Below are 72,089 nucleotides of genomic sequence, written 5' to 3'. Positions count from 1 at the left end.
TTGTGTTGGTCACTGTGTCTCTGAGGGACGACACTGCAGAGTCTTGAGCTGGAATGACAGAGACAAATTACACCAATTGTCTTGTTGTTGGTGTCTTCCAGTGTGGCTAAAGACATCATCAAACTATCCTCCACCATGGCATGTTACCCCCATTGCTACACCTCCTTTTGACCAGTGGGCGTTGAAAGTTGATCAGTTCGTCCTTGGCCCATGACCAGCCTTTCTACAAAGTTCTGTGGTGTTACGTGAATCCATGTGGAATTTAAATGCCTTTTTGTGATTGAACACGTCCATTACCACACCCCCGTTTGGCCAGTGGGTGTGGAAAGTTAATAACTTCTAAGTTGGCCCATGACCAACCTTTCTGCCAAGTGTCGTGCAAATCAGTTGGTTAGGTGCCTTTCTGTAATTAGACACCCCCATTGCCATGGCTCCTTTTGGCCAGTGGGTGTAGCCAGTTTTTTATTCTCAAGAGTTCCAGGAAGTAAGGTCCTGGATTAAGCAGCACTATCGAGTTGCAGCAAAATGGACAGTTTGTGTTGTACTTTGAAAGTATTTTTTTTTAAATCAAATTGTACATTATGAGCTTTATTTTAGCATTTAAAAGTAGCGCGAGACCCCTTCCTGGCTGTTCATTGGCATTAGTAATGAGTCACGCATTTTGGTCCTTCGCTGATGCCACTCTCTCTCTAAATTGCTCTGGGTGAATCCACGTGGAAGTTAAATGCCTTTTTGTGATTGGGCGTGAAAAGTTAATCTGTTCGTCCTTGGCCCATGACCAGCCTTTCTACAAAAATGTTGTGGTGTGGAAGTTAAGCGCCTTGTTGTGATTGGTCATGGTCATTGCCACGCCCTTTTTGGCCAGTGGGCATGGAAAGTTAATAACATTTTTCCTGATTTCCCCCCGTTTTCTGCCTAATTATACTTGGCCAATTTATCCCTATGCTGCCCTATTGGCTGCCCCGGTCACTGCTCCACCCTCTGCCGATCTGGGGAGAGCAGAGACTAGCACCATGCTTCCTCCGACACATGCGCCAGCCACTTCTTTTCACCTGACAGGGGGAGCTTCACCGGTGGATGTAGCACGTGGGAGGATCACACTATTCCCACCAGATCCCTTCCACCCCGACCAGGCTCCCTGACCGACCAGAGGAGGCACTAGTGCAGCAACCAGGACACATACCCCCAATCCGGCTTCCCACCCTCAGGCACAGCCAATTGTGCCTGTATGGGCGCTGGACCAAGCCAGAGGTAACACGTGGATACGAACCTGCGACCCTCGTGTTGGTAGGCAGGGAATCTACCACTACACTACCCGGACACCCGAAAGTTAATCACTTCTAAGTTGGCCCATGACCGATTCAAGATATTGTCACTCCATTGTACAACTACACTCGTGTGAAATTCTTATTCTAGGGGGCTCCACAAGACATAGTGCAAGTACACTAGGTACATAGTCACAACAGTAATACCAGGGTTTTTCCTGCATAGAGAATTCAGAGGTGGCCACCTCCATCAAATTTTGTGCCACATCCAGCTCTTGAGAAAACTGTGACATGTGTCTTCAAACACAATTTTTGAGCAAGCATTGCACTTGCTGGATTTCTGTCATTTGTAATTATGGCATTACACCGATGTATCGACATGTTAAATTAATAAAGTTTAAGAAGGCAGCCTTCTGAGTACCTTACCTTTGCATAGTCAAATCAGTTTACAATCAATATAGAAAACGTCTATTTTCATTCCAACAAAAAATATATATATATATTGGTAAGCGGTGAATTTTCTCCCTACTAAAATCAGTATCGGTCCCATATCGGTCGGGCTCTAGAACCACCTCCGCCTCATTTTGAGCGAGGAAAAAACCTGAATACTATATAAGGCAAACAGTAAATAAGGCAAATAAGGCAAACAGCGGGGGGGAAACGATGAAATTACATTCAAATAGAATAATAAAAAATAACACCACTTGTCAGTGGAAGGTGCAGTCTATCAGCATGTGTCATGTGAAACTGAGATTTCTGAACTCATGTGACGATGGGGTAGCCTGGTAAACCAGCCGGTCTCGTGAACTCACATTTCATTTCGTTCTACCAGACCGTCTGGCCTCAAGCTCTGGGAGGGCTTCTGCAGAAACTGCAAAGCGGACGAGCCAATCAGTGACCCGCCTCGTAGTTGACATCGCAACTGGCCAATCAGGAACGTCACTAGCAAAACAGTAATGGTCGCCTCCTCGCCTCGAGGAGTAATGTCAACGTTCGTCTAAACAGCCATAAAGTGCAGTTATTGCAGAAATAGACTCAATAACAACAATTAAACAAGTACAGGAGTATGCAACAGCGACATTTCTGGGTGGAAAATATGTTTTTGCCATACTCCTGAGTGGATTTGGGTTTGACTGGATCCAACGCTGATTGGCTGAAGGAGTTGTCTGTCAAGGCAACTACACCTGCCCAACTTCCGCCCACTGCAAAGACTGGATGAAAGCTTCAGGCCAGACGGAAACGAAGAACGAAATTAAATGTGAGTTCACGTGACCGGCTGGTTTACCAGGCTAACGATGGGGATAATTACAATTAGATCGTCTACACCTGTCTAATTCAATTGGCACAACACAAGCCACCAGGTTGCGCGCCCTAAATGCAGAAGTGATTCTGGACCTGTTAGCAAGCACTCCCAATGCTACTGTGATGTTTTCATAGTGCGGTGTGCGAAACAAAAATCTAAATTTACTAATTTACTCAGTGTGCATTTAAAGTAGAATATCTATTATTAAAATTACTCAAGTAAGAGTAAAAGTATAGCATTATAAAAATACTTAAAAAGTACAAATGCTCAAAAAAAATACTTGAGTACTTGTACTTTCCACCTCCCCCTACACCTCCCTGGCATCTGGTATCCCACCTGCGTTCTTCTTCTCCAGATCCTCCACCTTCTTCTGCAACTGCAGGCTGGTGTTGGGGGCGTGGAGCGCCGCTTTGAGAGCTGCTGTCTGCTTCCTCAGCTCCTCCACCTTCCTCTCAGTGTTACTGAGACACGACGACATAGCTGGAAGCACAGAGACAAATCACACCAAAGCTTTTATGGATTTGTTTTGCCATTTAAGATTTTGCCAGAATTAAAGTTTAAAATGTTCCAAAATGAACTCAAATGACCAATAGACAGTTTTATCTTGACAACAAAAAACATTCAAAATTGAACCCCAGCTCACTTCCTGTTGCAGTGTTTGCTATGGACAGAAAAGAGGGGGGGGGGGGGATTAGTGGAGGACTGACATTCCATGAAAACCGTCTATAGGATCTTGAGAAACAACGTTTTTTTGACATCATGTCAAAGAAGACTTCTTCAGAGGTATCTACTGATTGACTTATTAGCCCCGGGCCGTACTTTCCTGTAATACCGCTTCTACCTCAATTCATTGTAGCGTTGAGTCTGCCCTCAGTCCAGGAAGAAGTAGAGCAGGGGAGAGCTGGCTGCATGACTCCCGAGTCCTGAGACGACATTTCTGGCACAGAATAAACTACCAAAACTATCAAATCTACCCTACTTGACAATAATCCACTGACAAGCTAGGTTAGACCATCCAAATCTGTGTTTTTATGTTACTATATGTTCCAGAACATGCTGCTAATGGCCTTCTCCATCCACATACACATGTAGCATTAACATTTGATTTAATCGCTACTCTAACAGACTACCCAGGACGCTCGGTTACATTGCTAACATTGTAACGTAATTAATAAAGCCTGTCAGCTTTCAAACATGTCAGGTTAATTACGTGTGGCTGGTATTGCTTTCACCTTGTGTGTGTGTGTGTGTGTGTGTGTGTGTGTGTGTGTGTGTGTGTGTGTGTGTGTGTGTGTGTGTGTGTGTGTGTGTGTGTGTGTGTGTGTGTGTGTGTGTGTCATCATGACAAGATGTGGTCCTGGAGACACCAGCAGGAACTAGAAGTGGTTGAGTACTTTGCCAGTTGTTTATGTCTGTCTGTCTCTGTGTCTGTGTGTCTGTCTGTCTATCTGCCTGTGTGTCTGTCTGTCTGTCTGTCTGTCTCTCTGTCTGTCTGTCTGCCTGTGTGTCTGTGTCTGTCTGTCTGTCTGTCTGTCTGTTTGTGTCTCTGTCTTTGTCTGTCTGCCTGTGTGTCTGTGTCTGTCTGTCTGTCTGTCTGTCTGTCTGTGTCTCTGTCTGTCTGTCTGTTTGCGTCTCTGTCTGTCTCTGTCTGTCCCTGTCTTTGTCTGTCTGCCTGTGTGTCTGTCTGTCTGTCTGTCTGTCTGTCTCTCTGTCTCTCTGTCTGTCTGTCTGTCTGTCTGTCTGTCTGTTTGTGTCTCTGTCTGTCTGTTTGTGTCTCTGTCTGTCTCTGTCTGTCTCTGTCTTTGTCTGTCTGCCTGTGTGTCTGTGTCTCTCTGTCTGTCTGTCTGTCTGTCTGTCCGTCCGTCCGTCCGTCCGTCCGTCCATGCAAGATGCAGTCAGGCAACTTTACAGGTATGTAGTTGACATTAAAATGAAGGGTGAGTTCGAAGATGGATGTGGTCCCAGCAATACGGGGCGGGGCGTCCCCACTTTACACCCTGGCCCACATTCGTTCTAAGTCACAGGCATCTCAACTGGTGTGAGTGATCCCATCGCAAGATGGTTTCTAGTTTGAATTCTCAATCTAGCTCAAAGAAAAGTGCAGTGTAGTGCACTCTTTTCCTATGTGGAGGGTAGGAGGTGAAATGCTGTCCCCAAGTTTGGATCATGTGGCCAAATATTACACATGGCACCTTTAAGACAAGCTGAAGGTCTGGAAATGTCTGAAGATGTCTGAAAAAAGAATTGGGTATTTTGCAGGTCTTAACCTTTGGAAACCACACAATTATGGAAAAATATTGTTATGTCATGATGTACATGCAGCTACATATTTTCTTTTCTTTAAACATTTTTCATCTCTTTCTTTTTTGTCACTGTCACTGAAGAATAATCTTCATTATCCATGATGTGACAGTAGAGACAAGATGGCAAGCTATGTAAACTATATTGCACTTGCTAGCATAATTTCTAAGGTTTTAGAGAGAATTTTATTAGATCGTTTAAGCTCTTTTCTTATCACTACTGACAATCAGTTTGGTTTTAAAGCTAAGCATGGTACTGACCTTTGTATCTATGCATTGAAAGAAGTGATTGGTATGTATAAAGGTAAGAATGAATCAGTTTTAGTTGGATTTATTGATGCGTCAAAAGCATTTGATAGTCAACCATCAGAAACTGTTTTCAAAGTTGAAAGAGAAGGGCGTGCCTGGTAATATTATTAGAATTTTGTCATACTGGTATACTAACCTGAGCATGCAGATTCGATGGGGCGATAAAGTCTCTGCACCTTTTAAGGTTGGGAATGGGGTCCGACAGGGGGGGATTCTCTCCCCGGCCCTCTTCAATCTCTACATGAATGACCTCTCTGTACAGCTCAGCAACTGTAGAACGGGCTGTGTGCTTGGTAACACTCTGATAAATCATTTTATGTATGCAGATGATTTGGCCATCCTGTCTCCTAGCAGTGCTGGGTTTCAACAGCTGCTGAATATATGTTCTGATTATGGTGTAAAATGTGATGTGAAATATAATGCTAAAAAGAGTGTCATCATGATCTGTAGAACAAGAGAGGACAAGGACCTTTCTTTTCCTTCATTCTATCTGTCAGGTCAGGTTCTGACAGTGTGTGATAGAACAAAGTATTTGGGTCACATCATTACTGACCAACTGAGTGATGATGATGATCTATACAGGCAGAGGCGTATGCTGTATGCTCAAGCCAACATGTTGAGGAAGAAGTTCTAATTTTGTTCTAATGATGTCAAGATAAACTTGTTCAGAGCTTACTGCACTCCTCTGTATACTGCCCCATTGTGGGTAAAATATAAGCAGACAAGCATTAAAAAGCTGCAGGTTGCTTATAATGATTGTATGAGGGTTCTACTTAGAAAACCCAGATGGTCGAGTGCCAGTCAATTGTTTTGTGAAGTAGGAGTGTGCACTTTTCATGCTCTTCTGAGAAATCTGACGTTTAAGTTTATTTGTCGTTTGAATGTATCTCATAATTTGATTATCATGCTGCTGACTCAACCCAGTTTCAGTAGTGTGAAATACCAATCGTGCATTTGGAAACACTGGTATAGTGCCTTACTTTAGTGTTCTGATTGTTTTATTTTTTGTGTTTTAAATGTAGTGTTTTTTTGTTTTTTTTGCTTGTGTGTCTTCATATTGGACCTTATGTGTCTGTCAATAAAGAGTTGATGATGATGATATATTGAAAACCAAAATCTTCAATTCAAATCAAGGAAATAAGGTCTGGAAAAAGTCTGGAGCCTGGAGGAGCGTCCCACCTGCATTCTTGCGCTCCAGATCCTCCACCTTCTTCTTCTGCAGCTGCAGCTCCACTCTGAGAGCTGATGCCTCCTTCCTCTGCTCCTCCACTTGAGCTGGACGCACAGAGACAAATCACACTAAAGCTTTTATGGATTTGTTTTTTGAAAACATGCTCAATTTAAAGTGGACACAAGTCAACTCCACGCTCAATTTCTAGGGTTGAGACTCTGGAGGACTGATGATGTCACAATGTCTATGACATCATTAGTGGGTATGACATCATCAGTCAGGATGTCACTTTCAAATTGTGACTTCGTCGGCCAGCCCTCCAATTATAGTAGATAAATAATAATAATAATACAGGCAAATACAATAAGTGGCCCTGCCGCTTCGCTGGCCCGGCCACTAATTATTGTATAGATGATCTCTGTCATCTCATGTAATTCATCTCATGATGAATTACAAAAAAAAGCTCAGTATTTAAGTCCACGGGAGAAGAGGACAAGAGGTCTGCCTCGCGGTGCCTCGCTCGACTATGTGATATGCGGTTCCCCGGGTGGCCCACCTGTGTTCTCCCTCTCCCGATCCTCCATCTTCTCCTTCTGCAGCTGCAGCTTGGCTCCGAGACATGCTGCCTTCTCCTCTGCCTCCGTCACTCTGTGGTCCAACACTGAACACAACAACACGCTTTAGACAAACACTCTGTGGTCCAACACTGAACACAACAACAAGCTTTAGACAAACACTCTGTGGTCCAACACTGAACACAACAACAAGCTTTAAACAAACACTCTGTGGTCCAACACTGAACACAACAACAAGCTTTAAACAAACACTCTGTGGTCCAACACTGAACACAACAAGCTTAACAAACACTCTATGGTCAGAAAACATTGGGCTCTATCGTTGCAGCGGCGCAGTTTCTAGGCCGAGCGCCAGCCGCAGCGCAAAGCAGTGGGCGTGGAAAGGCGCACTTGATATCTTGGTATCGGCGCTAAACTCAGCCTCAACCATTATAACCACGCCTTTTAAGCGTAAAATTATGCATTGTCCGCTCATTGGAGAATTGCAGGGAAGAGACACACGCTTGCCTTTTAAGCTCCAATTCCTGGACAAATCCGGTAAAACCAGACAAAGCCAAGGGCTCCGCCGCCCCCCCCTCCCTTCATCCGGTCTGTCTATCTCCATATATAGGCTATTATTCCATATTATTATGCTTCTCAAACCAATCTAACTGCAGTTAAAATACTGCAAGCATGTAAATACGCTACACTATAGCAAGACCAAAGTGAAAATAATGTTCTAAATGCATCTGATAGAAAAAAATATTGCCTATGGCTGGATGTCATGAGATTAGATGAAAGTTTGGCCAGAATGATATCGTTTTATCTCTCCTCCCCCACTGCACGATGCAACATCCTCTGAATGACACCTATCACTTTTACTGGATCTGATAACTTTATTCTATTTAATTTACTGGATTTTATTATTGAGTAATAGTATTTTATTTGGCCTATATATGCGTCCCCCCCACCCCCTGCCCACAGGCTCTGACAAATATGTTCATTCTCAATAAAATCTTCAGTAATCAATCAGAGTGACTTTAAAAGCCAGATTGGCAGCAGCTGGCCAGTGTGATCAATATGGCAGAGCAGAACAGAGCCACCAAATTCACAGCTGAGGAGAAGATGGTGCTGGCGAATCAGGTGATATATCTGTCCACCATCCATTTTGAATAGCTACAAAACAACTCTTTACTTAAGTTGTTTATTAATCTATCCATTCAGGTTCAAATGTACCATTGCGCACTGTTTGGGGAGGGGAATTACCCCGCCGACGCCCCGCGCCCAGTCCTGGACCGCCTGAGTGAGCCGCCCCAGGTGGCCGTCTACGCGCTGCGGCTTGTTCAGCACCTCGGATAGCTCCACTGCCACAGACGCGGGAAACATTTGGAAATAATTCTAACTACTATGCTTTGCACACAGAAAATATAAATACAACAGACAATTCTGTAATGAATAGCTGTAATGAAGAGTGGGGTTTGAAGAAGCGCTACACAAAAGTTTCTCCAGTTTCTTTCTCTCTTTCTTTCTCTCTCCCTTTCTCTCACATTAAACGATATACATGCCTATAATGTCAATTATCTGAATGAAATAATAATACATATTAATTAGGAATATTAGTAATATTAGTAGCCTAGCTAATTTCGGGGGGGGGGGGGTAATAAAACGTAGAGCTATATTACACATAAATGGGGATTATTATGATAGCCTAAACTAAATTTATGAAACTGCATTACAGCTTCACCCAAAGCCTGAGAAGGGTTGCAATCTTATATTCTATTGTATTCTAAAGTATTTTTTTCTATATATTGTATTCTCCATTCACTTTCCTGTCCCCGGTGCACAGAATCCTGCTTTAGGCCTGCTTTTCAAAAGCGCAAAGCGCTAAAAGTAGGCCAGGTCGGAAGATGGCTGGAAGATAGTAGTACGCCGGTATTTAGCGCCGACACGCCCACTTTGGCGCATTCAGGGACTCCGCCACGCCCATTCGGCCTAAAGCGCATTTGGCAGCCTAAAGCCTATTGCTATTTTCCCGAAACAGGCGCAAGGCACGTTTTTTTGCGGTTAAGGCCCGTAATAGCGCCGATGGCCTGTGGGAGAATAGGGCCCATTGAGTCCAGAAAATAATTATTTGGCAGTGGCACTGCAAGTTCCATAAAATTTAGCATTGCAAGTGAAAGACAACTTAATTGTACAGTATAGGAATAAAGCAAGCATTATTGCTACCAAAGGCCAGAAAATCAGAATGATCATTTCATCTCTTCTACTCCATCCTTCCCTACCAGACACAATATTTTTTTTACTTTTTGAAGGGGGATATGGGATCTTTAGGGTGAGATAACAGGTCAACTCTATACTGTATGCCACATAGAATTTAAGATGCAGCACTGTGTCAAGTTTTTCTAGTCATGAATCTCTAATAAACATTGTGTTTTTTTTTGTTTTTTTTACCTTTTATTTATACAGGGGGAGTCTCACTGAGAGCAATGCTCTCTTTTTCAGGAGCGCCCTGTTCACATTCACACACACATTCATACCTGGAAGCTGCCCAGTACAACCACAGTCTGATCTGCTGGCCACTGAGCAGCTCCACTGGAGCGGTTGGGGGTTAAGGGCCTTGCTCAAGGGCACCTCAGTGGTGGTAATGAGGAAGGGGCAAGCGCTGCCTTTTCACTTTCCCCACCCAGATTTATCCTGCCGGTCCCGGGGATTGAACCGACGACCTTCCGGTCACAAGCTCGCTTCTCTAACCATTGGGCCACCACTGCCCCCACTGTTTTGGTTAGGTGTCTATTCAAATGTTGAACGTTTATTACTGTAATGGCTTAGAATGTGATATAATTCTCTTTTTTGTGTGACTTAACTTATGATGTTCAATTAAGGTGTTGCAGCAATTGTTGGGTTGATACCATTTGTTACACAGATTTGGTGCAAGATTTGACCATTTTTGACCACACGAGAATTGATCATAATGGTCAAAAATCTCTCCATTAAACCACATTAAGACACCAAGAGCCAAAGACCTTGAGGAACACCATAGGAAAATGCATGCTGCGATTTTGTACCAGAAGGTTTTGACATTTGGAGATTTCTGTAAGAAGCATTTCTCGGTGATTGGGAGGCGAGCACTTCTGTTCTGGAAATTGCTCAGAAACCCCCTTATTGTCAATATACCGTACCTAGGAAGCCATACAGTACATCCCCTGAATGCCTTGTCTCTAGTTTGTGGTTGTGTTTAATGATGCTGTGATTATCTTAGGTCGCAACAAGTCATTTTACAAGTTAACATTTTTTTTCACATCAGGTTGATTAAAGCCACAAAAGTCTCAGCTTTCCAGCCATACCATTTTATCCAATTCCCAGATTGTTTGCAGAAATATTCAAAAATAATATAGGTGCAAATAACACATTTATAATACTGCATGCAAAAAAAATTGCATTACATGGTTTTGCCAAAAAAGTGCATGGGATTAGCATAAAGTGGGCATGTCTGTAAGGGGCAGACTATAGGTACCCATATAGAACCCACTCTTATTCAGATATCTTGAGGTGAGAGGTCAAGGGACCGCTTTGAAAATGACACTGCCAGTTTTTCCAGTTTTACAGCAGTCTATAGGCTACTTTAAGAGGGGATAACCACTAATAAGCTGCAAGTCAGCAAGTTGTATTATATCCAAATATAATCTATGGCTGTATAATAAATAAAAAATCATGACTAGAATTTGCCTACCCAGATGGTACTTTCTCTCTCCTTCTGTCCTCATGAGAACCAAATAGAAAAAGATAGAGAAATGAGGATAATCCTCAGATCTCAGAAAACAAAGTAAAAATTCATAATCCTGCTGCTGTGACTTCAGCTGACCGTTGGTCTGACCCTTCGGAACAGAATTTCACCTAACAGCATTTTCATTGATACAAAGAGAACACAGCGTAGAGATACAATTAGGAGAGATAGTTCCTGTTTGGGAGACTGGGGATCTACTTTTATATTTAAATACTAATTTTAGTGTAAAACAAGAATAGAAATGCAAAATGATGACAGACCAGTTACTGCTTTGTTGTCCTAAAGCAGGTTTGGTTGTAAAATAATGCATTAGCCAAAATGTGTGTGGAGCGGTGTTGGGTTATGGGACAAAAATGCCAAACCTCCGCTGCCTCCCCCAAGTACCTGCATTCTGCTTCTCCATCCTTTCCACCTTAGCTCCCATCAGGTGCAAGTTTTCCCTCATCACCTTCAGCTCCAACCAGACGTCAGGCTCGGTGGTGGGTTTGGCGGTGACCTTCCCCCCGGCCAGAGGCCCGGCCTGAGCCCCTGGCCAGAACCCACAACACAGCAGCAGCAGCAGAGACACAGCAACCCTCATCCTCAGCTCCGTAAGTCTCTGGAGGCTCGGCTGCAGCTTGTTAAATACCCGCTGCTGCTGCTGCTCCCTCCCTCCTGGCTCTGCCCCCTCTCCCTCCTGGCTCTGCACCCTGAGAACACAAGCATCTGTCCTCCTGTCCCACTGCTGGAAAGTCCAAACTGAAGTCAAGTTTCCCATTAAGCAGCTTCTGAAGCTGAAGGATGTCTCTTATTTATTTTATATTGTCTTATTGTCTTATTTTGTTTTACATCTAACTGTTCTGTGTACCAGTCTCTTATTGACACAACCTGTTCATTTACTTAGGGACGGGACCGCAACTGCCAAAATAAAAAATAAATACATTTTAGACGAAAACCCCTGGCTCCCATATCACCACCATCAAGGTCCAGGTGGTGGAGTGTCAAGACATCTGGGAACTGTCATTGACAGCAAACTGTGCTTTGACACAAATACTGTAAGAAGGAGCACCAACGCTTGTTTTGCTTGAGGAAATGACCATGTTTTACTAATTGTTTATTCAGTAACTACCTTCAAGTATTGTGTTTTTCTATGATTTGCTGGTTCAGAAATGTGTGAAAAGTAAAAACACTCTTAGCTTAATTTGTGAAGCACTACAGCAATGTTATAGGTGTCAGTCAGGCTGGTCTCAAGAGACAAGCCCTGCAGAGAGCCTCTATGCCATCCTTCTTGATGTTGACCATCCACTACAGTCAGAGTTCTAGACCCTTCTAGATCCCTCAGGTACCTGTTTCAACGTACTGAGGATTAAAACAGACACAAGCACTCCTTTGTTCCAACAGCTATTATCTTTTCTTTTTTTTGCTGTAGTAATGCTTTACTGTAATGCACTAGCCTGATATCACACTGAGTTGTCAACCCGTTACACTGAATAGCGACCACAGTCATGGAAGCTAATGGCGATCCAAATAAACAGAAACACTCCATTTCCATCTTCTAGTCTGAGAATGCACTTTGTTTACATTATTTCTATGAGGGGAATCCCTCAGGGGAATTCAATTTCAATTAACCAATCACTAGGGACCAAATTGCCTGAATATAATGCAAGCAACAACAACAAAAACACATCTCCCCTTGCCTTCAAAGCAGACTGCTGTTCGGATTTCAAAGTAAGGTACTTTTAATCGATTTAAAATACCCTCAATAGCAACATCTCTCTCATCTATGGCGGCCACCATTGCTGTCAGCGCACTTGACAACCAGGCCCGTAGCCAGGGTTAAAGAAATACCGAGGTCATTTTAGTGCGGCGTGGGGTGCCCAGGGGGGGCTGTGCCCCCCCGGATAGAAAATTTTGTCCATTTTAAAGTAAAATGCTTCAATCTGGTGCACTTTGAGAGCAAAATTAAGAGGCTAGATCTATAAAGAACTACATACATCATGTTAGATTAATATCCTCTTTACTGTGCTGTTGCTTTAAAATGATCAAAAAAATAAATGTCTCCCCATATGATATAATTTATATTCTGCATACAGGTCACATGGCAGAATACTGCTCAATTAAATACAATGGTCCATCTACACAAACATCACTTGGGGAGTTACTTACCCATTCACTTCAATAGAACTGTCCCCAAAGTCTAGCCCCAATCTAGCCTCAATGCAAAATCTGAATGTTGTGAGTTATCTCTCTTCCTTCTATAGCACACAGAGAGGAAGCAAATTGTTGCATTTCTGATCAACTGTCGCATTAAAACATCAATGACAGATTAATAGATCTGGGGACCGGGGCTATTTAAAAAAAAAAAAAAAAAAAAAAAAAATTGGTGTGGAAAATACCGAGGTCATGACCTCGGTGTCCTCAATGGTAGCTACGGGCCTGTTGACAACCGCTTGACGACAGCATTAGTTCTGCCTGTTGCGCTGTTTATTGACGCTGATTGGCTAATCGTTAGTCCCCCTTGGCGCTCATTGGCTCAGCCTGTGTCAACCGGAGAAAAGGCTTGACATGCCAGACCAAGAGCAGCCAAAATGCAACTCCGGACCCAGGCAAGTAATGCACTGTCTGTACTTTACCCTAGACCAGGGGTTTTCAAAGTATAAGACTGTGGGCCTCCGCCCAGACAAAGCTTGGAAAAAGGAGCCCCCCTTCCTGGATGCCTATGGGTCATGGGATCATGATTATATGTTATTTGACCCCATGACACTCAACAATTGATACAAGAAAGCTTGATATTGCTGTTTGACATTACTACTATTACTTCTGACTGTGGGAAAGTGGGAATAACTGTCAACTTCCCCAAAACTACTGTCTCTTTAACCAGATCACACACATTTAGGCTATTTTATGTGATCTCCTTTAGCTAATTTAATGATACATGTAATATTTTTTTTATTTCCATTCACTGAGCCTCCCTTGAAACTGCTTGGAGCCCCCCTCGGGAGGCCCCCTCCCACTTTGAAAACCTCTGCCCTACACGTTTTTGTTTATTGTTTTGTGGTCTGTATGTAATAAAAGAAAAACTGTAAATAAAAAAAAAAAAAAAAAGAAAACCTCTGCCCTAGACTACAACCCACTGATTTATTTTGATTTTTGATTTTACTTTTGTTTTGCACTTTGTGTTGTCTATTGATGTGAAAAACAAAATGGCCTCTGGGATCAGAATAAAGTTGGCCTGAACTGAACTTGAACTGAATTGGGTTTAACCCGCTAGGACTGCCAGATGGGTGGAGTTTGCCAGCATAGCAATACAATGAGTGAGTGATGAGTTCATACACAATCACACGAAGCAGCATAGCAGAAGATTGAAATACCTGCACTGATGTCCTGATGCTGTCAACACTATCAATCTCAAACTAACAAACAATTCCTTAGTAATTGTTGTATCACCCAAACCAGATAGGCAGCATGGTGTTAACTCACTTTTATCGTTCTAGTGAACTTTACTTTAGTCATTTTAACAGATGAGACCAATTTTAATATCTGAAACCGACGACCAATGTAATTTCCTAGTTGCTAGCTGCTGGCTATTGAGCTACTGAATCACCGCTGCGGCCCGTACGGGCTTCCAATCGCCCTGGCCCTGTCGGTGAGGACGCTACCTTCCTGCACTGAGCTTCTGAGATCACGTGGCTGTTAAAGGCCATTTGGATTTGGAGTTAAATATGAACTCTACCGCTGCAATTATCAAGCTGGAGTGGGGGTAGGCTTGCTGCCCTGGTTGCAACTTTTGGACCATGAGGAGGATCGCTGAACTTCACCTGGAGCAGATAGCCCTGAAGAGGCAAATGGCCAAGAAGGAAAAACTGATGGGGAATTAAACTTCCATCTACTGGCCTAGTGCCCTCTGGCCCCTACAACCTGTTCCACCCCGAGCCCAGGCAACTGGACTGAAGTAGTGGTCAGGGGCAAGTCAAGGGAAGCTAGCCGCTAACCTACCATCCCCATAATCCCCCCACTCTCTACCACTAACTGCTTTCTGGCCTTTGACTGCAAGGATGGGGACCCATCAGCGTTGGTTGTCCACACTTTCCAGCCACAACGATGAGGAAAAGGGCCAGATTAGATGTGGGGAGAATGTGCCCAGCTCATCCTTGCGTTGGCACCTCCAACAAACTCCTCCAGAGAAATGGACCACCCTGGATCCTCCCCTCAAAGCTTCACTGATTTAATCAGTTCCTGCGGAGAAGAGGACCCTCCGGGATCCTCATCTCCAAGCCTCGCTGGTTCCTTCCTGCTGCTCTCTCTGCTGCACCTGCTTCCCTCTCCCTTGCCGGTGACTCCTCTCGGGTGTCTGGCCACCAGCTAAATACTGAATATAATATCCTCATTGTAGAAGACTCAATTGTGAGCAAGGTGAAGTTCACAAAAGCAGTGGTTGAGTGTTTTCCAGGTGCTCACCTATCTGACAGCCTGCAGCTACCTTCTCTCATACTGAGATACCCCCACATCAAGTCTATTGTGATTCATGCCGGTATCAATTATATCCTGTCCCGTCAGGGATCGGAGATACTAAGGAACATTTTTACATCAGTGGTGAAGTATCTCAAAGCCCATGACACAAATGTGTTCATCACAGGGCCCCTTTCCCTGCTTAGATGTCGTGGTGCTGAGGTATTTGGTTGCTATTTTCAAATGCTCTTTATTTAAACATCAATAAAATAATTTGTTCCTGTAATTATATTGTCTTGTACTAAATGGAAGACCACATTCTTTATACTATTATCCATGTACATATTTGTGTATAGGCCTATATTTTATTTAACCTTTATTTAACCAGGTTTGTCCCATTGAGATTAAATTCTCTTTTACAAGAGAGACATGGTCAAGAATGGCAGCAGTACATGCTTTCAGACACAACATAAAACTCACAACAAGACAACGGTCAAGCTCAGAGTGCAATACAACAAGGATAACATTTGCACTTATTAATACAGTCAGATTCCATGGACTTTACAATGCCTTTAAATTCCGTGAGACTACAGTAACTAGCTCCTGGCGTTTTAGCCCCAACTCACTCCGAGCTTTCGGAAGCTGTACAGTAACCCTAAGTGCCATGCTTTCGTGACAGAAAGACATACATGACAGGGGAGTCTACCTAGAATGGCCTTATAGATAAAAGGACTAAACCGACGTGTTGACAGAGCAGGCCAGTTGACTTTGGAGTACAATATACAGTGGTGAGTGAGGGCTCTACAGTTTGTAATGAACCGCAAAGCTGCATGATACACAGTATCCAACATGTGAAGGCAATGAGCTGAGACATTCATCTACAACCATACATCAAGAACGGACTATGGCAAAAGTGTTGCTTCAACCAATCTCCATCTGACATCAAGAGAGAAATGAGATTTGTTCCTAAAATAAAAACCTAACTTCAATTTCAATCTTTTCACCAGATTCTGTATGAGGCAAGAAAGGTGGTCATCAATAAAAAATCCCAAGTATTTGTAGGTGGATCTGCCTCAATTTGGTGATTTTTTTTAACTATCTTCCTAGAGTTAGAAAATACAATTTTTTTTTTTTTTTTTTTTCCAGGACAAGCTTCAGTTAAAAAAGCTGAGCTCTGTTAAAAGCATTTTGCAGATATACTTAATGCCTTATTGAGGGTAGCTGCACAACAATAAATACAAACCAACCATGCCATCTGCATAAAAAAGGAAAGATGCATTTTGGACATTCTCCCAAGCAGTGTAAATAAACAGTAAATAAAAGTGGGCCCAGAACTGAACCCTGAGGGACCCCCTTACAAACTGTTCTGACATAAAAGGCATATGAAGGAAGCATACTGGGCCACATGGTCAAATTAAGCAATTTAATAGTTGCAAACAGACTGACACCACAGTGTCTTCCTCAGAGTCAAAAAGGCGTAAAGGGCATTTAGTTAGTTCATCCGGGAGGCTGGGTGAGGTGTTTGGGGTTTATTGCATTTTCCCCTTGAAGTCAGGTCCACCCATAGGTACCTTGGGTTGTTTATGTCGAGTTTGTGCTCCATGTGTTTGCCAAACTCCCTTTTTGCCTGTTTGATGGTTGTCTTAGTGTGTAACGTGTCTGTTTGTATTCCTGCAATCCAGATTTGTGGGTAGCGGTTTTTGCATGGAGGGCTACATGTTGATCCATTATCAGAGCGATCACATCAATACAAATCTCCTTATCATGAACAGGTTTCGTCAGCCATGTTTCAACATCAGCATTAGTTGAATTGACCCAAACCTTAGTCATATCCAAATTTGTGATTAAGCTCCGGACATTAAGGTGAATAATACCCAGGCCAGACCTACATTTAAAATGCTCAGGGCTATCAGGGCCAGGATTAGGCTGAACATTCCCAGAGATCATTAACAGGAGAATAATCACAATTCTATGGTTAGCTGTTTTACCACATGATACATTTGTCTTTCAATTTAATGCAGGGCTATTCAACTTTCAGGGGGCCACATTGTTAGAAAGCTAGGGGCCCGAGGGCCGACATTTCCCTGAGCTATTGTCATTGTAGACTATCTGCACTTGACACAATGCGCCACCACAAGTTTTTGATTTTGATTTTACTGCATTGCAAAAGTTGCCTGTCAAAGCCTCATGTATCAGTCCCGAGAGGACATGCACACGGACAGCTGCGGACACCACGGCCAAGTAGCCTATACATCATATATATATATATATATATATATATATATATATATATATATATTAGTAGCCTAGTCCTGTACTAGTTTCTGGAGTCACTTGGACGAGGAAAGAGGGAGAGGGAGGGAGAGAGAGAAGCAAGTACAGATCTCAAAAACAGGTAAACGATTGTGGGATTAGTGAACCTAAAACTAACTTCACCGCGGTGCAAAACCGCTCTCTTCAAATTCAGTGTTTGTTTTGGTCAGAGCCTTGATGACAAGAGAGAGAAACAGAGCAGAGGAGAGAAAGAGAGAGAAATAGATAGAGGGGGGGGGGGGATTCCATGCAGCGCTGCAAACACTTGGAAAAGACGAGGTGCATTTTCCCCCCTCATAACTGACTGGCGGGCCAGTGTGATTTGATTGGGGGGCTGGACTTGGCCCGCGGACCACTAGTTGAATAGGCCTGATTTAAGGAGTTCCTAAAAGCAGGGAGAGAGTTCATAAAGATATTGAGCCAGTCTTTCAGAATGAAAAGGCAATGAAGGCTAAATAAGTTCATAGCCTGATCTAAGGACAAGATAAATGCGTGACAGAGAGAGTATGCCTGGCAGGCAAAGAATGTAATTGAGGAAGCAACATGTAGTCTGACTCGCTCACTGTACACTGCCAAACTTCTCCATAGTTACAGTGGTTCAGCAAGCAGTGCAAAGCCAACACAAATGTCATTGACGCAGCTGCAGCAGACCAATATCTCAATTGAAGATTTTCTCATGCAGCACTGGCATCAATGCAGCCTGAAAGGCTCCAGGATGTAGATGTAGAACCAGGCAGGCCTCAGTGTGGTCAGGCATCTGTAAAATATCTCCATACAATCTGATGTATATTTATGTATGTATTGTATTTACATTATGTATTTATGTAGATTTGTGGGTGTACCTCAAGGTTCAATATTTGGTCCATTATTATTTATGCTGTATGTCAATGACATACCTGAAGTTTGTCCACCTACTGTAACCGGTCAGATGCATGCTGAGGTGGTTATATATTTGCATGCTAAAAACAAGGAGCAAGCCACAGCAGATTTATCAGCTGCAATGGTCAATATATCTAACTGGTTAACAAACTCACATCTATACACCTTAATGTCAACAAAACTGTGGTTTTTTCCAAGTCTGCAAATAGCGATCCAGACCCAGATGTTATGGTAGCAGTGAGAAGTCAGTAGTGCATGAGTTCAAATATCTAGGCATAATAATTGACTCACAGCTTACATTTAAAACTCAAGTTAAAAAAGTTGTGAGCAGAATCAAATTGAACCTGGCAAATTTTAAACACATTATGAATAATTTAACTACAGAGGCTTCAAAGTTGTACATCAATGCCATGATTCTGTCACACCTTAATTACTGTCTTACCAGACAGGTAGGACCACATTACGATAAGTAGAAAGACTCTATAAGCTTTGAAACCATTGGATAAAAAGTCCAAATTATATCATCATTGTAACATTTTAGTTAAATATCATTTCTTAAACTGGCCGGGAAAACTTGCAGATATTGTACGAGTCTCCCCTAGATAAGGTAGCATTTTTTCAAAGCCTTGGCTTAAAAAAATTGAAAATTATTATTTTTTAATGTAAATTGCATATGTGCCAAAGCTTTGAAAAATGCTATCATATCTGTCAAGGGGAGACTCGTGGGTACCCATAAAGAACCCATTCTCATTCAGATATCCTGAGGTGGGAGGTCAAGGGACCCATTTGAAAATGGCCATGCCAGTTTTCCCCTCACCAAAATTGTGCCAATAACTTTGGTGCGTCATTTCGCCCCCTTGCGGAAAAGCTAGCTCTTCACTCTATCTTTAAAAATTACCCCGCTAATATGACTCTGGGTGGGACAGACGGCCGATATTCTGGGGTTTCCACTGTATAGTGGATGTCCGTACCAAGACCTCCGCTCCAGTGGTAAAAAACAACAAAAAAAGATTGTAAATCTCCATGCTGAATATGATCATAAAACGTATATCGACTTTGACAAGAATCACAGGTATCTCTTTGCTAAAGCTGTGACAGTGTAGGGGCCTCTGACAGGGTCTTGCTGCAGCCACTCTGGAATGCCCTCCTCAGTCACATCTGACAGGCTAAAACTCATTGTCTTTCATACTCATAATGTCATCTTACCCCCCAAGCCTTCAAAACCTACCTTTTCAAACTGTTGCTTTTGACCTATAATAAAAAAAAATCTCTCCCTCATCTATTTTAATATTTTCTCTCTTTATTAAAGTTGTTTTATCCTGTGTTTGTAAAGTGTCTTTGAGCATGGTCAAAAGCAACAGTAAACAGTGAAGCGCTATATAATATAAATGTAGGCCTACATTACATTAACATAAATGTAGTGTACATCATTGCATTACTAACATACAATAATGAGTATTACTCATATTCTAATATTTCTTATATTTCTTATACTTATTGAACAACAATTACAATAATTACTCTCTGATTAATAATAGTAAGAATAATAATAACAACTGTCCTCTGCATAGAGCAAGTTGGTGCAGGAAGTCTACTACATGAGCTACCTGTCTGGTGTTGAACTGAACTGGTTTAACTTGCGAGGAATGCCAGATGGGTAGGTTGCCAGCATAGTTCAATACAGAGAGTGATTAAAAAGTTTATAGACGAGCACAGTAGCATATAATTGACTTGGAAGAAGAATTGAAATACCAATGATGTCCTCATTCTGTCAACACCATCCATCTCAAAAACTAACAACCATATTCCTTTAAATTGTTGTTTCACTCAACCCTGATGCAGTATGCAGTATCCTGAGTAATACAAAGTTTAGACAATCACGTGAAAGTATTTGACAGAAGATTAAATAAAATAACTTACAGTAGCCTACAGTACCTGAAACTGATGCCCTGCTGCAGTGAGCACACCCATCTCAAACTAACAAACATTTAGTAATTGCTGTCTCACCCAAACCACAGACAGGCACAAAGAGCCTACTTAAATCAGCAGAGAGAAAAATAAGACACTTTCACAGGGTCACAATAGGCAACATTTGACTTAAAGGGTGACTAAATCCCCAGAATTCTGGCAAAAACGGCTGCTGCTTGATTTGCCTGAAAATTATTTATTTATTTCTATTTTTTATTTTTTTTATTTTTTTTAAATCAGGGACAGTGCACATTAATCAACATCAATATCAATGTAAATGTGCCAGGGTTAGCTTAAAGGAACACTCCGCCCATTTTCAACCAGCTTTGTATCATTAGATAGCATAGTTCAATACAAAGAGTGATTAAAAAGATTGAGTGACATCACTGGTCCACACTAACTCAAATTAATAACTCATTAACTCAAATCAACTCTCAATAACTGTCAAACTAGATGAATGATGAATAGTTTGACAGTTATTGAGAGTTGATTTGAGTTAATGAGTTATTAATTTGAGTTAGTGTGGACCACTCAATAACTGTCAAATTAAATGACAGACTTCAAAACCGTTTACAGTTTTCTGATATACTACTGAATGTTCTAATGATACAAAGCTGGTTGAAAATGGGCGGAGTGTTCCTTTAAGAGCTAATTTGCACCTATAGTCCCTGAGCAGGTAGACTACCTTAACATTGACACGTGTTCTTTTTGTTGCTTTACCTTTGTGAATATGAAATTTATCAAGGGTAATCATTTGATATTGGTTCTATCATTGCCTGTAAAACCAAACGAAATAGGCTATTTTCAATCTAGAGATCTAGAGGAGGCAATGGCAAAGTGAGCTCTTTACTTCCGCACCATGTGAGCAGCTCTGCAGGCAGAGCAGAGAGCCGCAGCACGGTGGTGCAGTCGCGAATCCACCGAGGTCAAAACAGCAGACACGGCCGTGGAGAAGACACCAGCGGCGGTGAGAGCCGTGCATCCCGACGACGACCGGAGAGGAGACAACGTACGAGAGAGACCAGGCAAGTGCGGGGAGAAGACAGAGGCAGAAATATAACATGATGTGCCCACCATGACGAGATTAACGTTACATGTATGAGGCACGTTAGTCGATGTTGTCATAACACGTTATGTGGTGGATGAACGTAACCTGGACATATGTGTGCATGCACAACACAGTCTGTGTGCTCATTTTCACAAAATTTAACGAGATCACAGTGGTTCCATTGTGGGTTCAACCTGGGATTCTCAACCTCTCCTCTCTTGGATCTAAATCTGAGAATGTGTTTTTAGATCGTCCAGAATTCCATGACTAGCATAGCATCTGCATTGTAGGTAGAGATGACAGTGAGATAATCAAAGCAGTCACAATTCTATACCTATTGTGTTAACTTCTTGTAAATTAAGTATTTTCTGAAGTTTAACAATTAATCAATTTGTTTATAAGTAAAACTCCAATATGCCATTTCAGAAATCAGAACAAATTGCATTTGCATAAAGAATGAAAAGCAGTTTTATGTTATTTACGCACACAAAAAACTGGCCCTTGAAAATTAACACAAATTAAAGTATTGGGTGTTGGAGTTGGTGTTTGTTTTATTATAAGATATTCCATTAAAGAACATTCTCTCACTCACTCACTCACTCCAGATCTGTATCGGTGCCCGCCCCCCAGCAACCAGAAGCAGCGAGAGTCGGGCCGGCCGGGCAGATGAGTGCAGACGTGACGGTGTCTCTGTGGGTGCTGGCAGGGATCGTGGTGCTCAGCGAGGCCACGCGCACGCTGCTGGCCCAGGTTCTGGCGGGCAGCGGGCTGGCGGTGTACGCCATGGAGCTCGTGTCCACCTTCCAGCTGTGCTGCTGCACGCATGAGCTTAAGCTGCTGGCCGAGGTGGGCGGGATCGAACTTCGGCTCGCGCTCACCTTCACGTACCTGGCATCCGTCGTGCATGCGCTCACCTTCCGCGGGGCCATCGGAAACCCCTCTGGTACGCTCGAGCACGCGTACCACGCGAGGCTCACGGCCAGGTAGGGCCGCAAAGTTACAATTATCATTAGGGCGTCTGGGTATTGTAGAGGTAGAAGCACTCACCTGCCACCGTGGAGACCCGGGTTCAATTAGCGGTAGCGGTACTTCCGGCTTGGTCCCTACAGACACAATTGGCCGTGTCTGCGGGTGGGAAGCCGGTGGGGTCCTGGTTGCTGCAGTAATGCCTCCTCTGGTCGGTCGGGGTGCCTGTCCGGGGGGAGGGTAACTGGGGGGAATAGTGCGATCCTCACGCACACTATGTCCTGCCGGTGAAACTCCTCACTGTGAGGTGAAAAGAGGTGTCTGGCGACTGCACATGTATCGGAGGAAGCATGTGCTAGTCTACAACTCTCTCCAGATCGGCAGAGGGGGGCGTGGAGCAATGACCGGGACAGCAGGGGGAATTCGACAATTAAGTACAATTAATTAATTGGGAGTACAATATTAAGGGGAAAAAAATAAATAACTACGTAAAGCCAACTGAATCTGTCCATTATTTTCTCCACTAATCAATTTGTTTGGTCTATAGACGGTTTTCACGGAATTGTGAGTATTGCTCTGCTCCCCCCCAATGGTAGAAAATGTTGACTTTTTCCCTAAAGAAGCCCAAGATGACATCACCAATGCGTTTTTGTCCTGACCAACAGTCCATAATGCAAAGATAATCAGTTAACTGTCATAGAAGACTAAAGAAAGCAGGAAATATACACATTTAAGAAGCTGGAACGAGATAATTCTAGTATTTTTTTTCTTAAGATTTAGTCCATAACAATTGATTATAAAAATAGTTGGCAATACATTTTCTGCCGATCAACTAATTGACTAATTGTTGCAGGTGTGCACTGCAGCGGATCGCGTGCCAGTTTGCGGCAGCGTGCGTGGCGCGAGCTGCGGTGCCGATGATGTGGAGTCTGGGGCTGTCGGGGCTGCACCTGCGACACAAGCTGCTGGGCTTCCCGTGCCTCAGCCCCATCCGCGCCTCGCTGCCCCAGGCCGCTGCCACCGAGCTTGCCTGTGCCTTCACGGTTCAGACCGCCATCACGCACATGCGAGCGGTAGAGGAGAAATACCGGGTGCACGCGATAGCTGCTGTCATCACAACAGTGGTTTATGCAGGTATGACAGTGTTCTGTTCTATTTGATACTGTATTCTATTCTCTTTATTCTATTCTACCGCTCAGTTCTGTAAGGGGCAAGTTTAGGATTAGGATGTGAGTTTAGATTAAGATTAGAGAAAGGTTATTACGGTATGTAACTTTTTGACCTGAATAAACGCCTCTATCATCATTCCCACTCTGCGCCCTGAACGCCTGTTTCCTGCAGCATGTAAACTTTGAGGCTGCGTCCCGGAGCATGTCAAGTTGCCTGGAACTTTTAACTCCATTTCTTGCTTTTATTGTGAAGTACGTATAGGAAGTGAAATATATTTTAGCGGTGCGATTAGCCACTTCTCTCACTAATACAAGTCAAGACAACAATATTTGAGGGGAAACAGTGGGAAGTACAGAGTACAAGCAGAAACAGTCAAATAAGGCTGATATCTGAACGTACAAACAGGGAAGTGTAGCATTTCCAGTAGGTGGGGGCGCAGTTTCCCCCAAATAGAAAAACTACATAATATGACTTTAAGGCTAGGCATACAGTAGTAGTGGAGAGGGTTAGGGTTTAGGGAACTAATGTAGTCAGTGACAGTCCTCACAAGTACAGTAGTACCCGTGTGTATAGAGACACTGCGTGAAATAGGCCACGCCCATCATGGGGGAAAAGCTCCGTTCATTTCCACACACCAGCGTCATTTTCCTTGAATTAAACATAGCTAAAAGCTGTTGTGTGGTGGGCTGCGCAGACAACAAATGTAAAAAATCGCCAGTTAAAGTTTTCTTGTACTCCTGAGCAAAACAAGGAAGCCATTGAGAATTTGGCGAGAAGAAAAATGTGGATCTAGCTGTCAAGGAAGTAAGTTGGAGTGTTCATCTTCCGTATATACGATCTTTTTGTGCAACACACAACCATGCACGTGACATAGGAGAACGCCAGGTTTGGAGGTGGGGTTTGTGTTTCCCCCCGTCTTGGGCGTGGTTTCTGAATGATGACGCGTTACGCAGTGTCTCTATGTGTATGTGTGTGTCCAGGCGGCAGCACGACCGGAGCGGTGTTCAACCCGGCCTTAGCCTTCTCCATCCAGTTCCTCTGCAGTGGGCACTCCTTCCTGGACTACAGCCTGGTCTACTGGCTCAGCCCGCTGCTGGGTGAGTTCAACACCTACTTCCTGTTTGTTTCATATTTCTCCAGCGCTTTATCACACGCCTGTCCTACAGGACTGTACAGAGGAAGAGTCTAACTAGATCTAACAGTATCCAGCACACACTGGATCACATCACTTACATTGATCTTGATATTATAGAAACTAGGGGACGGGACAAACTGACTTGTCATCAGTCTGGCTTTCAGTTGCGAAATACCTTTGATATTAGATAGAGACACTCCACTAAAGGCTCCGCCAATTGTAAGAAATGGTCGTGGGGCATAGTTATCATCTTGTGATTGGCTGTCTGTCAATGGTATGAAACTTCATTGGCTGACCAGTCTCCCAACGGGGCATGACGGTGGGGAAACCTCTGTGGCACACATACAGGAAGTGACTGGAGGTTGGGGTGTCTCTATCTATAGTCTCTGGTTTTAGTGCCCCATTATGCTCTAAATGACCTCTTATTTATCCAAGAAATTAAACCAATATTAACAACAATCCGATCAAATAATATAATCAAAAACAAGAGGTGTGTGTGTGTGGGGGTCCGGGGGGCCTTGTGTTTGATGGAGGTCAGGCAGAGCTGAGTTAAGCTCAGGATGTCCTGTATGTGATCTGGTGTTTCCCTCCTCTGTTACACCTCTCTCTCTCTCTCTCTTAGTCTCCCTCACTCCTGTAAACTTCACCGTGCTGAGCTAAAGTTACACAAGCTAAGATCTCTAACCAGGCAGGTTGACAGGTCACCAGGTCTGTCCAATAAACAAGCTGCTTGTGAGTCATGTGACTTAAATACAAAAGTGCATCAAAGTCAACTTGTAATTTATGTCTTACTAATCCATAATAATCCATAATATGATCGATTTCTTAAAGACCCCATGAAATGCCATCTTTATTTCTTTGATTTGCTTGACTTCGTTGATTAAACCAGGGTGTTGGGGGTGGGATGTAACACAGTGAGGGATCAATCAAAAGCATGGGTGGGTAGTAATGATTTTTTCAGTACTTTTCACGTTCATTTTTAAAAGTACTTTTTACCCAAGTATATGTTTGAGCCAGTAATCTACTTTTTACTTCACTACTCTGCAGGGAAATGGAGAAAGAAGGGTAGAGGAGATAGAGTGGGAGATTGTTCATATCTCAATCCTTTGTTTGATTAGTATACCTGCTCTTCTTAATAATAATAAAATGTTTCATCAACAAGTGCTGCTTTTTCATTATTTTGCACTGGCCCGCACAACCTAAAAATATTAAAATAGAAAGTAACTTTTACTTTGAGTAATTATTAGCCAGGGCCTTTTTTTTTTTTTACTTTGACCTGAGTAGGCTTCTCAAATGGCAATTTTCACTTTTACTTGAGTCATTTTTATAGGAGTAATATGTACTTTTACTACTTAAGTATATAGATTTTCACCACTGATCAAAAGTCTAAACCAATGGCAGATCAGTTAGGGAGATAAAGGCAGTTTTATTTGATCAGAGGGGCAGAGGAGAATCTGTTATTAAAGAAAGATGGAAGCTAAAGAAATTAAGCAGAGTTGATTTGATGGAGTTTGTCCTTCTCTTGCAGGTATGATCAGCTCTGTGTTGCTGTTTGATAAAGTCATCCCTCTGCTGTATAGCAAGTCTGGCCCACCTCCCCACCGCCCCCTGGAGACCAAGAAGAGGAACTGAAGGTCAGAGGCATGACGGCATTCTGTGGGTGTGGAGCCCGGCCGGATGGCCCGCCGGCTGATTCAACACAACTTTATCGTACGGGCAGCGTTTCAAACCCACCTTCCACCTGCTGAGCGCTACTGAGATTTTTAAATGGCTGCTTGTTCTTTTTTTGGGGACGATTGTAGTCAAATATCAAACCTGAGTGAAGAACAGCACGACATGCACTTTTTCTTTTCTGAAGACTGCAGCCTGAAAGTCTTCTTTAAAATGGACTGTGATTATGGTGATACAGAGCACATTTGAGAAGCTGAACATCTCACTAAACACACTATTTTTATTTAAGAAAGCAGGGCATGCAATTAACTGGTATTCAGAATTTCAGACCATTTTTCATTTGTCTAGGCTGCCAATTTGTTTTTTGGGGGAAAGACAAGTGGTTGAAAGCTATCACCAGTGTAAAACAAAAAATCAGCAGTAGGCTATGCCAGTGTTTCCATTCCACGAGTCTGATCCATCCACCCTCAGAGCCACATCAGCTGTATGAGTGGACAAAACTCCCCATTCTAGTCAACTCCACATATTTGTTTCTTAAAAAATCAACTTATGAACACTGAAAATGTTACTGTGACGTTTAAGATCAATTTACAATTTCTAAGATGAACTCAAGCCAAGGTTATTTTTGTATAACTGCACAATTTACTTGAACTAATTGAAAGCTATTTTCAACTGGAAAGTTCAGTTTAGCTACCTGATGTCAGTTCAGCTACTGCTGTGTTGGATTTAGGACTTTGACGTCCAGCTCAAGTTTTATTTTGTTAAGCTGTGACATTCCAGAGACAAGCATGCACACACACACACACACACACACACCAGGAATGTACTGTATTATGTTTAGTTTGCACAGATGTTAACTGGTGCGTTTAGATCCTCTGAAGAAAACTCCTCTTTCTCACCTTCCATCATCCTCCTGCCTCCTTCCCTGTCCTATTCTCCACTCTTCTCATCTGTGCAGAGACTCTGCATTGCTGATGATAGTCCAATAGAACATTTTGTTTGTGCACTTCTTTGTCTCTTGTTTCTATGAAATACAGATACCGACATGTCATAACAATGCGACAGCGGGAACAGTCTGCCAACAGGCCCAGGACAGGGATGCAAAGTCATGGCTAGTGGAAAAGGTGACAGAGACAGATGCCAGGGCAGACATAACAGCACTCAGAAATCATATTTTGGGATGAAAAAGGTGATGGTCACCTAAAGGTGATGAGTTAGTACCCCTGCCAGGGGGTTCAGACAGGTTGCCAGTTTAAATCCCTGGACCAGCTGGGAAAATGTGTCAAACTAAATTCACCTTGTCAGTCATTTGAGTTTTCACAACTAAATTCACATATTAGCAATATTGACACATTTCATTTAGTCATTGTCAGACCCATCACTAATGAGCTCAATCATATTATTCTAGCAAAAATAATAGTTTTGCCTTTTCATCTAGAATTGCCGATACATTCAAACCTGTCGCACTACTAGTAAAGAAAGACAAATCTAGATAAATTATTACTGATATATAATCACACACTTTCTAATTTAACATATTTTAAACACACAAACTGATGTGTAGGGAAATATGACATTCCCTGTGTGCAAGATAAAATACACTGTAGGCTTCCAATTCCAGCAAGTCTTACAAACTGTGACACTAACACGCGTTTCTATGCTTATGGTCCTGCTGAACTAGGTTTTGGCAGAAGTTTGTAAATGACTTGGCGTGTAAGAAAATCATACAAAAAAAATCTATGTGTGTTAAATGATTCATGTCATGGTAAGAAGCAATAGGCTGGATTTATGTTTAGAAATTATTTTGTTCGAGAACATATAGTACTACATATTTTAGTTATTGTGCAATGTGTTTATTCCTGTTGTCTAACTTATTATGTAGCTGCTGTCTTGGCCTTCCTCAGAAGTTGATCTCAGTAAGACTAAACCTAGTAAGACAAAAGGTTTGATAAAGACAGAAAAAACTACTTTCATACAAAAACTATCCATTTATTTACGATTTCATACAAAGACAAAAGCTCTCCCTCTCTAGGAACATCAGATATCTAGTTGGTCTTTTGATACAAAACACAAAACTGAGAGATGGCCTTACAGTCAACAGAAGGAACTGGCCCTTTGGGGCTGCGTCTCAATAGTCTGCAGTAGTTCACTTGGATGCATCACCATGGTCTTTCTGAATATGACCAGGACAAAGCTGTGATGGAAATAATGTTGAGTAAGCAGAAAAACAACCACAGAATGCAACTTCTGAACTTCTAGAATACAATATATAATAGACAACTTTAGGAAGCTACTGAAGACTATTGAGATGAACAGGAAATGATGCAGTTGGGACATGAAGAGAAGGCGAGTTAAGAGCTGAGAGGTGTTCAGGAAGCCTTGGAGAAGTGCTGCTGTCCTCTCTTCCAATCCCATCATGCAACACTGGTGCTTTGATTGGCAGCTGAGAAAAGAGGCATCTGAACAGAGAGAGAAACCGAGAAGACACATGAATGGACAACATTTGAACACATTTTGATCATCGTAGTTTATTGACTTATTACGGCACAGCCACAGACTCTGGCAAGCTGTCTACAACAGGGTCTGTCTGTCCCGTCAAAAGTAGACCAATCACAGCTCACGCTGTCATGTGGCCGATGCACCACTCCAGGCGGTTAACGGCGTGCATCAAACAGCACAGAGGTCAAAGGAGGCACACGTGATTCTCAGCCCACCAGAAATGTTAATATCTGTGCAAATAAGCATGCAACAATTACAAAAAAAAGCCAATACCTTAGTTTAATGTAGATGCATTGGCTATGCAATTGGCTCGTTATTAACTCGCATTTCAGAAAAATCAGAATTCACAACAATGTCCCGGCTGCAGCTCATGGCGCTTTCCTGACCGGCGTTCGGCTGTCTCTCCCCGACCGGGAAGCTGCTGTCTGCCCAGGGGAAACCGCAGGCCGGTTTCCTGCTCTGGGGCTGGGCGTGTGAGCCAGCAAGGCCCTGTAACCTGGATTTACATTATATTGTGTTTGTAACATAGACTGTTATTGAAACATGTTTCAGATTTGTCCGGTAAAATAAATTATTTAGCAGACTCCAGTCTCCCTCTGCTCGGAGGCACTGCAGGGCAAGTCTCATCCTCATTCCCTCTCGTCACCTTTCAACGGTCACGTCATGTCCTCGTGTCACCAGGCTCTCTCTCAAAGGTGAGAGTCTGGTGCGCATTAGTGGCAGGGGCCGCAGGGCATAGCTAGATAACACGCGTCGCATTTATTTATGTTTCTGTGATGTCCTGTTTTCAGAGCAGAATTGTTTTTTTAGAGCACAAAAGCAGACCGTTTCCGTCGTAAGACCATGGTGTGTTTCCGCCGGAAGACCGTGGTGCTACACTTTTGGCCCCAGATTACGTAATATTCCTCCCAACGTTATGTCCCGCCTCTCTATCATAGATATTTAAATGATTATATGTTTTTGTTTATCCCATTTTATGGAAGTTAGATACTCTCGAAATGCTGGTTTCAGCTGGACTTGAGCTGTCCGTCACCTTCGAAGTGAAGAGATTGTATAACAATGAGCCAACTACATATTCCCCCACATTGCATCCAACAATGGTGTGGAAGCCACACCATTATTCTGTGTAGATTCTGTCTTTTTTTTTTTTTTTATAAATTTTTGTCAATAGCCTACCAGTATTTTATTCTGAAATTGTGTTTTATTGATGGGGGGAAATAGTAAAGTTCCTGAGTTTGAAGACATTGATGGAGGCAATGAAACATGGTAGCCTGTGCAAACATGTTGGTTCTCACAAATGTGTCAAACTGAAACACCTCTATATATTTTGCATCCCAAGCTGATTTAACCAAATGCTTACACTACAGATGGCAAAACGGCCACTGCAAAATGTTTTCAGACCGGAGCAGTTTGGGACACCGGGTGAAAATAGCCATTACACAGAGCAACATTTCATCAGATGAGATGAGACCTTTGAATTTTTAATACAGTTTTATTTTTAAGCTGTAATAAAGTGCTTTCAGCCATGAGAAAGCGCTATACAAATAGAATGCATTAAATAAGTAATGGGAAGTTTCCTCGTGCACAGGGTTGCCACTCTTTTGTAATGATACATTTCAAGGACAAAGGTGGTGCAGCTAATTTCCATATCTGAAACAAGCGCAAATCTTTAAGCCCACGGCGCAGAGGTGTCGCCATTCAGCTTTATGGCACCACGCCCGCTCACACCACCCACATCCCCCTAGCCACTCCCCCTACACAACCCTCGAATATCGACTCTACCACCTTCCTATCCCTAGCTATGACACCTTGTCCATAGCCCCCCATAAACTACTAGCCATTGACAGTGAATGGACAGAGATATGTGTAATGCTACCAACACCATTTTAAAGTTGTCATGTACACATATTTATCTATATTTTCGGCTAGGTGGTAGTATTGGCTTGTTTATTGGAGGGCTTATTGAAGACCGCTATTCACATCCCATGTGAAACGGTCACATTCTGGTGAGCTTCACTATGAAATGTTTCCACTGCACATGCTTATTATATACATGTGATTCCGGGTTGGGGCACGGCTCTTCTGTTGGCGGGACGGGTCGCGGCCGAGCACTCCACATGCATCAATATCATAGGTGAATTGTGAGATGACGGAGTGCATGAGGTGTAAGCTCAGAGAGTCCTGACTGTAGGCTAAAGACAAGCACTTTCATGGCTTTGATTTTTTTTTTTTACCAAGCACTTTCAAGTACTTTCCAGACCCGTGGCAACCCTGAGTGCAGCTTTAAGAACTGCAACACTAACCGATAATGTGCTTTACTGTCACGCCAGCAATCATTTTGTGAAATGGTGGTGGATATGGTGGTGACCTGGTTCTGACTCACCAGTGATCTACGTCTGCGTCCTCAAACTGACCGGCCACCGTCGCTCCTGCGTCCACCTCCATACCGTCTGCAACACAACCACAAACACACTCAATCCACAGCCTTCAGGAGAGATGTCAAATCCAATTTGGGGAGAATGCTGCATGAAAGTCATCCATAATTAAATGTCCAAAACAGAGGATTATCCTCTAAAACCAACTATTTTATGAGCAGAGGATGGTGCATCATTTTTGTGGACAACTATCTTGAGGTGTGATGTTTTTCGCATGGCGAAGAAATATTTTTCAATGCAAAGTTGTACCACAGAACGCAGCAAGGCCTCAATAGTCACATATAAGAAGAATTCAGCATAACTTAATTTATAGTTTCTACAGTGTGCATAGAAATGTACATGGCATCAGATACACTCTACGCCAGGGGTATTCAATTAAAATTCAAAAAGGTCCAGTTAGAGAAAATGTCCTCGAGCAAGGGTCCGGAACATCGCAATGTCTAACTGTTGTGACTATTCAGTGCCATATATATTGAAGTAGCCTAATAGTTATATCAACATCTGTATGTAGTCAACAACTGACTGTTAAATCAAATAAAGTAATTCAGTATTTCAACAATGTTTATTTTCAGAAGAAAAAAATATTTTCAAATAAAAAAAACTTTTATTTTCAATTTCACGTTTAACTGGTATTACGTGCTTTAATAATAAATACACGTTATTTTCTCTTTCAAGTAAAACAAGGGCTGCATTGAAAAAGTAAAATACATAGCAAAGAGCTTAATTTTAGAAAAATAAAATAAAAAGCGTACTGTAAGTTCCCTTTTTCTTCTTTTAGACAGTCTCAATCAACACTATCTGAGCACATTTTAACAATTCCCCCACGTTCTCTTGTTCAATGAGAGAAGTGTAGCCCAGCCTGGTAGAACCATCCTGATAACGTCATCTCACTATCAGTGGGCGGGAGTACTTGCCTTGACAGACAACTCCTTCAGCCAATCAGCGTCTCCACATGCAGTCCAAAATAATCCATCCATCTCAGAAGAACGACGAAAACATATTTTTCTGAGATAAACTCCGCTGGTGCATAGTAGGGATGGGCATCGAATTTCGAATTTTCGAATAATCGTTATTATCAAGGTCGACTTTTATTATTGAAAGTCGAAATTCGGGGGGGGATTTTTTTTTTTTTTTGTGAGTGAAATGTTGCATAGTCTCCCCTGATTCTAAGTATAGTCGAATCGCTTGGTTTGAGCAAGTAAAACAATTTTTATAAGCATTTTAAGCAAGGTTTATGGAAAAATGAATGGCGGATGAAATCCCATGAAGAGGGAGAGGGGGTGACTTTGGCACCCCTTTGGCACTCAGACCTGAGCCTACTAAATATTTAATGAACCACTCATGATTGTCAAAACTGTTTTTTATTTTTCGAAAATGTCAATGTCATGTAACATGTTCTTTACTTCAGTGGTGCAATGCTTGTTTGAGCTAAACATCCACAGCAGAAGCTTTTTCTATTAATTAATAAAGCCTTAGACTTAGAATCAGGGGAGACAATGCAACATTTCACTCACACACACACAAAAAAAAAAAAAATTATTTTTTTTTTACATTTTTATTTTTATTTTCGAATTTCGATTAAAAGTCGACTTTGGCCAGCGAATTTCGAAGTGTTTTTGCTAGAAATGCCCATCCCTAGTGCATAGTGTTTAATTGTTGTTATTGAGTCTATTTCTGCCGGCAGCCCTGATTGGCTGAGTAGCACCACATGCGATTAGCAATGCATGCAATTGGTCAGTGATGTCTGAGGCTGGTGAACTAGTACCGTGAAGTCTAGAAACGCTGCGCCAGTTAAAATTGAAACTCCGTCAAACTTTAATAATTCTCAATGATTTATCAGTTATAGGTCTGGGTTCGCATAGGACAGCGTCTGGGTGATGCCTGTTCTACGCTATTTCCATATGGCTGTAGCAACACAGGGTTCCCACACCCTCTTAGACATCAAGTAATTCAAAGACCCAATTCCCTCAAATGCAAGTTTGAGACGGGGATCAAGGTTAATTACTGTTACAACACTTGAGAATTTTAGAATGAGAACCAGCAGCTTTACAGAAGCTCACAGACAATTAAAAAGAGAGAGGGGCTTGACCACACTTCTCAACGGTGCTGTGTTACAGTGATGGCAGGCTATGCAGTCCCTTGCCTTCTATATAAATTCAAACACTTTCAACGATCCCTGTCTATTTTCAAAAACTTTCAAGGCCTTGATTTTTATTTCTCAAATTCACAAACTTTCAAGGACGTGTGGGAACCCTGAACACAGTGCCAGTCTCCACCCTCACTAAATTTGACTGGTTTGAATCAAACCTTCGAAGTTGCCGTTGGGCTCGTCGGTTCGAACCCCGGCCATGTGGTACTGCTCGGCGACGGACTCGGCCAGCATCCCCTCAAGCCTCTCCAGGGTGGCCTGGCCCTCCAGGGTCAGCGCAGACAGACCCTCCTCATAGGTGTAGAAGGTCGGGACGTCGCCCTGACCGTGCTCTGGGTGGGCGGGGTCATGACGGAGTCAGGAAGAGGTGACAGGAACAAAAAGTGAAGTAGGGAATGAGAATGAAAAAACCAAAGAGGGGAGAAATTAGTGTCTGCCAGTGCAGGTTTGTGTACAGCACAAGTGTCTGCCAGTGCAGGTTTGTGTACAGCACAAGTGTCTGCCAGTGCAGGTTTGTGTACAGCACAAGTGTCTGCCAGTGCAGGTTTGTGTACAGCACAAGTGTCTGCCAGTGCAGGTTTGTGTACAGCACAAGTGTCTGCCAGTGCAGGTTTGTGTACAGCACAAGTGTCTGCCAGTGCAGCTTTGTGTACAGCACAAGTGTCTGCCAGTGCAGGTTTGTGTACAGCACAAGTGTCTGCCAGTGCAGGTTTGTGTACAGTACAAAACAGTTGTGAAATGATCCAGTGATAAGGCTGTAAAAGTAATAAGTCTGGTCATCTTACCTGCCTCTGTAATCAATTAATCCAGATCAGCAGGGAGAGACAGACAGGGACAGGGAGCAGGGAGAGACAGACAGAAAGGGCCAGGGAGTAAGAAAATACATTAAAGAGTTGAAGTTAAGTTGTAGTTTGTCTCACTTTTTAAAACAAGATAAATATTTAATTTTGTATTGAAACATTCTTATATTGTCTGTAATGCTTTTAGGTGCTGGACTCAGTGCTCCAAAACAACTGTCCTGGTTGAACCCGCCCTGAAGAGGTGTGTGTGTGTGTGTGTGTGTGTGTGTGTGTTCTTCTGACCTGCCTCCTCAACATCGTACTCCTCTCCTTCGAAGTCGTTGTCCGAGTCGTCGTCGTCCGGGTCGGGGTGCAGCGCCTGGCACTCACACATCGCCGAGAACATGGACTCCACTGCACGCGCGCGCGCGCACACACACACACACACACACACACACACACACAGAAAACTTTGAATCCCCACCAAGAGTGACTCATACTAAACAGTATGGCAATGCTGCCCCTCTGTGGTCATTTCAATAATCTGTAAATATCACAAATACTGTCAATGCATCAGTGTGGATAAATCAAATTTTCTGGCATATTCTTCACATTTCGTGAAAGGAAGGTATTGAAGTGAGGTAACTCTGGGATACATTAAGTCTTTAATTGAGAAATGAAGTGACAAAACAACCAAATGAATTATTAAAATGTGAAAATTAAATAAAATGTCGTGTCAGGGTTTCCAGACCGTTATGCTGTAGCATAGGGACCCTAATTTAAACAGTTTGTTTTAATGTGGTTTGGTAGACAGACAGAGTCCGTCTAGACACAGTATCCCCCCCCCCCCATATATCTGCAAACCAATATGTCAGTCCAGCTCTGGTCAGCTGTCCTCTAGTGTTTCCACTCACATGCACCCTTGTCGGTGGGCACAAAGCGGATCTCTGTGATCACTCCTTCCTCATCATCATTATCATCACCACTGCTGGCGTCTTCGTCATCATCGTCATGGGCGTTCTCTGCCGTTTCTGCCTCATTTTCATCTGGTTGGTGTGTGTGTGTGTGGGGGGGGGGGGGGGGAGAGATTAAGGTAAAAACGTACACACAATTAGAAACTCATGCAAAAGATCTAAGAGAGACCTACAGAAACTCAAACTGCATCAACAGAAAATTGATTGACAGGTGATCTGTGGGATGGAGACAAAACAAACATGTTAGGACCGACACATCATCACCGTGTCTTCCACTTTCATTTCAAACCATGGAGCCAAACAGAGCACCGCATGAATGAGCCTGGAAGTAGCATGTTGGAGCTTACGGGGAAAAGTGAATGGGGTTTTAGAAATGGGGATTTCACTTAAATGCATAAAATAAGGTCTGTGGTTAACAAAGGTTTATGGGAGTGGTAATTTGTGTTCAGCAGGATAATATTCACAAACATGAATCACTTTTACGACTTTTGAAGCGTAAATGCATTTTTTAACACGATTTTCAGAAAATGCAGACTTATTTTATGCATTTAAGTTAAATACCCATTCTAAAACCCCATTCACTTTTCCCCACATGTCCGGGACTTCTGCCTTCCGCCTACAAAAATACGTCATCCCTGCGGTACTCTATACCAGTGGTTCTCAAAGTGGGGTCCCGGGACTCCCAGGGGTCCTTGAGGGGGTTCCAGGGGGTCCCCAGCAAAAAGGGGAATAATTTATTTTCACTATAATTCCATCCATAAGTAACACAATGACAGAATCAATGTATGACTATTTTGGTAATGGGTTTCAAACACTTTCTGCAATAAAACATCTAAAAGCAAAGATGGGGGACCCTGCGACAAAATCTTATCAAATGGGGGTCCATGGTCTAATTTTGTCAATTTAGGGGTCCTTGACGTGAGCAAGCTTGAGAACCACTGCTCTATACTGTCTTCACTGACAAGAAATACTGGCTGTGTATCCTGCTCATGTGTGTTTCTCCTCACCTTTCAGTTTGGCGTTGACCATGACATACAGGTGTTCCTGTGGATAGGCGCTGAGGTCTCTGGAGATCGCATGCAGGCCGATGGAGGGGTAGTCAAGGGAGAAACCCATCCCGGCCCCGTCGAACCACGACAGACGCCTGGAAAACAAAAGCACCCGCTGACAGTGAATCATCAGCATGACTGGAAATGCATTTAGAGAATCACAGCAACCATGACTTTTTGATGAGTTTTACAATGTTTTACAATTTCACGAACATGCCCAGGCCTGCAAACGAAAATATTCAAATTCCATGACTTTTCCAGGGTACAATCAGAGGTCTTAGTGCTCTACATTTAGACTTGACACCAATGACATGGACTTGACTATGTAATCCACCTTTAAATTTGGGACTTGACTTGAGCCTTGTGCGTCAAGAATTGAGACTCAAGTAAAGTTGACTTAATCTGAACACAATTTAACAAGTTCTGAGATTGGTTTTGGACCATTGTTACTATCATATATAGTTGAATTGAGAAAATAAAAATGGTGTATAACAATAGCATAATCAAGTTTTGTGATGCCATGGAGCTGACTGGCCCCACCTTTGGGGTCTAATTTGGCCTGAGCCATCCCGGGGAGTCTACAGTATCCTGTAATTTTACTTTTCATTCCCTTTTAACAAGAGAACACAACCTTCTCAGGTCTTCAGTTATGTATAAAGCCCATGGCACACCAATCAAACATTCTATAACAAACACAGTTGTTTGTTTGGTGTGACATTCGCTTTTTCTTTTTTACTTCCCATCCAATCCACCCATTTTATGTCTAAAAGGCAGGAAGTAACACAGGTGCAAGCAAGACATTAATGAGGGTTTCAAACTGCCAACCCATTAAGATGATCCAGTGCATTGGGCCCTCGTTCTGCTTGCACCTGTGTTGGTTGGGCTTAAAGTTCATGGGAAATGAAGTTGGTGGGTTCAAAATAGCAGCAAGCAGCATCACTTACGATTCCGCGACGAACAGCGTGCCTGGGCCGAGCCCCTTGCCGTCCAGGACCGCCGTGGTCTCGGCTTGCTCATGCTTCACTCCCTCGGTGGGAGGAGGGACGCTTTTCAGCAAAACCATCGTCCGTGCCGTTAGATCTGCTTTGAGAAGAAAAAAACAGAACCACACCGTGTTTTGGTTGTGGATGACGCTGTCAACAAGAAGCTGTCACCTAGCTATTGCGTGCCACAAATCTGGCTAGTTTACTGAGACTCGGTAAAAGGCTCGACAGCTGAGGGAGTAAACTGAGCGCCGATGTGTGCGCTTCTTTCCCGGGTTGAATAGAAGCGGGCTGGGCGGTGCAGACACGTTATTAGAGAGGCAGACAAGGAAGGCTGCGTTAGCTCGCTGTTGTTTGTTTGGCTGGTCTGGCGTGCTGCTCGGTGCTGCTGCCATAGACAGGAAGTGTGCTGCCGCTGTGACTCGTGAGAGCAGAGGAGCGGCGGCACGAGCGGAGAGAAACACACAGGACACCTATCGTCGCCCCCTGTAGGCTGGAATAGGAACTGCAAGACTATCAGACGTGTAGTCGCTCCACCAGCACAGCAGTGTGATTCATTTCACTGTGACAAAAAAAGAAAATACATTAATAAAAATAGCAGAAAAAAACATCTCTTCTGATTCTAAATGGCTGAATCGCTTGTATGGAAAAATTAATGGCTGATGAAATCCCTTGGAAGAGGGCGTGACTTTGGCACTGGGGTGGTGGTGTTGATGTGTTCATGTGACGTTTCCTGCACCATAAGTGAATTCCCCATTAATTTTCTCCATAGACATTTCAAAACGTCCTTATATAACGAAGGCTTGAACCAAGCCAACCAATCTTCCAGAGAATCGTGAGTGACCATAACACATTTTCAATCACCTTTTTTCCTGCATTTATTTTGAAAAAAGAGAAGAAGAAAATCCAAGACACTCTGTATGAAGTTAAAAAGCCTTTATTAACCTTGGCTCTTATTGGAGAACACTGGATCACAATAAAGCATAAACAACTAACTTTTATCAGCCACTCACAAACTTTGAGAGTGTCTGATATTAAACTGATGTCCAATCCCTCAAAAATAATGAGGCGTCTGTAGTTTACTGTTTTGTTCCTGCTGAGCTGCTGCCACCAGAACATGGAAGCTTAAAGTGCCTCCCACAAACCTTGCAGCTGTAGGGTCTCTCTCCTGTGTGCATTCTCATGTGGTCTTTCACATGTCCACTTGTACGAAAACTTTTGTAACAGACTGAGCAGCTGAACTCTGATGTGTGTTTCAAGTGCCTGCTTGTGATGAAACCTTTTGTGACAAACTGAGCATTCAAAACGTCTCTCGAGAGATGAAATTAATCTGAAGCAGCACATGACGGCCCATGGGGATCCCCATGGGCCGTCATGTGCTGCTTCAGATTAATTTCATGTTTAAACACTTTACCACAAACTGAGCAGTTGCAGATTGAATCCCCTGTAGTGTGTGGAGCCTCATGTGTTGCTGTAAAACACTCTTTCTCCTAAATCTTTTATCGCAAACTTTACACTCATGCGGTCTCTCACCTGTGTGAATCATCATGTGTATCCTCAGCAGACATGGTCTGGTAAATATTTGATCACATTCTGTGCATTGAGGGACTCCTCTCTGCTTCTTACCGACAGGAGAAAACACTTTACTACAAGCCGAGTTACTGGAGTTGTTCTCACCATGACGAGATTTCATATCACTAACACAGACATCATTACTTTTCAGTGACTCTGAGGTTCTCTAGTCTCCTTCCATTCATCATCACTGTCTTCAGTCTCAGGTCCTGAAGAGTGTGAAATCTTGCCATCACGAGATGGTGGTAAATCATTAGCTGGATCAAAGTTCCTGGCTGGTTCTGATACTCCACAGTCCTCTCCATCAGCTTCTGTTTTCATCTGTTCACTTGAGCTGCTGGCTAGAGGCTCTGCCTCTCTATTCTCCTGTGTTTGGCTGTGATGAAGCTCTAAGGACTGAGGTTTCTCATCATCTTCACTCTTCACAGGGACAGGAGTGAATGGGAACTGGACAATATGGGCCTCCTCCGGCCGTTGACGCTTCTCTCCCTCCTGTCTGGTCCAGAGTTCCTCTTCTTCCTCTTTAATGTGTGGGGGTTCTGATACTCCACAGCCCTCTCCATCAACTTCTGTTTTCATCTGTTCAGTTGAGCTGCTGGCTAGAGGTTCTGCCTCTCGGTTATTCTCTGTTTGGCTTTGATGAAGCTGTAAGGACTGAGGTTTCTCTTCATCATCTTCAGTCTTCATCCCATCACTAGCTGGTTCTAAGTTCCAGACTGGTTCATGGCTCTTAATATGTGAGAAACTAAATCCTCTCCCACACACCATGCAACTGCAAGGTTTCATCCCAGTGTCAACTTTCTCAGGTGTCTGTAGACTGGCCTCCTGAAGAAACATGTTAACTGTAAACTGAGCAACTAAAGTGTCTCTCCCTGGTTTGAGATTCCAAACAACTTGAGTCTAAACCTGACTGAGGTTCTTTAGTCTACTTCCAATCATCACTGTTGTCAGTCTCCAGTTCAGAAGAGGTCTCCTTCCAAGCATCACTCTCAGCTTCAGAAGATTCTGAAGTCTTGCCAGCACTAGTTGGTTGTAAATGACAAGCTGGATCTAGGTTCCTGGCTGGTTCTGAAACTCCACAGTCCTCTCCATAAACTTCAGTTTTCATCTGTTCAGATGAGCTGCTGACTAGAGGCTCTGCCTCTCCGTTCTCCTCAGATTGGCTTTGATGAAGCTTTGACGACTAAGGTTGCTCTTCATCACCTTCATTCTTCACAGGGCCAGGAGTAAATGGGAACTCAGTGATATGGGCCCCCTCTGGCCCTTGAAGCTGCTCTCCCTCCTGACTGGTCCAGAGTTCCTCATCTTCCTCTTTAATGTGTGGGGGTTCTAATATTCCACAGTCATCAGCATCTGCTTTAATCTGTTCAGTTAAGGTGCTGGCTAGAGACGCTTCCTCTCTGTTCTCCTCAGTTTGGCTTTGATGCAGCTGTGAGGGAGGTTTCTCTTCATCATCTTCACTCTTTAAAGGGACAGGAATAAATGGGAACTCAGTGATATGAGCCTCCTCCGGCCCTTGAAGCTGCTCTCCCTCCTGATCCGTGCAGAGTTCCTCCTGTTCCTCTTTAATGTGTGGGGGCTCTGGGTCCTCGTGGCCCAGACTGGAGCTCCAGTCCTGCTGCTCAGGGGGATCCTCTTCTTCACAGACCAACAGCTCCTGGATGTCTAGAGGCAAGGGCGACAAATAATTTTTGTTGCTGTTTTCATATTTCTATGTTGTTGCTTTTACATAAAATACTAACTGTATGTGCTGTGTGACAAAGCCTCTGATCCTCAAAAACAGCAAGTTCACCTTCAGTTAGCCTGTTGGCAATTAGCTTATCTACAGAGCACTGACTTCATTCAGTGTTTCCCCAGCTAATATTCCTTATTGCCAATCTAAATGCCCGTTACCATTGCAAAATTATTATTTTCACTGTTAGAGGGAGATAAATATGTTAGCAATGACATGATTAACACCAGGACAGTGGCATTTTTAGATCTTTTATGGGGGTGCTACATTTTGTGGGTCCTAAATTTAATCTCAGCACCCCTAAGAAAATAGGGCAGGGGGGACACACCAAACTAACTCATACATGTACATACTCATGTGTTTAGCTTCGCACGCTCAACAAAGTGCAACATACCTGTAGACTACAACAATATTCAATAACTTCAGTGTGGTACAATGTACTGTCACCAAAATCACGTCACACATCAATGGCCTCCTGCTGGTTATACTCCAGCACTAAGTTTGGAAAAATATGATTTTGCATTAGATTTTCTTTGGCTGATCCAAGAAATCACACACCCAGCTCTATACCTACATGCATGACGCTGATTGGCTCCAACATAGACAGATGATTGGCTCCCAAATAAGACAGTCACCCCACCCACCCTCTTTCTCACACACACACACACACACACACACACACACACACACACACACACGCACACTTCACAAGACTTTTTCCTTTTGTAAATGTGTTTATTGGGTAGGTATTTGTATGTACTCCTGATACTAAGATTTTTTTTTAATTCAAAACACTTCCCCACTAAATGGGCCAAAATGGCTAATTAGTAGGGGTGGGACAAAATATCGATACCCACGTTATCGCGATATTTCCACCCGCGATACGTTATCGATACACTGGCGCCAAGTATCGATATGTTTATTAATTTTTTTTTTTTTTTTAATAAACAGGCTAAAATATTATGCTGTGTGTGGTAGTTGAAACATAGTTTCAAGTTGACTTTATTTATGTTTGTAGTTGAAACAAAAACATAACTACTGTAGGCTACATGAATGGAAATGTTTGATCATTAATATCTACTTTTAGAAATTATATAGGTAGGTAGGTAGGTTATATAGGTTTTCTTGTTTTAATAGTAATAATAAAAAGACTTAATGTGTAACTTTTCCTCCGTGGTATCGAAAATGGTATGAGTGAGTGAGTGAACTCAGAGAGTTCATGTCAATTCTGCTAATAAATGCATAATACATGATTTTTTGCCTTCAGAGGTATTTTTTTCACTTGTTACACAGGTATCGTGATGTATCGTCTTCCAATATATCGCAGTATCGTGATATATCGTTATCGAGGGCCAAGTATCGTGACGATATCGTATCGTGAGCTACTCAGCGATTCCCACCCCTACTAATTAGTGGCCAAAATGAGTGAACATAGGTTCAGCACCATTTGTCTACTGATGGAGTTCACTTGAGTGGAGGAGCACAGCTGAGCGGAGTTGGAATCAGCCAGGGAAGTAGACTATGAAAACCCTCTGGAGAGGAGGCTGCACGCCAACTGTGTGAGCGAGGCCTGACTAAATGATTGTGTGCTCCAACGGCTATCGGAATCAGAGCTATAATAAGAATGCAAAGTCTGTGTGAGAGTGAGTGAGGAAAGACACAGAGACCAGGTGGAGGTTTGAGGAGATGCTTGGGATGTTGGTTTTTAATAACTTAGAAAACATCTATGTTACAGCGATACTACAGTACAGTACAACATAGAGATGGAAGGAGCCGCATTCACACCTGGTGGTGCCTGTTTTTATTCCACATGATTTGGACCGGACATTTCGGGCAAACAGAGGCTTTTCCTTTTTTCTTTCTTTTTAAATGGTGAACACAGATCTGCATGAGGTTCTAGACAAGGATATTCTTTCTTCTTAAACAGATTTCCTGAAAAATCTGGGATGTTATAATATTAATAATAATAAAGTCTGAAGTACCAAGATCCTGTCTAGATGGAGTTCATCTCACCCACATTTAATACTGAAATGAATCAATTAATTAGCTAGGGATGCAAACTAGCTCAAAGTACTTTATTTTTCCGATGAGGAAATGCCTTGGGATAACTTGAAGTGGTCAAAGCATCATATAAACTAGTCACCTTTAGGTGACAGTCACCTTTTTGATCCCAAAATAGGGCACTTCGGTGAATGATTTCTGAGTTTTTCACTCTCAATGAGTTTGCATCCCTGATTAGTCATTACCAAGTCTGCCCAGATAGCTTAAAAAAAAAAAAATACATTTGGGTTTAAATGATGGAGGTTCCTCCTTACCACAGCTATAGGAAACCAGTCTGTAAAACCTGCAATGGCATTTTATTTCATTTATTTTAGATATTAATTTAATTGTTGGCAACAATTAAATGGATATCTAATTACATAAAATGCCAACAATTTGTTGGTCCATTAATTCCTAATTTAAATGAATGTATCCCAGTTTCCCTACCATTGAATGGTCACTGAACAAATGTTATCATCGGTCTGGGTTTCAACGGAGAGTTTGAATGTCCCACGATGCTCTAAACTCTGTTTCAGAGGCTTTCCCACCCTGACGAGAAGAAAACTCTGCGGGTAAACGCTGAAATGTTTGGCAACAAAATGGTCAATTTTAATACACACAATATCGGCTATCAATGACCACTCAAAAGATTTTGATCTCGGCCTTCAAAAACCCATATCGGTCAAAACTGAAAGTGTAAACCCTCCAAGCAGAACTGGCATCTTAATTGTCAAAACCAATTTAGCCAATAAATGACAAATATAATTTTCAAGCGGCTCTATCTCTGCAGACTGGCAGTCAAATCACTTTATTTCAATCTTACTCTCCCAAACATCCATATGTCCTATTTCTGTTTTAGACACACTGACATCTAGAAGGCTTGATCCACATCCATGCACCCCATCAGACCCAGGTCAAACAGAACTTTGGTATTCTTTGTGTGGTGTGTTGTCGTCCGCTGAGGAGCCAAACAGGTCGGGTAATAAGTCCCAGAAACCATATTATGGACAAGTGGTTCTCAATGTGGGGTCTGGGGACCACGAGGGAGTTCCATAGAAAATTGATTAATGTTTAGCTTCAGTATTATTTCATTAATAAGTTAACACAATTAGAGAATGTAGAGTAACTTTTGGCCCTAATGTGGACTAGTGTACTTGACGTGAAAAACAATGTTGTTGAGAACATTGAGAATCACTGTTGTTATAGGCAGTCATTGGAAAACCCGAAAGTAAATTTTGTGTACTTTGACAATTCAAACCTCAGATTTGCCATGACACGTTAAACACCACCCGTTTGGTCAAAGGACAAAACAAGCACTAAGGACTACTGAGAGAGAAGGGCCAGTATGTACCAAGTTCGGAGGAGGATACAGTTACCCCAGGTATCTGAAATGGCTCCACTCAATTTTTACCCAATAGACTGCAATGGTCTTACTAGGATGCTTTTGGTAAACCAGCAGACTTGTTTCTAAAAGGGTTCTTATGTGCACATTTTGCACATACGACCCAGAATGGAGCCAAAAATGTGATTTCGCCAAAACTGACTTGCTGAAAATCAGCAGGTTACAATGATTTTCTCCAATTTTCTTTGATATATCAAAAACTAAAACTAAACCTCTATCATTATTCGAGGTTTTTGATGGTATAAACATGATTTTGATTTGTGTTTTTCTAATTCGTGTTCTTTGAAATGATTATACAATATGATCTAAGATACGGTCAAAGAACATTTTTCATAAATTAGGCTTCAGGCCGTGATCTAAGATTACTGGTAAGCTCACATGCCTACGGAAAATTCTCTATGACTTGATCTATTACTGGTCATATATCAGCACTCATTATGAGATGCTTGGTACATACAGGAAATTGTAATTAAAGCGCCAAACTCACTAAAGTTCACATCTAATTTTAAAATGGAATGGAAGTAAGAAAATAAAAATCACTTGAGAAATGCTCTCCTTTTCGTACAAACTTCGGTCGTACGGTTCCTCTTTATGTGCACCTTCAGCTGTACAGTTCATTCTCATCATTCCACTGTTTACTCTGTGACAAGTGACAGATGCATTTTTACACAGATGAAATACAGCTATGAAAATACACGTTCTCTAAGTCAATCTGGCCCTGAAAGACTGTAACACTAACAGTAGACAGAATTCTGCCCGTGGGTCTTAAAAGGGAATTACACTAAAATTGTCTTCCAGGTTCTTGCTGCACAAAACTAGACCTTTAAAAAAATAATATTATTATTTTCTTTTTTCAGTAGTTTAGTAGTAGAGCTGTTGTGCTTTTTGTTCTCAACGTCAAGCAGAAGACAACCTTTTAAGCTCTTGAGATGGTTCCAGGAACATTGAACGGGCGGTAAATACAATATGACACCATACAATTGCATTTTTCATAATGTAGAAGTCAGAATTAAAGGCAATTTTTTGCAGCGTGAAAACCTCAAGGTCAATTTTGGTGAAATACCCTTTCGCCTATTTCAGTACTGCATTTAAATAGAGTAAATTTAAGTTTCTTCCTAGGGCTGAACTCAATTAAAACATACTTAATACATACTACTTCAATTATGTGTGGGTCCAAACAGACTGCATTTAGTCTCTCACTGGGACGAAAACATCCTCATATAAAGTAGAGACCCATCAGAGACTTAAACACACAGCTTCAGAGAGAACTGATCCACCTCAAACCATCTCCATCCTGCAGCAACATGGTAAAGCCAGGCCAAACTCTTTCTATCAGCCACTCTGAATTGGATATGAGCAGAGTAAAAGTTTAATTTAAAACTTAAACAGCGACTTGACTGTATGTAGTAAAACAAATCTTTCCATTCTAACCAGGTGAGAATAATCTCTGCCAACGGGCCAAGGTGTCGGGTAAATCCTGAAATTCACTGGCTGCTTTCACTATTTTACCAGACAAAGAAAAGTGTAGGACCTTCAAATGATGGCTGGCTTCCAGCTAAAGAGGCTGCATACAAAGTTACCAGCCATGACAAAGATGGGAGAGAATTTGGTTGGTTGCCAATTTCCTATCATGAGTCAGACACAAAATGAAGCTCCATAAAAAAAAATCATAAAAGACTCCGTCCTTCAGGGATGTGAAATATTAAAAACTTGAAAGAGAAGACACTGCGCTTAAAATGAGCAGTACTCAGTTCTCGGTGACGTTCTGTAACATTGCGCTCCTGAACGGGCTCCACGCTGGTCGAATTTCGGAACAGAAATTCGGAACAGAAAGCAACGGCCAGGGAATCTCAAACAAACAAAACAACCTAACCGTTGGATGAAATTTTGCAATTGAAACCCTATCAATCCACACATCAATCACAGCAGCATCTATCCTCCTCTCCTTCATATAGAAAATATAACACTATATTTTACAAGAGGACTAAGAGAACAGAACATCTATTATCTTACAAGGAACAGCATACAGGCAAAGTATGTACAGCAAACATGTGCCAACCAAGCCAAGGCTTTGTGAAAATGTGGAGCGGTCGAGTCACCAATCTGAAACCGAACCCTTTAGCTGTTGGATGTTTAGCGCTACATGTCTACTAGTTGGCCAATGGATCATCTACCTGCCCTTATTCAAGGTAACTTACAATGGGTGAGTCTTGCTAAAGAACAGTTTGAAATGAGAGTTGGTCGTAGATCAAGCCTGTAACCTTCTTGTTACGGGACATCTCTCGAGAACCACTAGCTCCCCCTGCAGCCACCTGAGCCAAGGGTCGACTAGCCATGTGCTCGGTTTGACACTGGGACGCTCACTGGCCTTGTTGGCGGGTTATTAGGTGCTATGAGAATGACGAAGTGCTTTAGACTGGTGCGCTATGAACAGAATGCTGTGTCCATTTAGACCATAGATGTTTTGAAACTGTCTGGGCCCAAACGGAGTGAATTTAGTCTCACTCTGGGCTATTCTGTCATCGGGGGGATGGCTTGGGCTGACTTAGAGTTTGTGTCCACTGAAACATGAATTGCTGCCACTCCTGGTGAGAGGGTGCCTTTGGTCCAGTGGGCTGGTTGTTGCAGTCTGCCAGGAGCAACGACGGGTTAGACTGGGTGCTAGTGAGCTTCGACTGTGATGAATGTTATGGTGGATAGCACTCTACCACAATACAACAGCGAGGAGGATGAGGAGGCGAGGGGAAGACCGAGACAGAGAGAAAGAAGGGAAAGAAACAGACGGAGAGAGGAAAAGAGGAAGAGGGAGATCAGAAGGGAGAGAGATATCCATTTTTGTTTTTCAAAAAAGGTGGCTGTTGGTGAAAGGCATGACAGTTAAAAGAAAGAAAATAAACTAGCCAGCATTATTCACACAAACAGCCATCATGACTGTGGACTGTTCTGGACAGAGTTCAACAAGTCTGTCTGGCCCTCCTCCTTCTCTGGATGTAAGGGGCCGTTGAGCCTGCCCTGCCTGCCCTGCCCATCCGACCCGGAACTGTCCCTGTGTCCAGCAGGACTCCCGGCCCCGAGCTTCGTTGGGCCTCTGGAGGTCCGATGTCCGTTTGACGGAGATGGGCTGCGTGCCCTCCCCTTTTCCTGAGCGCCGTCGTTGTCGTCGGCTCCGGCAAGGCGAGAATTCCTCTGGACGGCTGAAGACTTTTTGGTAGTCGTCTCCTGCCCTTCCTCTTCCTCCTCCTCCTCCTCATCATCTTCCTCCTCCTCCTCCTCCTCCTCCTCATCGTCATCAGAGTCGATGCGGTTGAGTCTTTTGCGGATTGGACGATCCTCTTCTGACGATGATTCGGACTCCTCGGATTCGTCATCGTCCTCCTCGTCGGTGGAGGGGTGCCGTTTCTTCAGCATCAAGGCGAGCCGTTTGCGGCGCTGCTGCGACAGCATCTCCCTCCTCTTCCCCCGGCCCATCTTCTCCAAGTCCTCCACCTCCTCCTCCTTCTCTTTCCTCTTTAATCTCCTTCGCTTCTCTCTCTCCTCCTCCTCTGCTAGTCTCCTTTTCACCCGCCTCCCTCTCTCCCGCTCTTCGTCATCCTCCTCCTCCGCATCTTTGTCTCTTCGCCTCTTTACCCGCCTGTTTCTCCTGAAGTCTTCCTCATCTCTCCTCCTCCTTTTCACTCTCCTCCTCTGGTTGTCATCCTCCTCTTTTTTGTAATCATCATCGTCCTCCGAGTCTCTGGAAGGAGACGACGCTGAAAGGAGGAGAAGAAAAACGTTCAGAACAGGATGAAATTAGACTTTGGTCGGTGGATTGCCAGTAGGGCTGGGCGATATGGACCAAATATCATATCTCCGGTTTTTTAGGCTGAATGGCGATACACAGTATCTCTGTATTTTCTAAATAATCATCAGTAATGTGAATAATGACAAAGTGGGTAAAGGGAAATAATAGAACAGCTAGAACAGTCTGGTAAGTTCATAATTACATCACTTTACTGTAATATAAAAGCCTATAAAACCAGACAAAGACAACACTTATGCCATATCACCATATTACGATATCCAAAATCTAAGACAATAATTATCTACTAGTTGCCAGTTCAAATCCTGGTTGGGAATATGCTGACAGGAGTGAATGATGCATCAGTGGTAAAATGACCACAAACAGCACAGACATTCACCATGTTGCATCCATAATGTTGACAGAGAAATCGTAAGTTTAGAAATGCATCTTATGGTTATAACCCCCTCCTTTCCATAATGTACTGTACTTCCTCAATCGTCTGAAGTGAAAGTGATTTGACTCTAGTCCCGTGGGGAAAAGACCAAAATGACGAAAAAAGTTGCTGGCGGCGACTGACCATCGCTGTAGTCGCTCGAGAGATGCTGCTTGCGCGGTCTGCCACGGCCTTTGACCTTCTCCTTTTTGACTGAGGCCCGGGAGTTGTCGGACGACTCGGATGCCTCGCGGTAGTTGACCTCCTGGCGATGGCCACGCCTCAGGCCCCGCCTCTTCTTGTCGAGATCGCTGTCAGTCATGTCGCTCGACCGCTCGGAGTCTGGAGGGAAGGAATAAAGGACGAGAGAAAGAGAAAGTGAAAGAGAGTGACTATTTTGCTGGATATTAAGATCATGATGAATAATTACTATTTGTTTTGATAATTAACTTATTATAATGAATTTTTTGCATTTTATATACATGTAAATATTTTAACCATTTCCAACTACAGCGGACATCCAAAATTAATTTTTTTTTTTTTTGATTATAAAATATTTGATTTTACATAACTCTCCATCAACTCACCCATGTCTTCATCACTCTCCTCCTCCTCTTCCTCAGAGGAGTGTCTCCTTCGTCGTCTAAGCCGTTTCCGGGGCCTGTGTTGGGTCCTGCTGGGTCGGTGTTTCGGTCCCCGTTTCAGCGCCCGTCTGGAGCGGGGCCCGCTGGCCTCGCTGGCCGCATCTTCATCCTCCTCATCATCCTCCTCATCTCCCCCCGACACAACAAACTCCTCTTCCTCTGAGCTGCAAGAAGAAGGGGGGGGGGAATCACAGATGGAAAGGGTGGTAGAGAGAGAGACAGAGAGAGAAACAGGAGAGCGAGGACACACAGCACGTTTCTGCTCATTCGTAGCTATTATATGCTACTTGTCAGTAGCACTAGTTTTGTTTTGGTCCAGAAGGTCCAGTCAGACTTCTGGCTTCCATGTTACCACACCATACTACTGTTTAGCTTCACACATACTACTGTTTAGGTTCACACCAACAAGTAGAAATTTAAATAATTAACTTGTTGGTTTTGGATTTATTTAGCTTCAAGAGTGCATTTTTGTTCTTGTGTGACCCTCAACACAGGCTTTGAGAATCCCGGGCCACTTACTGATACTTATGCTTAAATTAACCCACCCATATTCTGGTTTATTTCAAGAAAAACATTTCGGCTAGTGGAAATTCTAATTGGCTGGTAACTTTAAAATCTAGCAGCCATATTGGCAGGTGATGAAAAAAGTTAATTTCAAGCCCTGCAGGGAGAGCAGGTGGTGACATAGGAGTGAAAAAAGGATCAAATATTGGTGGTTAAGACTGAATAATGACATCACAATTGTTAATTTAAAATGAGTTATTCCTCTAAACCTGGCTTCAAATGCCCCAAATTTTTGCGAGGACATTTTTTTGTGGCCCTCTCCATCATCAAAGTTGCCCATCCATGGGTTACGGCATGATATTTGTTCGGCCCCCAGCAACAATCTGGGTTTCTCATGTGGCCCCCCATGAAAAATAGTTGCCCACCCCTGGTTTAGGTTCACACCATACTACTGTTTAGGTTCACACCATACTACTGTTTAGGTTCACACATACTACTGTGTTTAGGTTCACACCATACTACTGTTTAGGTTCACACCATACTACTGTTTAGGTTCACACCATACTACTGTTTAGGTTCACACCATACTACTGTTTAGGTTCACACCATACTACTGTTTAGGTTCACACCATACTACTGTTTAGGTTCACACCATACTACTGTTTAGGTTCACACCATACTACTGTTTAGCTTCACACCATACTACTGTTTATCTTCACACGCTTCAATCTAAGAAAATGGAAACTGCGTGTGTTTTCTTTCCGTTTCCCCCTGGTAACAACAGTTTGGGCAGGAGGGCGCTGAGCCTCAAGCGTGTGTGTGTGTGTGTGTGTGTTACCTGTTGCTGAGCATGAACTCCTCTTCGCTCTCAGCTGCTGTGCTGTCGCTCTCCAGGTCATTCAGTCTCCGCCTCTTCCTGTTCCGGGCAGAACGAGCCGGGCTTCTAATTGGACACGGGGTCTCCTTCCCCTCCTCTGATAGGATGTTGGCCATGTCTTTCCCCCGGCCCGTACCTACATCAGCAAATCAAAATGTTCTGGTCAAACCACAAAGTTGAAAATTTGCCTTTCACAATTTGTTTTTAATCTGCGAACAGCAGCTAGTAGAAGTCACTCGGTCGGTCGGGAACCAAAATAAAAGTAAAAACTGCATCACTCGGCTCAGTTGGTAAAGAATAGTTTTGCCACACCAGAGATCCACCCATTTTTTCATGCATGCTGGCTTCCCCAAGCACCAATCATTAATCACATTCTTGAATTATGAGCTTGTTTTTATGATCTCCGGTTAGGTTAACATTAGTGTCGAGTTTACGCTAAGGTTAGTGTAAATTAAAATTATGGTAAACTCTGGCTTCGCAGCTTGGACAGAAACTAACAAATGGGTACAATTACATACAAATTCTAATTATTAATATTAAGCATATATACTGTATACCGTAAATTTCGGACTATAAGCCGTGGCTTTTCCCCCGTTTTTTGGCCCTGCGGCTTATATAACGGTGCGGCTTATCTATGGATTAAAAAAAAAAAAAAAAAAAAACTCTCTTTTTTAGCACTCTTTCTAACTATAAATCCACTTCTGTTTTAATTTCCTCTCTTGCCCTCTTTTCACCACACCGCGGACACTGTGTGCACTGTAAAAAAAAACACAGGTGGTGTTGTGTTATGTTGTTTTGTTGAAATGTTAATAAATGGGAGCTTCCTCAAACAGCCATCTCTTTCCCGACAATCCCCTCTGTGCATGAACCCTTACATATGGTAATTACCGGTAAACATTAAAACACAATAAAAAAAAAAAAAAAAAACATTAAAACACCTGCGGCTTATATATGTAACAAACAGGCAATTTTGCTGCTGCGGCTTATACTCCCGTGCGGCTTATAGTGCGGAATTTACGGTATATGCAATCCAGCATTTTTTTTACCTTTATTTTTTATACAAGGGGAAGCGGTTGGGGTAAAGGGCCTTGCTCAAGGGCACCTCAGCGGTGGTAATGAGATAGGGGCAAGGGCTGCCTTTCATTTTCTCCACCCAGATTTATCCTGCCGGTCCCGGTGATCGAACAGACGACCTTCCGGTCACAAGCTTGCTTCTCTAACCTTTAGGACAGTGATTCCCAACCAGGGGTACGTGTACCCCTAGGGGTACTTCAGCAGCTTACAGGGGGTACTTGGAAAGATTGGGGATTACAATGTATTTCCAAAATGATAAAAACTGATTACTTTTTCCAATTGAAAACTGTCAGAATTGTATTAAAGATGAGTAATTAAAATTATTTTAATAATGAGATGTGTTAGAGAGGTCATCTAAAAGTTTAATATAAGTTTAATATAACACATTTAGGAGAATTATCGACACGCATGAGTGAGGGGTACTATTGGCATGGTAAAACAGCTCAAGGGGTACATAACACAAAAAAGGTTGGGAACCACTGCTTTAGGGCACCACTTTCCAGTACATCAGCAGGCAGATGTCCAGCTGATGTGTCTTTGAGGAAGACACTGCACCTACAGTACAAGCTGCTCCACATCAGAGTGGCTAAATGCCTCAAACATTTCTGATACTTCAACTCATCAGTGCTTCATCAACATCAACTCTGCCTTTTGGTTTCCCCCCATCTCTTCTTCTCACCTGCTCCACAAACCTCCCTGATGTCCTCCTCTATGGCCTCATCGATGGCATCATCAAAGTCATCAAACCTGCAACACACACACACACAGCTACTGTGACTCTCTCAGGGAGTTAGCCATGTTCCTATCCCAGGAATGTTTGCAAGATTAGATTTTCCTTGTGAATATAGTACAAAGCTTTTTCATTTTAACCTTCCATATTTTACCAAGATCAATAGTCAGACCAAAGCATTTTTTCAGCATGCGAATCATCCCAACTTTCTTTAACCTTACTAACTACCGTAACTAACACTACACCCACCTGTAGCTGATGCACTTCCTGGTTCTGGTCGACCTCCTGCCCAGGTTTTTACTCTTTTTGGAATCTTTCTTCTTCACAGATTTCTCCTCTTCCTCCTGGTCTCCTTCCTGAGACAGTTATGACAACCCTTCTTAGTACTGTGCAGTATGATGTCAACCACCATTTCCCTTACAGTGAACAGGTGAATTTAGCCAGTGTGCCCGTTATCTGAGCTAGTACCTAAAACCATTAATACTGACCAATATATGTTTCAATTGAGAGTTTTAGTGTCACGCAGGTTGAATGCTGTTTCAGATAATTTCATTAGTATTGGTTTCAACACTGGGAGTTACGCTACGCTATGCTACGTTCCATTTAATGTTGGAAGTCTGAAATTCACTGCTGGTCAGTCATAACTTGGGGAAATAAACAGGCAAGAAACATGGACAACTGTAAGATTTTCTTTTTTAGAATGTGAAATACTGTTGTTCCCCATGCAACAGCTAATGCCATGTTAACGATATTTGGGAATGTTAGCTAGCTAGTAAGCAAGGAATATTAGCAGCTGAGAACTTTTAAATTCATAAGCTCAGCCACCACACAGGTTTTAATAAATTTAAGGTCATGCAATTCTGAAAAGCAACCTTTTTTGAGGACTTTGAGGATGATTAACATGTTTACAGTAATGCTGTGCAGCATTTACACTTTACAGCATCAAATAACTGCATCTCAGAAGTTTCTGGGTTGGGAAATTTTGCCTACGCATGTTTTATAGTGGTAAGTCAGAATTTTAAACTCTATGACATCAGTGGAACGCAGCACAGTGTCACATGGTCTAAACACCGTTACAACTTCTCCTCCCCTAGAAACACCAATGGTTACTGCAACTGTTGGCATCCCCTTTTCATTCCTATTATACTATATGCTGCTCAAGACGGTGTCGATCTTGGTTCATTTTCCTTCTTAGATGTTGATATGGTGTGGACAAGATCTCACTCACAGGAATGATGTTCTCCACACTGATTCCCACATAAACCAGCCGCTCGCGCCTGGACAGACAGGGAGAGAGGAGGGACAAAATACACATGAAGTTGAATTTGGGATTTCCGGTTTGTCAGAATTAGAAAGTTAGTCAATCTGTGTGTGTGTGTGTGTGTGTGTGTGTGTGTGTGTTTACCTCTTCTCAGCCCTCTCTTTTTTCTTCAGAGCGCTGTCCAGATTCAGCAGCTGCTCCTCCAGTCTCTCACACAGCAGCTTCTACAGCAGCAGAGGGGAAATCAAACAAGCAGATATCGCTTTCAAAATGTTTACCAACACGGAAGCAACATTGACTGAACTACTACTAAAATGAACAGCTATCTGAAAGACATTTCCTTAGAAAATGATAACATTTTAGAGAATGTAACCATCAATACTTGTCATATACAGATTAATGTCCCCCCCACCATGTCCAGTATGTATACTATATATACACATACTATATATATATATACACATACTATATATATATATATGTTTGTGTGTGTGTGCATTGTTCAACATTTTAATATTTATTAGATGTATATTAGATTATTATTATTAGATGTATGATGTATGTTTATAGTGTCGTTCTGTCAGACACACAAAGACAGAGACAGACAGACCGAGATGGCTTACATGTTGGCATGGTGGGCAGAACCATTCTCCATCTGGAATCAGCATGACTGGCGGCCGCAAGCAGGCGGTGTGGTAGCCGCTATCACAAGAGTCACACAGCAGGATCTGTGGATACACACACAATTATGGTACCATCATTTTTGCCATATTAGAATCACACGAGAACGAGAGACTTTTGACTTGACTAGTGATTTTTTACACGCTGGTAACGCATCTCTTCTCTGCAGCTCTTTTGGGTTTTCTCTGTCACAAACTCCTCCAGCTCCTCACTGGAGAGACATGTGCACTTTTTTGCCCATCATTACATTGTCGTTAATGGGCTATTGTGCGCATTGCTTGACCCTTAATTAGCGCAGTCTCAGTTCTAATTAATTATCTGCGCATCCACTCATTTGCATGACCTACTTTAGTAAATAGCTTGCGCTGGTGGTACCAACTGCACCCACACATCATATCCGAGGGATAATGTAATTAAATTTGAGTAAAATACAGACTTTGCATATTCCGTGCGAATAAATGGGACAAAACTGACGTGGACGGGTCATTTCTAAATCACATCAGGTCCCCAGGTAATTCTAGTCCCTTGCGAATATGGCTTTATATATTAGTCTTGTAATAGATATTAGTCTTGATAATTAGGCTACTACAATACTTAACAATTGTTGGTATAACCGGTAAAATGGTTTGGTGTTGCACAATGCTGAACTTCTATACGCACACACACAGACACACGTGCGCGCACACGCACACGCACACACACACACACACACCAGTTCAGGGTGGTTGGGCAGGCCACAGTGAGTGCAGGCATCTTCATTGGGAATCTCCTCTGATTGGCTGGACTCTTGGGAGTCGCTCCCTCCTTCAGACTCCTCCCCTCGCTCTCTCACTTTGTCCTCGCCCTCCTCCCTTCGTTCCCTCCCGCTCTCCTCCTCCTCCTCCCCTCCCTCGTTCAGTTTGCGTCTCTTGGCCCGAGTGTTGGTCCAGCGGGCGCGTCGATGCCTCCGTTTGCCCTGAAGATACAACAGGAAGAGAGATGGACCAGATGGACAACAAACACAAACAAAAAACACACAAGTTCAATGTGCACTTATTCACTGTCAAGAGACACACACATACACACAAAATCAGTTACCTTCCGTTTCTTTGTTTGCCCATCAGATTCTGCTTTTGTGTCTTTCTTTGACGTCAACCGCTGCTCCTCGTCCTCTTCCAGGTCCTCCTCCTCGTCCTCCTCCTTCGTTCTGGAAGACGGCGCCTGTTTCCTGTCCTGTTTCTTGCTCTGGCTCTCGGCCACCTTTGAGCTCGGCCTGCAGATCGGCAAAGGAGAGGATCTTCAAGAGAAAAGGTGTGGATGGGAGTGAACAGGAGTTAATGGCAGTGAAAGAAACGTGATGTGCACACTTCACTTTGTACAAGTTGTAAGCTCCTCAAATGACAGCCATATGAATATATGGACATGAGTGTGGTCCTGTGGCTCAATGGGTAAAGCAAAGCACTATCTGACCCGGGAAGACAATGTAAAACAGGGAACACAATACAGGGGTTTTCATTTCCACTGGCATCACATCACCCTTATGGGGCGGGCGATCACACCGAGAAGCGTCGGTACAGGCGCATCCGCTTCAAAAACATCTAGGCAGAGCGCGTTAGGAAAAACAGCTTGGTGCGCCTGTGGAGCACTGAGGAGCAGGGAGGGCTGCGTGTCCGACCGGGTTAAGCAGAGCTAATATCTGCTTTTCATCTGTCCCACCATTCCAACCACATCAAACGGCATCAAAACAGGAAGGAAAGTTCACCTCCTGCTTGATTTTTGATTGACTGCTGCCTGGCCCAACTGACAATGATGACTGATGAGTGGTGCGACTCCATGCCTTGCGCTAAAAACATGGAGATAGGTAAACTTTCATGTGCCCATAAAAACGGGGCAAGAGAGGAGCGCGCCTGAGGTGTGCCGTACCATATGGAGACAATGGTTTTGGTGGCGACGTGTTTCGAGTGACGCTTCTTGGTGTGATCGCCCCCTTACTATGAATTCTTTCATAATACAGTAAGAAGCTTTGAATTAAAGCAACAAATTGCATAAACTACGAAGAACACAACAACATGCCAGAGAGAGGAGAATTCCCAGGAGAATCAATCTGATTTTCTTCAGTGAGCTTTGGAAATGTGTGCTGCTGGGAGATTCACTTTGAAACAAGTAAACATTTCCTTTCCTACAAATGATGCAGGCACCCATTGGACCAATCAGAATGAATTATTAAAATAAATAATACATTAATAAAGTTTCATCAAAAATCAGACTCGTGGTGTGACACTTATGGCCTTTCAAAGTTTGAAATTTGGACTTTTAATCATAGCACCTCAATAAGACCAAACAATATACATTTTTAAAAGCTGGAACACATGCATCATCCCCTAATTTTGTTGTCAAAAACAAACCAGCAGTGGAGATAAAGTCTCACATCAGACAGACAGATGGACAAAGCGCGATCCATAAACTCAGATTTCATTGCGTGAAGGTCAACATTGAAAAAACAATGCGCACGCACACATACACATGTACCTGCAAATCCTTGCCGACCTCCTCAGCGACCTCCCCTCCCCTTGCGCCTCCTCCTCCTTCTCCTCCTCTCTTCCCCTCAGCTTGTTTCTGCGGTGGTGAGGGATCTTGATCTTCAGCCTGATCCCTTCTTTCTGGAGCTCCGAGGATGCTCTTTCCCGGGGAACCTGCCTGCCCTCCGATCCGTGCCCGCCGTCCTTCACCCTAACCTGGGCTTCCGACCCGTCGCCGGCCCCTTCCGCCTGCCGGTCCCCTGGATCCCGTTGGTCTCCTTTGAGAGGGAGAATGGCGCTCTCTGATTCTGCCGCTGTCTTTCCTAAAATGCTCTTATTCTCTTCCTGGTCCTCCTTACTCTCTCCCTCCACCCCGGGACGCCCTGATCCCTCCCTTTCTCCCAGGTCATTGTCCTTCTCTCCGGGACTGCTGGACCCAGTTTTGGCCCCCTCTCCTAACCTTTCCTCCCTCACTTTTTTACCCTCTGGCTCTGCAGTCTTGGGTTCCTCGCTGGACTGGGACAAAGAGGAAACGCCGACAGAGGCCGACTGCTCGTCTCTCTCCACAACCTTTGGGGCTCTGTCAGATTGGAGGGATGATGATGATGATGATGAAGAGGATGGTGGTGGTGGTGGGGTTCTTGCTGTCTGAGCCTCTGTCAGCACACCAGGAGCAGCTGCTGGCGTCTCCCCTTCAGCGGGCCCCTTCCTCACCAGCACCGACTGCCGGCTCACCTCCTTCTCCTTTTCTCCCTCCTCACCAGCCCCGCCACCCCGGTGGTCCAAACTCGGCCCGTTTCGTTCCTGTTGCTCAGCAGCCGGTGCTCTGTGATGCTCCAGCGGGCTGCGTATGACTCCTACGTGACCTATGACCCCGACTTGACCTATGACCCCTATGACCCCGTTCTGCCCATCTTTCAGAGGCGGTCTGCCGTTGGTCAGCTCTTGCCTCGACGCAGCGTCCGCCGGTTGCTGCTGCTGTTGTGAGGCAGCCGGGCCAACGGATGGCGCTAATGAGTTCGGCAGCTTGCCCTCTCTCCCCTGACCGTCTTTGGTCTGGATCACTGAAGGGTTACAAACGATAATACTGCTGCTATTACTGTGGTTAAGGTGGTTGCCATGATGCCGGTTGCCTTGGAAACCCTCTGCGAGCTTGAGCTCTCTCTTCTTCAGTGGTATTTTGGCTTGTTGGTTGCTCCTGACGACAGCCCGCTCCGCTTCCTCTTCCTTGTTCACTTCCTGCTTCGCCGCAACCGAGGTCGGCGCCATGACGACAGACACGGCGTTGCTGTGGGCATCGGCGTCCCTGGATTCTGATTTGACGATGGCGGTGATCGTGCTCACGCGGTTGTCGATGACTGGCGACGCCCCCTCAGCTCTCCTCTCTGCTTTGTTGTCTGTCTGTTCGTCCTTCAATTCAACCTCAGTGTTTTCCTGCTTAACAGACTCCACCTCTTCCTGCTTTATCACTAGGAAACACAAAAAACAAGGAGGGGTCAGAATCCTAGGAATGGAAAACAAGGAGGGGTGTGACTAATAGAGGCCAAATATCAGGTAGTATAAATAGTAGGGACTGGACAATATACATATCAAAATTCAATATATCGCAATACAAGAATGTGAGAAGACCTATCGTGGGGCAAAAATGAATTGTGATATATATACAATTGGGTATGTGGACTTTGTCTGTTTGTTTTGTTTGTTTGTTTCAAGTTCTGTGTTCGGCCACAGCTATGCTGTTTATGTGCGATTGGGCTGAAACCTTCAGGGTGTGTAAAGGGCACCCATGCGGGTGACCTGACACCAGATTTTTTAATTAGGCTAATTAGTTAATGATATGATGTCATCAGCGATGATGTCAAAAATTATGTCATAAGGGCACGCACAGTACACACACACACGCGCACACACACACACGCGCACGCACGCACACACACACACACACACACACACACACAAACAAGGAGGCATTGTGACAAGACTGATCAGTGATGTCACACACACACACACACACACACACACACGGAGGCATTGTGATAAGACTGATCAGTGATGTCATAGGAGGGCATGCACACACACACTCACACACACACTCTCTCACACACACTCACATACACACTCTGATGATATCATCAGGGCAGGCGAGGCCGAGCTACGGGCGAGGCCGCGCAACAGCCTAGTAATACAGAGGAGTTGCAGCAAAATGGACAGTTTGTGATGTACTTTGAAAGGGTCAGACGTTTAAAGACTCAAATTGTACATTATCAGCTTTATTTTAGCATTCAAAAGTAGCGCAAGCCTCCTTCCTGGCTATTCATTGGCTACTGAGTCACGCATTTTGGACCTCCGCTGACGCCACTCTCTTACTAGATTGCTCTGGCTCAAGTGACATCACTGATGACATCACTTCTGTGAGCCCACTTTGTGTCAGGATCGGGTTTTACAGAATGTAGGGAAACAGTGGATGGATAAATCCAGGAGGCGGTAATGCAACATAAAGGATGCCAACTACCATAAAACACCACAGAAGAAGAAGAGGAAAAAGAACTAAGATTCATTCTTTCAAATCTAGTCTCATCTCAAGGGCACTATCCACATCTGCATGTATCCCCCTAACAACAGTTTATGCCTCGTTCATCCAATTACCTTGTTTTAGGGGTTGTTCTTCCTTTACGGGGGCTGCCATCTTGCCATCAGTGTGTTCCTCCGCCTTATTGGCGGGTTCGGGGTCTGTGCTGGCTCTGGTCTCATCTCGGCAATGGGCCTCATCCTCCTCAGGCTTCTTCTCAGGTACCGCCGTCCCCTCTAGAAAAACAAAGCTCATGTTATGGTGAGATTGCCTGACTGCAGGGGTGTTGGTCCCCATCTGTTGCTGTAAAAACAATTCTAACTTCCATCCATGCATTCATAACACCAGTTCACACAGGATGCGTTAGGCAGGATGCATAGGCAATGACAGAATCACCAACGAACCACGCTGCCAGTCACTAAGCCAGTTGTCATCTATTGTGATGGCTAGCGTCAACGTAATTTAGCTAAATTATGGCTGCAGCTATCGATTATTTTAGTAACCGAGTATTCTACTGATTATTTATAGATTAATTGGATAAGAAATACTTTGATTAATCGGATAACGAATACTTTTGCTTTATTAAAGAACAATAGTAAACGACACATTTTATTTTATTTTCTCCAGTATAGTCTACACAACTGTGTGACTAGGCTTGTACACATCAATGCTACAGTGTTCAATGATGTTTGTATGCAGTTGTATGTAGTAATATTTGTAATAGCTGATATAGTTTAATTTATGAAGATGTAGGCAATACTGTTCCGCTAATATTGATGAAGCAGACTGAATTGAACTGAAAGAAAAGAAATATTCCATCACTAACAGTAACATTCATATTAATACTAACATTAACCTGAACACAAACACTAATGCTAGTACTGACATTGACACTAACAGCATTAATACTAACAGTAACACTCACACTAAGACAACCATTAATAGTAATAGATTTACAGTACTCTCACCAGCCTATAATTGGAGAGTGGGATGGCACGGCACGGCACTCAATTGCTCACCTGCTGTCGAACAGGCAAAGCCACATAGCAGCCGAGATGCGAGAGAAGCAGCACATGTGAGCCCGCGCAGCAGGTGAGACCTCGAGGGACCAACGAGGTACAGTAGAAATGAGCGATGAGAAGGAGGGGAAGGACGAAGAGGACGAGGCATGGTAGGCTAGAAAGGAGCGCGCTCTGTTTCTAGTAATAATAATGGTTATACTAACGCTAATGTTAATACTACAGCTAATAACATTACAATACTAACTAACGAGAGAGTGGAGAGATCTAGATCGTGCATGAAGAGAGGGAGCCTTGGTAGGGTGAAAGCGGACACAGAGGGAGGAGCGCACGAGAGACACAGAGATCGGATGCGGTTCAGGTTGAAAACACAAGTGGAAACACGACGAGTAAAAAATCAAACTGAACAATAGAGCTGTGCATCTTCACTGATCTCACGATTCGATACGATTCGATTATACAAGTCAACGATTCGATTCGATTCGATTATACGATGCATCTCGATGCATCTCCGATGCATCTCGATGCATCACGATGCATCTTAAATCGAGGCATCACTTTTTCCGCAATACATGATTTATTTTTTCTCACTTTCTTTTTTCTCACTGTGTGGCTACTTTTAAAATAAAAGTGCATTTGGAATTGCATTGTATTATGATCCATAATTAAAATAAACAACTGCATGTACTTACATTCTATTTTATTTGATTATTAAAAAAAAAAAAAAAAAATTTTTTTTTTTTTTTTTTTTTTTTAATAATCGATTTTTGATATTTGTTAATCGATTCAGAATCGTCCTATTAAGCATCGCGATGCATCTCTGAATCGATTATTTTCGACAGCTCTACTGAACAATGATAACGACAGAGCAGCCTACAATCCACAACCCAAAGATAGGTGTGAAAAGAGAAAAGTGTCGTATGAGGTACTCTAGTGGTATCGGTATCACTTTAAGGGTACTGGTATTGTAATCTTTTTAAATGATACCCAGTCCTATATACGTAGTACAAAGCAATATAACAGTGTATTAAGGTTAGCTAGAAATATTGCCTCAAACACTAATCTTGTGTTACATGAAGAATATGAATTCCTGCCCTCTGGCAGGAGATATTTAATCCCAAAATTCAAGAAGGTCAGACTAAGAAAGTCCTTTATTATACATCAGTCGATCCTGAGGCTTAATCAAGAACATGGCTGAGGGTCAGTGGAACAGTGACCAGTGCTCTCTGTATGTTGTATGTGTGTCTGTCATGTATTTTTGGTTTTGTTCTTTTTGTCATGTGTTTTGTATGTGGGACTGCTGCTGTCTTGCAAGACAAATTTCAGTGTAAACTGACAATAAAGTATATCGTATCGTATCGTAATATCTATCTATCACTCCATCTCTTCATCCATCCACTTCATCAGCCCGTACCTGGATCTCTGCCTGCCTTGCTGTCTCTCTCGGTGGGGCTGGCACTCCTAGAGCCCCCCTGGTCCTGGTCCTGTTTCGGCTCTACTTGGGCCTTCAGCAGCTCCACAGCCTCAGCCAGGTCGTCACGAGTTCTGCGGAGAGACCGTCTGGGTCAGTGGCTGGCTTCACCACCAACACTGCCAGTATACAACCAGCACAATGCTAGAGCACAGTGGAATTCAGAATGGAGTCAGAGCAGAAGCAGGACCAAACAAAAAAAAATTCACACAGAATAGAACAGAACGCGCCAAGTTAAGACCATTCACACAAGTACATATGGTTCGGTTTATTTGAACTCATTTACTCCCTTAACACCTTGAGTGCCATGGACGAGATATCTCGTCTTACATAATCCGACCGTTGAGTGCCAAAGACGAGATATCTCGTCTTACATAAACATTTTTTTTTTTTGACGGTGGGACATCAATCAACCCCTTTTACGTCTTCTATATCAATATTGGAGGAAGAGAATGTGTATAATCTATTTTACCGACCACTAAGTGGCGACAGTTCTCTCCCAAGACAGAGAGAAAGCCACAGCCACGGCGGGTCCGCTGCAGAAAGCCAGTCTAATTACAAGGAAATAGCTGGGCGAAAACTCTTTCGATTTCACACACACACACACACACACACACACACACACACACGCGCGCGCGCGCGCGCGCGCGCGCACACACACACACTCGAGTACCTTTGCGCATAAATAAGACCAGAATCGCAAAAGCTTCTTCAAAGCTCTCAGCCGACACGAACGAGCCAGTTTTTTTACAGTCCAGACTGCCCGAAAGCGGCCGCGGAGCCTCCACCCCCTCCGCAGCACAGACGGAGGGAGGAGTTTGGAGACACACACACACTCTCTCTCTCTCTCTCTCTAGTCCCGAGAGAGAGAGAGAGGAGAGAGAGAGAGAGAGAGAGAGAGGAGAGAGAGAGAGAGAGAGAGAGAGAGAGAGAGAGCACACAGAGTGGGAGACAGACACGCTGTGGGGGCAAAGAACGGACAGAGATCTCTTCCTCTCAGAGCCGCGGAGCAACGCGCGAACACACACACACACACACACACACACACACACACACACACACACACACACACACACACAATACAGTATACAGACTTGCCCAAGGGCACCCATAATCACAGGCAGGTGACTGTTCTGCTGTTTGAATTTCACAAAACTGCGATTATCTCAGCTTCCTGTCTCAGACGCTAAAACCATGCTGTACTCAACGGCTAATATCTACATAACTACTAACTCTGCAAACTACCGTAAATTCCGGACTATAAGCCGCGGCTTTTTTCCCGTTTTTTGGCCCCTGCGGCTTATATAACGGTGCGTCTTATCTATGGATTTTTTCAGAAAAAAAAAAAAAAAAAAAAAAAAATCTCTCTTTTTTAGCACTCTTTCTAACTATAAATCCACTTCTGTTTTAATTTCCTCTCTTGCCCTCTTTTCACCACACCGCGGACACTGTGTGCACTGTAAAAATAAACAACGGTGGTGTTGTGTTATGTTGTTTTGTTGAAATGTTACGGTAATACGGTAAATGGGAGCTTCCTCAAACAGCCATCTCTTTCCCGACAATCCCCTCTGTGCGTGACCACTTACATATGGTAATTACGGTAAGCAAACGGCCACAAGCCCATCAACTCCCTCCCCCGACTACCAGGAGAAAATCACAAACTTCGGCGAATTCACACAAAGGAAGATCAAGGAATATTCCATCGAACCGGAGCAGATCATAAATATGGATGAAGTGCCTTTGACGTTCGACCTGCCACTCACTCGGACTGTTAACAAGAAGCGCCCTGGAGGATTCTTTCACCAAAAAAAAGCTTTGCTCGTTCTCGACAGCATGAGAACGAGCAGTAGATGATCATGAGGTGGTTTTTCAGACGTGTCGATATAGCAGTTTATCGCAAAAGTGTAATGGAAACACATTTTTCGCATTTGCACGTCATGTGACCCATATTATCCCTTGGAAAAGGAGCGGAAAATAAGTTTGGTAAGTAAGGTTCGATAGCCGTGTCAAAACCTCCGCAGCAAGTGGAAAACTTTGAAGCAACGCTACCTAGCAGAAAGACGAGTGTTGTGCAAAAGCGTAGCCGGGCAAATTAGATAATGTTTAATGGCAGAAATCGGTCCATGGTGACAGCAGGCTGCCTGTGTGCGCGCATTTGGCACAGCGGCGAGATGAGAGGATGAAAAGCACACACTGGTGCGGTGGTGCTGTCTGAAGTGAATACAGTGACTGTGAGTAGGCTAATACATTGCACACGTTTCAGGTGCAATTATAGAACCAAATCAGCCTTTTCCCCCCTCCATCTCTAAATCGGACCAGTTGTAGGCTATTAGGCTACCTTTTTTCCTCTGCCTGTCGCGCTGACTGCATTCACGCAGCCAGCAACATTTTGCGACTCATTTTCTTTTGAATTGATAATCAGGCTCGTTTATATGCATTGTAACTTCATGTTGGGATTTCCATTGACCATTGGTTGGATTTGAGCATGCAGGGGACGGGATATGGGGCAGATCCCCGTGCGTAATCACTGTGGCAGCTGCTGCAACGGGGAATCACTCAAACGCAACTTCAATGGAAACGCCTACAAGTCGCAATTGTACATTGTCGAAGTTGTAGAAATATCGCAATTCTTTTGCGAAAAACTGTAATGGAAACACAGCTATAGATGAAGAGGAGTTCGTTGGTTTTGAGTGACAATGAAGGAGAGAGGAGAGTGGTTGACGAAGCCACCCTGAACCTGTTCGTTTCCGACACTGAAGATGAGGACTTTGGTGGTTTCAGTACGCAGGAAGAAGAGGAAGACGAGCATTAGTGACTTGACTTCTCTGGTTACAGGTTTGCTGCACATATAGCCTATTGTTGTGTGATTTTGTCTGGGGATTAGTGACCTGACTTTTGTTTTGTTTTGTTGAAATGTTAATAAATGGGAGCTTCCCCAAACAGCCATCGCTTTCCCGACATTCCTCTCTGTGCACGAACCCTTTCATATGGTAATTAAACATCAAAACACCCGCGGCTTATAGTCCGGTGCGGCTTATAGAAGAAAAAAATAGTCAATTTTGGTCCCGCGGCTTATACACCGGTGCGTCTTATAGTCCGGAATTTACGGTAACTCTTTTAGACAGAGAAAGCACACATTCTATTAGTTATTTTTAGATGATTGGTGTTCACGAAGTCTTAACAGAAAAGAATCCTCGGCTCTTGTAAAATGAGCCAGAATCCTCAAAAAAAAACCTGGCACAACTTACCTACAGGATTGAAAAAACGGCTGGCACTCAATGTGTTAAGATCAAATACTTTTGTATCCATACTGGGCCCAGAATCTTGGACATAATAATGAATTTAAAAAATCAGGAATGTCCATACTCACATTTTGATTCATCAGGCAAGAGCAATGCCACTCAGACTGGGGTGGTACAAAATACTGAGATGCCTGATAATGTGAGTCTGTGTCCTCTATAAGTGAACTGATGTGTGATTTGTTAGGAGTGAACCAACAGGAAACAACCCTAAAACTCACGATTGTATGGGTAAAAGGAGACGGATATTGACATCTGATAGCCAGCAGTTCCTAATGCTTGGAAAGCCTAGCATAACAAAATTAATATTCAGCTATTTATTTGTGTGTTCTCACCTGGTAAGAACCCCCGAAAAGTATGAAAATTATGACAAAGTACAGGGAGTGTACTCAGATTTGGTTTGACCCCCGCAATCAAAATCTATAACCTGGCAGGATGACAGTTAACCAAACTCTGTCCAGTAAACAAGCTACTTATGATGAGTCATGTGACTTTTGTTTACAAGCCCTGGTTTGCCCATAACTGGGCAGTGTGAAGCTAAACAAACCAATACAAAAATACAACAAACTAAGTAAACTTTTCCGCTCAGGTTCAGACCACAGAAAAACAAGATATTCCATCTGTAACAGACTGATCAGAGCAGATGAAGACACCGGGATCAGGGCACCCCGATGGCTCACCAAGTAGAGTGTGTACCATAAGGCTCAGTCCTGGCCTGGGCGATAATTCAATATTATTCTTTATCGTCTTTCAGTGGAATCATATGATGATATGGTGATTTTGGGATATTGTGACACAATTCTGCAGTCTAAATTGATGATGACAAGCAAATTTTACTCAAAACGTCCCCCCCCCCATATCGTGATATATATCGATACCGGGGGGAAAAATCTTTGTGATTATCGTGATATTTATTTCAATCATATAGTCCAGCCCTACTCAGTCCTCTGCACAGCAACCCGTGTTCGAATCCAGCCCGCGGTCCTTTACTGCATGTCCTCACCCCTCTCTGCCCCATGTCTTCCTGTCCCTCTCTCTGTCTAGTGAAGCTTAAAATGCCAAAAAATAAATCAAAAAAGAAAAGAAAAGAAAAGACACCGGTACTACCTGACGATACACTTCCAGGTGGAGCCATCCAGGTCGTCCTGTTCCTCTGTGTACAACCTGATGTTCTTGTCCTGGTCCAGCTGGAGCCAGTACATCAGGCCCTGCCGGTCCCGACCTATCGGCTGCAGACGCATCTTCTCCGGGTCCTCCTCGTTGATCGCCGTCTTGAACTTCAGGTTGTCATCGAACTGACACTCGCAGAGATACTGTAGGGTGATAAAAACAATAGGAGGAGAGGAAGAGGAGATGGAGGGAGGATGTGAGAGAAAGAGATATGGTTAATGTGGTTGTTGATGATTCAGCTTTCAAAATATTAACGTAACTCATACACAACGGGAATGAAATGAAGATACACTGTGAAAGGGCAGAGGGTGTCGTACTTTGAGAATACTTGACTTGCACTCCATGGTCATCTCCTGGTAGCCCTTCTGTTCCAGCTCCCATGCCCAGGTGCTGTTCAGGTCCTGGCAAACCTGAGGAAAATGTTAGTCACTAGAACAGTTAGTCACTGCATACAGCCCGACTTCTGTGAGCTCTCCATCTCTGTCTGCATAGCGATCACTTTATCTCTCCTTTTCTTTCAGTATTTCTCTGTCTCTTGACCACAAACAGAAACTAATCTCAGCCCTCGGTCTTTACTTGAAGATGCATTAGGCAGGAAATATTTGTATGTAAATTAGAACGACTGCCCCGCGGATATATGCCTCCACCAACAAGTGAGCAGTCAACATCCATGTCTGTCCAGACTTTGACGTTTGAGCCAAATGTGAAGAAATTCCATCAAGGTGTTACTGAGATATGGCGTTACCGAGCTTGAAAATGGCGTTCATGAGGTCACAGTGACCTTGACCTTTGACCACCAAAATCGAATCAGTTCATCCTTGATCCTTCATCCAAGTGAGCAGTCGACATCCATGTCTGTCCAGACTTTGACGTTTGAGTTAAATTTGAAGAAATTCCGTCAAGGCGTTCTTGAGATATCACGTTAACAAGCTTGAAAATAGCATTTGTGAGGTGACGTCACAGTGACCTTAACCTTTGACCACAAAATGTAGTTCATCCTTGAGTCCAAGTCGACGTTTGAGGCAAATTATCGCGATATCGCATTAACAAACATTGGATGGACGGACGTACTTACGTACAGACGGACAACCGAATCAATAATGCGGCCTGGCTATCACCGGCGGAGGCATAAAAATACTGTTGACGGGCTGTGACAGAGAAGAGCGTCCCATCCACACCTACTAAGGCACTGTAGATTCATCCTATTTGCCCAAATAAAAAAAATGCTCACTGGTAGGAACTCTTACTCAGAGCACAGAATGTGAGGTATACTCACTGGTAGGAACTCTTACTCAGAGCACAGAATGTGAGGTATGCTCACTGGTAGGAACTCTTACTCAGAGCACAGAATGTGAGGTATGCTCACTGGTAGGAACTCTTACTCGGAGCACAGGATGTGGGTCAGGTATGCTCACTGGTAAGAACTAGGGATGTCACCGTGTACACGACTACACGGATATTAAATCATATTCGTTTAGAAAAATCACCGTTTACACAACGTTAACTCAGTTAACTCTCGTTTTCAGGCAACTAATCATATGGAGAAACTATCACAACAGAGACAGAAAGGCTCAATTGTGGGAGCAGATTGGCTATACACTTAATATTTCTGGTGAGTGTTGTGCTTTTTATCACAGTACGTGTTATCTGTTAGCTATCAAGCTAGCTACCGCTGCTAACGTTATTTTCAATCTGCGTCCTGGCGGTGAGGACGTCAGTCCCATCATCCTCGTTGCCAATGTTATGTCTGAAGAACTGGCGGACCACGACGTGCTGTTCAACGTTTTATTAACAACGGCTGTGAGTCGTACAGGCTAAACTCTCATGCTGCTACGTCTCTAGCAGGCTCAACTCTGATGACAACAGTCAAAGGTTCAGGCTAACACCCCCACTTATGGCACTGTCGTAACACTCTTAAAGGGCCAGTCCCACTGACGTGGCGCATACACAACAATCTGCTGCCTGTGCTACAGATGATAACTTTATCGGGGTCAAAAAAGGGGAAAAAAACATCCGGTGAACCGGTGACACGCTGCCAGAAGGTCCAGTGTGCACGTTTAGAACATGTTGTAACCGTTGACATCCCTGGTAAGAAGTCTTACTCAGAGCACAGGATGTGCGGCAGGTTTTGTCTGTATAAACCAGCACTGGACCTGACTGTCTCCAAGCAGGTTTGTTGCTATGGTTGTTACTATGTGATGACAAGTCAAATGTGTGTGGTTCACTTTATTTACAAATTATAACATGTTAATCATTAAACTATTTTCTGAATCACATCTGATCATTTTCTACTTTTTGGTCAGTGCGACTATTCTTGGCCAATGATTTTGAACGGCCACTGACCCTGAATCTCAACACAGACACACACACACACGCACACAGCTTACCTTGGCCAGGTACTTTTCCCAGCGGTCAGCAGTAACAGACTTCCCCAGCTTCCTGAGCAGCTTCACATGGAGCTCCACCAGCGGCTTGGGGACTGCAACACACACGATTAGAAATACATCAGTCCTTATCCAATTAGAGCTGCAACGATTATTCGATCAACAGAAAATTAATCGCCAACTATTTTTTATAATCGATTAACCCTTTAGACTAATTTTTAAGAAGAAAATACAAAAAATAATCTCATTCTAGTTTATTAATTTAAACTGATTATTTTTGGGTTGTGGACTTTTGGTCAGGACAAAAGAAGACATTAAGGATGTCATCTTGGGCTTTGGGGAAAAAGTGATTGACATTTTTCACCATTTTGTGACATTTTATAGACTACCGGTAAACAGCTAATCGATTGGCCGAGAAAATAATCAACAGATTAATTGATGATGAAAATAGAAAATAAATGTTAGTTGCCCTATATCGAATAACTTCTCATCACATGTCGGGGATGAGAGGTGGCCATCAACCAGAGGGCCTGGTTCCAGAGAAGTGCTGCTCTGTGGCTGAGCCTGACCTCTCTGACCTATGCCTGCCCAGTGGGGGAGAGCAAGAGAACAGAGAATTGTGCAATATAAATCAAAACAGTGTGTGTGTGTGTGTGTGTGTGTGTGTGTGTGTGTGTGTGTGTGTGTGTGTGTCCCACACACACACACACACGCACGCACGCACACACACACACAACAATACAATGGTAGGCAAGGATAAATGTTTTTGGTTTGGCCTACATCCATGTGGCTTGTAGGGTCTGTTAGTGTTTGAACTGTTCTTCTGTGGGCGTTCTTACGTGAGAGGAGAGTTTAATGATGATACACAATGGCAATTTGAAAGCAGAAATCTTTTATGAACCATGTAATTGTGTAATCCTGATGGGCTTAAAGCCAATCTATCGCTGCAACCAGAGATAATTGAAATGTCATGAAACAAGCAATAAAAAGGAAACAGTTTGTGAATGCAGTTTTCATATGTCGCTCATTAAGTATGATGTGCGTTGCATTTTCTGCTCTGACAGGATTAATAACATCGCTGGGACTGTGGTTGGCGTGATGTTTTATGTTGCTCAATCACTGCTGTATATGATGTATGAGGTTCTCAAACCGGGGTCCAGGCAGGGTCCTCGGAGGTGGGGTGGGGGGTTAAGGTTAGAGTTGGGGGAAGGGGTGCACCAGCAAAATGTGGATTAGTTTAAATTTTCGAGTAATAGTTGTCACTATTTTGCCACTCCTTAGATGTTAGCTAAATTGGAAAATATCTACGGCTTCCTGTTTTGTTCATAGGTTTCTCCCTGCTCGCTGTGGTTATCTGTCCACCTACAGTTTAGATAGAGTTATATAATTGTACATTAAGTCATAATTATCTAACAAAGGTCTGTCCAAATCTTATTGAGCTCTGTGGCCTGCTGTTTCTGTTTTGGGGTCCTTGAAGTTGGGAAACTCCTGTTTCCTCTGCTAGCATTGCAAACTGAACATCTCTATTAAAGATAAAATATCATATCCCTCAAATACATATGAACCAAATGGATGGATGTGTGATCCACTATCCCACAGAGGCACTGTATTAATAATACTAGTATTACAGCACAACAAACAGGCGTTAATTTACGCAGTGAAAACTGCTAGCTCGCACGCTGTGCGGACAATGGCTGTTAGTTAGTTAGTTAATACTGTAATACGACAGGTACTAGTCAATGCCACATAGTAATAATTGGTGCGTATATAGTAAACTAGTGTTTAGCTAAATTAGTTGTAGGGTTGAATGTTGCACTTTGTCTGAAAAGTTTACCGAATGCGAGCTTAGCCAGCAAGCTAATTTACAGTAATAGCTAACGTCATCCACACTGCGCCTGCGCAGAGTTGACAGCCTCCCTCTTTTTCCAAAAAAATAACATCCACTGTTTGTATCACTCGCTGCTTTGACAACAATCAGAAACGCGGATCTGAGTGAGAAAATATTATTATTGTGAGCACAAGATCAACGAATAAACAGCGGGACTTTTACGTTATTCCAGCCTGAATGCAAGCCTAGGCCGGTGAAAAATTACACCTGACAACAATCTGGAGCTAGCTGGTTTAGCTGGCTGTGTGTGGTCACTCAGCAGTACTGCATCATGGCTTCCACACCAACTTTACCATTAGAGATCAATATTCGGCCGTGCCAATGTATCGACAACCTGTCACTGAGCTAGCTCTAAACCCCCAGGCAGGAAGCGTAGGAGCTGGCAGAGTAACTCATGTTATCTCCTGCTTCATCGGGCCACCCACACACACAGTCCCTCTCTCCCTCTGCCTCTCTTCGTGAGGATGATGATGCTGGTGGTGGCAGAGAGAGAGGCCCCCTTCTCCTTCGGTTTCAAGTGTCGCAGCTTTCTACCACTTCTCCACTCCGGTCTCACCTGTCGATGTCTCCCGGAGATACCTCTCCATCTGCGGGAAAGTCATCTCGGGCAGGTCCAGCGCCGCTCCGTAGCGCTCTAGGAAAGAGCAGACCACCGCGAAGCTCGGGCAGAGCCCCGGACTGGAGCTCCTCACCGCCGCCGGAGCAGCCATTTTTCCAGGCTGAGAAACAGGGCTGGTAGGATGCGACTGCGAATGAAATGAGCGGAGCGAAGTACCAGTGTCAAGCAAGGCAGAATGAACACATATGACTTCCGGTTACGTTTCCCCCCAAAATAAAATAACATTTTATGAAGAAAACTGTGGTAAATACTGTTTCAAATCTTATTTTGTATTTACCCCCCCCAACACCCCCAGTAATTATGATGAGTATTTTTGAAATGATTATATTATTATATTATATTATATTACATAGCCAATAGAAAACAGATGGACAACTTCTTTGCTTTTCATTTTAAAGATAATAGTGTTGGATGCTTTATGGAAAAGGGTCTCCTAAATATGAAAAATAAATTAGATCCATTGCCACAAATAAACCAAATAGTTATTTAAGAAAATACCGTGGTGTGCCCAACATGTTTCAGCCTCATCAGGGTCAGATAATAGCACCTTTCTGAAGATGAAGGCCACAGTTTTCAAACTTCTCATAAATTAGAACAAATAGCCAAATAGAATAAATCTTGTTTTTGTTTTTCCCTGACTGACTTAAGCCATATTCACACTATTTTGCATTTTTCATGACCAATTTTTCATTATAACATTACAAACATAACATTCACATTAACACATCGGCTGCTATCATTCCCCTATTCACCATCTCCAGTACACATCTAGACATACAACAGAACATACATACTATCACATAATACAGTAGGCTATACAAATATGTACAAATTAGCCTTTTTTTTTTTATAGCCACTGCTTTTTTTACATGAAATAATCAGAAGCATACACAAGGTTCGAGAGCGTAAATGATGTTGACCACTTATTCTGTCAGATGATGATTAATCACAGTGAAGAACAGGCAGCTTTCGCTGCATAATAATGAATAAATTCACACCTGTATCTCCATACAGGCTTAAAAATTTACTTTTTTGTCCACCAGTCAAATGGCTAGTGAATGTTAAAATTTTACCAGCCACTCAATTTGGATGGTGAGGGAAGCAAATCTACCAGCCACTTGCATATTTTACCAGCATTTGGCTGGCGGCTGGTACAAATTTTGGATCCTGCTAACACAGGATTTACAGTGCAGGTACAAATTAAAGCAAAAAGCACAATAACCCTTTAATTGTTCATAAATGTATGGAACATTTTGTCAAAAATAAAGGGTTGGGGACCTAAGGGATAATTTCGTCCCAGGCAAGATAC

The 72,089-nt window shown here is 43.2% G+C and overlaps 4 protein-coding genes across 4 annotated transcripts in view; 1 reads left to right on the top strand and 3 right to left on the bottom strand.

Moving 5' to 3' along the window:
* LOC310776442 (uncharacterized protein) overlaps nucleotides 1–11,266 on the bottom strand; it is a gene marked incomplete at both ends in the record, with an annotated part of 19,668 nt that extends 8,402 nt beyond the window's left edge. The window contains 5 exons of the mRNA XM_083636633.1: nucleotides 1–48; nucleotides 2,905–3,048; nucleotides 6,357–6,452; nucleotides 6,905–7,009; nucleotides 11,071–11,266. The exon at nucleotides 1–48 is cut by the window's left edge and continues 120 nt beyond it. Coding sequence (XP_083492759.1) covers nucleotides 1–48; nucleotides 2,905–3,048; nucleotides 6,357–6,452; nucleotides 6,905–7,009; nucleotides 11,071–11,266 — 589 coding nt within the window. The remainder of the gene's footprint in view (nucleotides 49–2,904; nucleotides 3,049–6,356; nucleotides 6,453–6,904; nucleotides 7,010–11,070) is intronic.
* Nucleotides 11,267–21,204: 9,938 nt separating this feature from the next.
* Nucleotides 21,205–27,232, top strand: aqp11 (aquaporin 11). Its single transcript, XM_083637210.1, has 5 exons — nucleotides 21,205–21,299; nucleotides 21,928–22,305; nucleotides 23,142–23,422; nucleotides 24,439–24,555; nucleotides 26,122–27,232. The coding sequence occupies exons 2-5, from the start codon at nucleotides 21,989–21,991 to the stop codon at nucleotides 26,223–26,225; spliced, it is 819 nt and encodes a 272-aa protein (XP_083493336.1). The 5' UTR covers nucleotides 21,205–21,299; nucleotides 21,928–21,988; the 3' UTR covers nucleotides 26,226–27,232.
* Nucleotides 27,233–31,142: 3,910 nt separating this feature from the next.
* Nucleotides 31,143–37,535, bottom strand: clns1a (chloride channel, nucleotide-sensitive, 1A; the record flags this gene model as incomplete). The annotated part of the gene is made up of 6 exons (XM_083637285.1): nucleotides 37,094–37,535; nucleotides 36,108–36,244; nucleotides 35,041–35,172; nucleotides 34,430–34,540; nucleotides 33,506–33,679; nucleotides 31,143–31,213 (listed from the first exon to the last, which is right to left on the bottom strand). The coding sequence occupies exons 1-6, from the start codon at nucleotides 37,210–37,212 to the stop codon at nucleotides 31,143–31,145; spliced, it is 744 nt and encodes a 247-aa protein (XP_083493411.1). The 5' UTR covers nucleotides 37,213–37,535.
* Nucleotides 37,536–43,741: 6,206 nt separating this feature from the next.
* Nucleotides 43,742–70,871, bottom strand: rsf1a (remodeling and spacing factor 1a; the record flags this gene model as incomplete). The annotated part of the gene is made up of 18 exons (XM_083636632.1): nucleotides 43,742–47,627; nucleotides 48,237–48,434; nucleotides 48,680–48,900; nucleotides 50,079–50,253; nucleotides 51,871–51,938; nucleotides 52,171–52,277; nucleotides 53,150–53,198; nucleotides 53,327–53,406; nucleotides 53,806–53,910; nucleotides 54,576–54,818; nucleotides 54,941–55,139; nucleotides 56,372–57,830; nucleotides 59,008–59,166; nucleotides 61,364–61,494; nucleotides 65,827–66,032; nucleotides 66,207–66,299; nucleotides 68,277–68,368; nucleotides 70,718–70,871. 18 exons carry the CDS (start codon nucleotides 70,869–70,871, stop codon nucleotides 46,804–46,806), a joined length of 4,563 nt encoding a protein of 1,520 aa, XP_083492758.1. The 3' UTR covers nucleotides 43,742–46,803.
* Nucleotides 70,872–72,089: the final 1,218 nt, after the last annotated feature.

This window comes from Poromitra crassiceps, assembly GCF_964638095.1.
Source record: "Poromitra crassiceps genome assembly, chromosome: 5".
NCBI lineage: Eukaryota > Metazoa > Chordata > Actinopteri > Beryciformes > Melamphaidae > Poromitra > Poromitra crassiceps.
Note: the sequence above shows the minus strand (reverse complement) of the source record. Positions and strands in the feature narration are given on the sequence as shown.

What these genes read in the sequence shown, in the direction of transcription:
- aqp11 (XM_083637210.1), top strand. Translation starts at nt 21,989, where the DNA reads ATGAGTGCAGACGTGACGGTGTCTCTGTGGGTGCTGGCAGGGATCGTG. An exon ending in CACAACAGTGGTTTATGCAG is followed by an intron (nt 23,423 to 24,438) that starts GTATGACAGTGT and finishes GTGTGTGTCCAG; the next exon opens with GCGGCAGCACGACCGGAGCG. An exon ending in CTGGCTCAGCCCGCTGCTGG is followed by an intron (nt 24,556 to 26,121) that starts GTGAGTTCAACA and finishes CTTCTCTTGCAG; the next exon opens with GTATGATCAGCTCTGTGTTG.